The following is a 56,173-nucleotide window of genomic DNA, read 5'->3' as shown; positions in this document are numbered from 1 at the left end:
TGAAATGACAGGAGGTGTCAGACCAAAAATATTTTGTGTCTGAACTGTGTGTGTGTGTGTGTGTGTGTGTGTGTGTGTGTGTGTGTGTGTGTGTGTGTGTGTGTGTGTGTGTGTGTGTGTGTGTGTGTGTGACAATATTACAGTTTAGTTTCCAGCTTTTATGCATTTCAGCTCATAGCTTCTTCAGATAATGCTGCTCAATTTCCAGTTCAAAAAGTTCATTTTACATTTTGTTAGGATTTGCTTTTTGTCCAGTATAGTTTCTTTGCTATTTTGACTACATTTGAGTGCGTTTCTGGCAATTGTCTTTGTATTGGTCTGCTAATTTCAGTCTTGAAATTATAACTACTTAAGGCTAAGCCTTAACACATTTCTGCATTGCTTTGCTCAGCAATACTTTGCAGTACATTTGTGTGATATTAAGGTAAGATAAGATATGATAAGATAGGAATTTCAAAATTTCATTTCAAAAGGTAAATACATATTTATCATCTTCCACTGGAGAAGAGTGATGCAGCTCCACATAAGCTGGCCTGCATGCTAGAAGGTGGAGTCTATCCCTGAGCCGGTCGCCAATCGACTGCAGGGCACAAACAAACAACCATTCACGCTCACATTCACACCTAAGGAGAATTAACCCACGCATGCATGGGGAGAACATGCAAACTTCACCCGGGGATCGAACCGGCGACGTTCTTGCTGCGAGGCACGCGCACTACCTGAATTAAATTAAATTAATCAATTTAGACATTTATTTACATTTATTTATTTATTTATATTCCGATTAGTATTTCATATATTTATTTATAATGCCGTTTTTATGAATGCAATTCTGCATTTATTTCCGTTGTACTTATTTGTTTGTGTATTTGTGTATTTATGATTGATATCTGTCATTTATTTCGCCTATGTAATGGTTGCAACAATATTTATGACATATTTATTGACGATTAAATGAATTTAGGCCATCCATAGCAGGACAGAGAGCCAGAAAGAGCCAGAAAGTCAGACAGACCAAAGGGAGATGGAGGTGGATGGAGGGAGGTGTGTCAAGTGGAGCCCGTGCCCTCCATGTCGCATGATTCACGGTCTGTCTGTCAGACCACCTGGAAAGAGCAGTTTGTGGCGCACACTCATATTTTTATGGGATGCGCATTTAGATACACATCAAAATAAAAGCTGGCTGCAAGCTTGTTTGCTATGAAGTATCAAATGCTTTTTAAAATAATATTGTGCACATGACTGAAGCAATTATTCGATGATCGGATCAGACCTTGTTTCTTTTTCTGTTGATTAATAACGAATCTCAGCTGAAATCAGGATTCACGATCTTAAATCTCGGTTACAACTAAATATCTGTTATTATAATTGTCATCATTATTATGTTGTGATTAAAAAAAGGATTAATCTCTCGAAATGATCTTCCTGATTAGAGATCAATAATAAAACTTTGCTATCCATAAATTGTCCTTTGAGCTGCAGTCTTGTAGAGGCCGAACCAGGCTTTGACTATAATAATAATAATAATAATAATAATAATAATAATAATAATAATAATAATAATAATAATAAGATTATCATTAGAAGTGGTCATCAGTAACGGCTCACTGGTAGTCATGGTGATGAGGGCTGGTGTGTCAGGTGTTTCTATAAAAGGCCAAAATTCTAAGTTCGTTTTTCAGACGAGAATTGACGGAGCTCAACGCTAACAAGTGATCTCATCTTCAACACCTTCAACTGCGATAAAGTTTATTGTACTCAATTTCAGTTTCAAAACTTTCAATTAACATCCTCGAACATCAGGAAGTTAGAAAGTAGCTGTTCCAGAGAGGAAAACCGATGGCCTCCTCTGCTTTCCGGCGTGAGAAATACTTGCTGACCGCAGGTATTCTCCGCCTGCTGGATTACCGCATGGACGGTAAATAAAACAAAACACCACCGCTGCTGATTGAAACATGTTTGCTCGATATCATTATTAAAATAGAGCAAAATATAGTAAAATCAATGACATAATAATTAATAAATTATGTAGAATATGAATAACAATGACTTATTTAATTTTGTTGGTTGAAAATGTGGGCCAAGAACAGCATCAAAATGTTAGACCTGTATTAAACTTGTTATGTCGGTGTATAATCACTGTGTGCTTTACGGTGTATTTTACTGAGAGTGCACACTATGAGGTGAAAACATGTCGAATATTGATGTTTTATTGAGAAAAACGTGTTTTTTGAGGGGTTGAATTTTCGACGAATTTATCATTAAAAGTATAGGACAAAGATGGCGACCGGGCCATTTTTTTAAAAAAAAACAAACAAAAAACGCCAAACGTTTAAATGTTGCACGCGCCATGGAGACGATGCCAGATATTAGAACGAGTCAGAGAAAGGCGTCTGACGTCATTGTGGTCAAGCTGAACCTGTAGTTTGGTTGAGGTAGCATGTTTTCATCGTTGAGGCTGGACTGAAATAAGTCAGGAGGTGTTTGAGCATCAAGTTCAGACTTTGGTCATGCAGAGGGTTCTTATGGAAAACAGACAGTGTGATGCAAACATGGCTGAAACAGAGTATTGCTTCATGACAGTTTAGGCATATTCCTTTTGAATTTCAACATTATTAATGTTACCAAATGATCACTTCATCACTTAAGTCCTTCAGTTCCCTTATTGCTGTAAAAGGATTACTATATTATTACATATTAATATAAGTTCAGAACTTTCCAATTTTTTGAATGTTCACAAAATGTGATGTGTAAAACAAGTTGGATTGGATTCAAAGCTGTTTTAGTCATGTTGTGCTGTAAAGTCTCCACATTATTCATGCTGAGTTTGAACAACAAGAATCAAATCAATTCAGGTTTCTTACAGTAAGTCCTGTTATGAGTCCTTCTGTTCTTCTGTGTCAAATGATTTGAACTGTGCTTTAATATTGTAAATGCACTGCTAGTTAGACTCGTTAATTTGGCCTTTAATGAGTCCTGTCACGTTATCCTGAATCATGTGACTGATGTTTTCCTTTTCTTGACCTTCCATTCAGCTGCCCTGCCTCGTCCAGCACTGGTCATTCAGTTGATACTGACCAACCTGAGGAACCGTCCTCTGAGCAGCACAAGCATAGACTCCATGAGGGAGTCCATCCTGAGCCTGTATCACAACCTGATCACAGGCTCCAAGGATTTCCCTTTAATTCCATACAAGGGAAACTTCCGCTCATGTCAGACGGCGACACCCTTCGTCGACATAGAGCAAGGGCAGAGGGAGAACACCACACCATCTCCTCTCGTGGAAGGACCATCTGGTATGATGGTGCCCACTGCAGGGTCCGCCGCTCCTCCAACCATACTGACTCCTGTCCTTCCTGAGAGGACGGAGCTGGGAGCCGTGATGGCGGACCGCAGAAACTGTGTCCGACGCATGGAGGTGGATGGCCGGACTGTTCACCGAGTCATCTCCCCTGTGTACAACTCTGACAGCTCTGAACTGAGAAACCGCTGGAGAGTTACTGACTACAGTGCAGACGGACACGTGCTCATGTCAGCCCTCTGTCGGTTCACAAAAGACTCTACTCTGTGTGCAAAGAGGAAGAGAAAGGACAGTGAGGGACAAAGTAGAAGCAGTGTGTCTCCTCCAGAGAAACGCCTGAGGGTATGACTTCTTACCCTCATACCGGCAGTCTTTTACTCCTCAGCACTGGCCTTTGTGTGTAAATAGCTGATTCAACATGGATGCAGCACACAGCTCAGTGTTATGGGTGCGTCCTGCACTGGTGCATCTTGCACCTTTCTTTATTTCTTGGGACTGTCTGTGTGTCTGACACCGTGAAACTGCAGAAAGCCATGAAGAACTGGCTTCAAGACAGGAGAAAAGACTGCATACACTGTGAACCCCCTCAGAAAGTAAGTGAGCGATTATTTCATGTTATTATCAGAATTCCTATATTGCTCCAAAGTTGTTCTGTGTACCTCACTGATAAAGTTATTAACTATCATTCTCCATATCTGTCATTTGACTTTTAGAGACAGAAAAGAGAAGCTGAGCCTCAACTAAAACAAGAGGAGACGAGATGAGCAAAGAGACAGCATGCACGGTGAACCTTCTCAATTCAAAAGGTAAATAAATATTTGATCTCTTTCATTGTCAGAATCTGTACATTGATCAGATATCTTTCTCTGTGCCTCATTGATAACGTTATTAACTGTTCTTTTCTTGTCTGTCGTTTGTCTTGTAGAGAGAAGAGAGGACCCCAGACAGAGACAAGTCCTCAGTGAGCCAGACGAGACAAAAAATGAGCAGAGAGACAGCATGCATGGTGAACCCTCTCATTTCAAAAGGTAAATACATATTTATTCTGTTATTTTCAGAGTTCCTACATTTGTTAGGGCTGAGTGGAAAGTTCGATCCAAAAGCAGAGCACAGAAACACATGATGAGATGAATGAGGGATTTATTGTAAAAGTGTGCAGTGTGAGGCTGAAGAATCAATCCGTTCAGATCTAGATTGAGACTGAGTTTGTCCTTGTGCTCACAAAAAGATCAAAAATCATCTTTGGGGTCTTTGGGGTTTGTGTAGTCATGTCTGCTATTACAAAGTGCTATAAAGAGGAGAGTGATGAGTCATGAACTGTATGGAGATGGATCTTTGTGTGGTTGCTTCAAGCTTTGGGATTCTATTATTATATATGACAAGGTTTAATTTTTATGATGTATTCTGATTGGAATATAGCAACAGACATGTGGTTGTTCTTGCTGTAAATGAATTTGATTTTGGTGAGTTGAGATACAAGCAGACTGTTGTGAAAAGGCTTTCTGGATCATCATGTAATGGATTCTTATGGGAAACAGATAGTGTGATGTCTTAAACACAGTATTGCTTCATTGACAGTTTAAGGAGATTAGTTTTGATTTGAACATGATAAATGTGACCAAAAGAGACATTGATCACTTAAGTCCCTCAGTTCCCTTATTACTGTGTTTTAGTCATGTTGTGCTGTAAAGTCTCCACATTATTCATGCTGAGTTTGAACAACATGAATCAAATCAAATCAGGTTTGTCACAGTAAGTCCTGTTGTGAGTCTTTCTGTTCTTCTGCTTCAAATGATTTGAACTGTGCTTTAATATTGTAAATGCACTGCTAGTTAGACTCGTTAATTTGGCCTTTAATGAGTCCTGTCACGTCATCCTGAATCATGTGACTGATGTTTTCCTTTTCTTGACCTTCCATTCAGCTGCCCTGCCTCGTCCAGCACTGGTCATTCAGCTGATACTGACCAACCTGAGGAACCGTCCTCTGAGCAGCACAAGCATAGACTCCATGAGGGAGTCCATCCTGAGCCTGTATCACAACCTGATCACAGGCTCCAAGGATTTCCCTTTAATTCCATACAAGGGAAACTTCCGCTCATGTCAGACGGCGACACCCTTCGTCGACATAGAGCAAGGGCAGAGGGAGAACACCACACCATCTCCTCTCGTGGAAGGACCATCTGGTATGATGGTGCCCACTGCAGGGTCCGCCGCTCCTCCAACCATACTGACTCCTGTCCTTCCTGAGAGGACGGAGCTGGGAGCCGTGATGGTGGACCGCAGAAATTGTGTCCGACGCATGGAGGTGGATGGCAGGACTGTTCACCGAGTCATCTCCCCTGTGTACAACTCTGACAGCTCTGAACTGAGAAACCGCTGGAGAGTTACTGACTACAGTGCAGACGGACACGTGCTCATGTCAGCCCTCTGTCGGTTCACAAAAGACTCTACTCTGTGTGCAAAGAGGAAGAGAAAGGACAGTGAGGGACAGAGTAGAAGCAGTGTGTCTCCTCCAGAGAAACGCCTGAGGGTGTGACTTCTTACCCTCATACCGGCAGTCTTTTACTCCTCAGCACTGGCCTTTGCGTCTGGCGGGGCTGGTGGAACCCCTGGTAGCGTCTTGCACCAGGGCCCATGTAAATATGCTGCATTTCAATAATATGTTTGACTGAGGAGTAAATGTTGGACATTTGTAAATAGCTGATTCAACATGGATGCAGCACACAGCTCAGTGTTATGGGTGCGTCCTGCACTGGTGCATCTTGCACCTTTCTTTATTTCTTGGAACTGTCTGTGTGTCTGACACTGTGAAACTGCAGAAAGCCATGAAGAACTGGCTTCAAGACAAGAGGAGACAAGACTGCATACACTGTGAACCCCCTCAGGAAGTAAGTGAGCGATTATTTCATGTTATTATCAGAATTCCTATATTGCTCCAAAGTTGTTCTGTGTGCCTCATTGAGAAAGTTATTAACTATTGATCTCCATGCCTGTCATTTGATTTTTAGAGACAGTAAAGAGGAGCTGAGCCTCAACTAAAACAGGAGATGAGATGAGCAGAGAGACAGCATGCACGGTGAACCTTCTCAATTCAAAAGGTAAATAAATAATAAATAATAAATAAATCTCTTTTATTGTCAGAATCTGCACATTGATCAGAAATCTTTCTCTGCGCCTCATTGCTAAAGTTATTAACTGTTTTTTTCTTGTCTGTCATTTGTCTCGTAGAGAAAAAAGAGGACAAAAGACAGAGACAAGTCCTCAGTAAGCCAGGCGAGGCAAGAAATGAGCAGAGAGACAGCATGCTCTGGTGAACCCTCTCATTTCAAAAGGTAAATACATGTTTATTCTGTTATTATCAGAAATGCTGTATTGATCAATTATTCTTTTGTGTTTCTCTGATAACCTTGTTACCTGTTCTTCTAACCTGTCATTTGTAGAGAGAGGAGAGGACACCACAAAGTCTTCAGTAAAACCAGATGAGATGAGATGAGATGAGATGAGCAAAGAGACTGGTTGTATGGTGAACCCTCTCATTTCAAAAGGTAAGTAAATATTTGATCTCTTTTAGTGTCAGAATTCCTACATTGATCAATAATTTTTCTCTGTGCCTCATTGATGCTCAGTTCATGCAGTCTGATCCCGACATTAGAGAGAGGAGACGAAAGCAGGAGGAAACAAGTCCTCACCAAGACCAGACGAGACGAGCAACAAGACAGCATGCAGTGTGAACCCTCTCATTTCAAAAGGTAAATAAATATTTATTGGATCTTATTATCAGAATTCTTACATTGATCAATTATTATTCTTTGAGCATCATTGATCATGTTATTAACTGTTGTCTCCCTTGTGTGTCATTTGTCTTTTAGAGAGAGGACACCAGACAGACAGCAGTCCTCAGCAAAATCAGACAAGAATCGAGCAAAGAGACAGCATGCAGTATGAATCCTCTCATTTCAAATGGTAAATAAATATTTGTTCTCTTTTATTATCAGAAGTCATTCATTGACCAATAGTTCTTCTCTGTGCCTCATTGATAAAGTTGTTAACTGTTTTTTTTGTCTGTCATTTGTCTTTTAGAGAGAGGACAAAAGGAAGAAAGGAGTCCTCATCAAGCATGTCAAGCTATGGACGTATAGACGCCTGATTGTCCTTCAAAGTCAGCCATGATGCATCTAATTTGTCGGTCATGACGAAATCGTCTCAAAATCAGGCTCAGTTCATGCAGTCTGATCCCGACATTAGAGAGAGGAGACAAAAGCAGGACGAAACAAGTCCTCACCAAGAACAGACGAGCCGAGCAACAAGACAGCATGCAGTGTGAACCCTCTCATTTCAAAAGGTAAATAAATATTTATTGGATCTTATTATCAGAATTCTTACATTGATCAATTATTATTCTTTGAGCATCATTGATCATGTTATTAACTGTTGTCTCCTTTGTGTGTCATTTGTCTTTTAGAGAGAGGACACCAGACAGACAGCAGTCCTCAGCAAAATCAGACAAGAATCGAGCAAAGAGACAGCATGCAGTATGAATCCTCTCATTTCAAATGGTAAATAAATATTTGTTCTCTTTTATTATCAGAAGTCATTCATTGACCAATAGTTCTTCTCTGTGCCTCATTGATAAAGTTGTTAACTGTTTTTTTTGTCTGTCATTTGTCTTTTAGAGAGAGGACAAAAGGAAGAAAGGAGTCCTCATCAAGCATGTCAAGCTATGGACGTATAGACGCCTGATTGTCCTTCAAAGTCAGCCATGATGCATCTAATTTGTCGGTCATGACGAAATCGTCTCAAAATCAGGCTCAGTTCATGCAGTCTGATCCCGACATTAGAGAGAGGAGACAAAAGCAGGACGAAACAAGTCCTCACCAAGAACAGACGAGCCGAGCAACAAGACAGCATGCAGTGTGAACCCTCTCATTTCAAAAGGTAAATAAATATTTATTGGATCTTATTATCAGAATTCTTACATTGATCAATTATTATTCTTTGAGCATCATTGATCATGTTATTAACTGTTGTCTCCTTTGTGTGTCATTTGTCTTTTAGAGAGAGGACACCAGACGGACAGAAGTCCGCAGCAAAATCAGACAAGAATCGAGCAAAGAGACAGCATGCAGTATGAACCCTCTCATTTCAAAAGGTAAATACATGTTTATTCTGTTATTATCAGAAATGCTGTATTGATCAATTATTCTTTTGTGTTTCTCTGATAACCTTGTTACCTGTTCTTCTAACCTGTCATTTGTAGAGAGAGGAGAGGACACCACAAAGTCTTCAGTAAAACCAGATGAGATGAGATGAGATGAGCAAAGAGACTGGTTGTATGGTGAACCCTCTCATTTCAAAAGGTAAGTAAATATTTGATCTCTTTTAGTGTCAGAATTCCTACATTGATCAATAATTTTTCTCTGTGCCTCATTGATGAAGTTATTAACTGTTTTTCTTGTCTGTCATTTGTCTTTTAGAGAGAGGACGCCAGGAAGAAACGAGTCCTCATAAAGCATGTCAGACTGCAGACGTATAGACGCCCGATTGTCATTCAACATCATCTATGACTCAGCTAATTTCAGCTACAGATGCATAGATGCTTGATTGTCCATCATCGTAACATCATCTATGACTCAGCTAATTTGTCGGTCATGACAAAATCGTCTCAAAATCGGGCTCAGTTCATCCAGTCTGATCCCGACATTAGAGAGAGGAGACAAAAGCAGGCGGAAACAAGTCCTCACCAAGACCAGACCAGACGAGCAACGAGACAGCATACAGTGTGAATCCTCTCATTTCAACGTTCGGCATGTAAAAGTACATGCGTATTGACGGCCGATTGTGGTTCAAAATCGGCTATGTTGCCAGTCGTTCGTCTGTCAGGACAAATTCATCTTAAAATCGGGCTGGATTCATGTCGTGTGATGCCGACATTAGAGAGAAGAGAGGACACCAGACAGAGACAAGTCCTCGGTAAGCCAGGCGAGGCAAGAAATGAGCAGAGAGACAGCATGCTCTGGTGAACCCTCTCATTTCAAAAGGTAAATACATATTTATTCTGTTATTATCAGAAATGCTGTTTTGATCAATTATTCTTTTGTGTTTCTCTGATAACCTTGTTACCTGTTCTTCTAACCTGTCCTCTGTAGAGAGAGGAGGCGACACCACCAAGTCTTCAGTAAAACCAGATGAGATGAGATGAGCAAAGAGACTGGTTGTATGGTGAACCCTCTCATTTCAAAAGGTAAGTAAATATTTGATCTCTTTTAGTGTCAGAATTCCTACATTGATCAATAGTTTTTCTCTGTGCCTCATTGATAAAGTTATTAACTGTTTTTCTTGTCTGTCATTTGTCTTTTAGAGAGAGGACGCCAGGAAGAAACGAGTCCCCATAAAGCATGTCAGACTGCAGACGTATAGACGCCCGATTATCATTCAACATCATCTATGACTCAGCTAATTTGTCGGTCATGACAAAATCGTCTCAAAATCGGGCTCAGTTCATGCAGTCTGATCCCGACATTAGAGAGAGGAGACGAAAGCAGGAGGAAACAAGTCCTCACCAAGACCAGACGAGACGAGCAACAAGACAGCATGCAGTGTGAACCCTCTCATTTCAAAAGGTAAATAAATATTTATTGGATCTTATTATCAGAATTCTTACATTGATCAATTATTATTCTTTGAGCATCATTGATAATGTTTTTAACTGTTGTCTCCCTTGTGTGTCATTTGTCTTTTAGAGAGAGGACACCAGACAGACAGCAGTCCTCAGCAAAATCAGACAAGAATCGAGCAAAGAGACAGCATGCAGTATGAATCCTCTCATTTCAAATGGTAAATAAATATTTGTTCTCTTTTATTATCAGAAGTCATTCATTGACCAATAGTTCTTCTCTGTGCCTCATTGATAAAGTTGTTAACTGTTTTTTTTGTCTGTCATTTGTCTTTTAGAGAGAGGACAAAAGGAAGAAAGGAGTCCTCATCAAGCATGTCAAGCTATGGACGTATAGACGCCTGATTGTCCTTCAAAGTCAGCCATGATGCATCTAATTTGTCGGTCATGACGAAATCGTCTCAAAATCAGGCTCAGTTCATGCAGTCTGATCCCGACATTAGAGAGAGGAGACAAAAGCAGGACGAAACAAGTCCTCACCAAGAACAGACGAGCCGAGCAACAAGACAGCATGCAGTGTGAACCCTCTCATTTCAAAAGGTAAATAAATATTTATTGGATCTTATTATCAGAATTCTTACATTGATCAATTATTATTCTTTGAGCATCATTGATCATGTTATTAACTGTTGTCTCCTTTGTGTGTCATTTGTCTTTTAGAGAGAGGACACCAGACGGACAGAAGTCCGCAGCAAAATCAGACAAGAATCGAGCAAAGAGACAGCATGCAGTGTGAACCCTCTCATTTCAAAAGGTAAATAAATATTTGTTCTCTTTTATGATCAGAAGTCATTCATTGACCAATAGTTCTTCTCTGTGCCTCATTGATTAAGTTATTAACTGTTTCTCTTATCTGTCATTTGTCTTTTAGAGAGAGGAGAGGACACCAAGAAGAAACAAGTCCTCACAAAGCATGTCAAACTACAGACGTATCGTTGCCTGATTATCGTTCAAAATCATCTATGACTCAGCTAATTTGTCAGCCATGACAAAATGGTCTCAAAATCGGGCTCAGTTCATACAGTCTGATCCCGACATTAAAGAGAGGAGACAAAAGCAGGACGAAACAAGTCCTCACCAAGACCAGACCAGACAAGACGGGCAAAGAGACAGCATGCAGTGTGAACCCTCTCATTTCAAAAGGTAAATAAATATTTCTTGGATCTTATTTTCAGAATTCATACATTGATCAATAATTTTTCTCTGTGCCTCATTGATAAAGTTATTAACTGTTTTTCTTGTCTGTCATTTGTCTTTCAGTGAGAGGACAAAAGGAAGAAAGGAGTCCTCATCAAGCATGTCAAACTATGGACATATAGACGCCTGATTGTCCTTCAACGTCAACCATGATGCAGCTAATTTGTCGGCCATGACAAAATCGCCTCAAAATCGGGCTCAGTTCATGCAGTCTGATCCTGACATTGAAGAGAGGACAAAAACACAGAACGAAACAAGTCCTCACCAAGAGCAGACGAGCCGAGCAACAAGACAGCATGCAGTGTGAACCCTCTCATTTCAAAAGGTAAATAAATATTTATTGGATCTTATTATCAGAATTCGTACATTGATCAATTATTATTCTTCAAGCATCACTGATAATGTTTTTAACTGTTGTCTCCCTTGTGTGTCATTTGTCTTTTAGAGAGAGGAGAGGACACCAGGAGGAAAGTCCTCATCAAACACGTCAGACTACAGATGCATAGATGCTCGATTGTCCTTCAAAAATTAGCCATGGCGCAGCTAATTTGTCAAAATCAGGCTCAGTTCATTCAGTCTGATCCCGACACTAGAGAGAGGAGACAAAAGCAAGTCCTCATCAAGACCAGATGAGACGAGCAAAGAGACAGCATGCAGTGTGAACCCTCTCATTTCAAAAGGTTAATAAATATTTGTTCTCTTTTATTATCAGAAGTCTTTCATTGACCAACAGTTGTTCTCTTTGCCTCATTGATTAAGTTCTTAACTGTTTTTCTTGTCTGTCATTTGTCTTTTAGAGAGAGGAGAGGACACCAGGAGGAAAGGAGTCCTCATTAAGCATGTCAGACGACACACGTTTAGATGCCCGATTGTCCCTCAAAATCAGCCATGATGCAGCTAATTTGTCGGCCATGACAAAATTGTCTCAAAATCGGGCTCAGTTCGTACAGTCTGATGCTGACATTAAAGAGAGGACAAAAAACAGGAAGAAAAAGTCCTCACCAAGACCAGACGAGCCGAGGAACAAGACAGCATGCAGTGTGAACCCTCTCATTTCAAAAGGTAAATAAGTATTTATTGGATCTTATTCTCAGAATTCATACATTGATCAATCATTATTCTTTTGTAAGCATCATTGATAATGTTATTAAATGTTGTCTCCCTTGTCTGTCATTTGTCTTTTAGAGAGAGGAGAGGACACCAAGAGGAAAGGAGTCCTCATCAAGCATGTCAGACGACACGTGTATAAACGCCAAACGTCCTTCAAAATCAGCCATGATGCAGCTAATTTGTCAAAATTGGGCTCAGTTCACACAGTCTGATCCCAACATTACAGAGAAGATACAAAAGCAGGACGAAACAAGTCCTCACCAAGACCAGACTAGACGAGCAAAGAGACATTCATGCAGTGTGAACCCTCTCATTTCAAAAGGTAAATAGATATTTATTGGATCTTATCAGGATTCATACATTGACCAATAATTTTTTCTCTGTGCCTCATTGATAAAGTTGTTAACTGTTTTTCTTGTCTGTCATTTGTCTTTTAGAGAGAGGACGCCAGGAAGAAACGAGTCCTCATAAAGCATGTCAGACTGCAGATGTATAGACGCACGATTGTCCCTCAAAATCAGCCATGATGCAGCTAATTTGTAGGCCATGACAAAATTGTCTCAAAATCGGGCTCAGTTCATCCAGTCTGATCCCGACATTAGAGAGAGGAGACAAAAGCAGGAGGAAACAAGTCCTCACCAAGACCAGACCAGACGAGCAACGAGACAGCATACAGTGTGAATCCTCTCATTTCAACGTTCGGCATGTAAAAGTACATGCGTATTGACGGCCGATTGTGGTTCAAAATCGGCTATGTTGCCAGTCGTTCGTCTGTCAGGACAAATTCATCTTAAAATCGGGCTGGATTCATGTCGTGTGATGCCGACATTAGAGAGAAGAGAGGACACCAGACAGAGACAAGTCCTCGGTAAGCCAGGCGAGGCAAGAAATGAGCAGAGAGACAGCATGCTCTGGTGAACCCTCTCATTTCAAAAGGTAAATACATATTTATTCTGTTATTATCAGAAATGCTGTTTTGATCAATTATTCTTTTGTGTTTCTCTGATAACCTTGTTACCTGTTCTTCTAACCTGTCCTCTGTAGAGAGAGGAGGCGACACCACCAAGTCTTCAGTAAAACCAGATGAGATGAGATGAGCAAAGAGACTGGTTGTATGGTGAACCCTCTCATTTCAAAAGGTAAGTAAATATTTGATCTCTTTTAGCGTCAGAATTCCTACATTGATCAATAGTTTTTCTCTGTGCCTCATTGATGAAGTTATTAACTGTTTTTCTTGTCTGTCATTTGTCTTTTAGAGAGAGGACGCCAGGAAGAAACGAGTCCCCATAAAGCATGTCAGACTGCAGACGTATAGACGCCCGATTATCATTCAACATCATCTATGACTCAGCTAATTTGTCGGTCATGACAAAATCGTCTCAAAATCAGGCTCAGTTCATGCAGTCTGATCCCGACATTAGAGAGAGGAGACGAAAGCAGGAGGAAACAAGTCCTCACCAAGACCAGACGAGACGAGCAACAAGACAGCATGCAGTGTGAACCCTCTCATTTCAAAAGGTAAATAAATATTTATTGGATCTTATTATCAGAATTCTTACATTGATCAATTATTATTCTTTGAGCATCATTGATCATGTTATTAACTGTTGTCTCCTTTGTGTGTCATTTGTCTTTTAGAGAGAGGACACCAGACAGACAGAAGTCCTCAGCAAAATCAGACAAGAATCGAGCAAAGAGACAGCATGCAGTGTGAACCCTCTCATTTCAAAAGGTAAATAAATATTAGTTCTCTTTTATTATCAGAAGTCATTCATTGACCAATAGTTCTTCTCTGTGCCTCATCGATTAAGTTATTAACTGTTTCTCTTATCTGTCATTTGTCTTTTAGAGAGAGGACGCCAGGAAGAAACGAGTCCCCATAAAGCATGTCAGACTGCAGACGTATAGACGCCCGATTATCATTCAACATCATCTATGACTCAGCTAATTTGTCGGTCATGACAAAATCGTCTCAAAATCAGGCTCAGTTCATGCAGTCTGATCCCGACATTAGAGAGAGGAGACGAAAGCAGGAGGAAACAAGTCCTCACCAAGACCAGACGAGACGAGCAACAAGACAGCATGCAGTGTGAACCCTCTCATTTCAAAAGGTAAATAAATATTTCTTGGATCTTATTTTCAGAATTCATACATTGATCAATAATTTTTCTCTGTGCCTCATTGATAAAGTTATTAACTGTTTTTCTTGTCTGTCATTTGTCTTTCAGTGAGAGGACAAAAGGAAGAAAGGAGTCCTCATCAAGCATGTCAAACTATGGACATATAGACGCCTGATTGTCCTTCAACGTCAACCATGATGCAGCTAATTTGTCGGCCATGACAAAATCGCCTCAAAATCGGGCTCAGTTCATACAGTCTGATCCTGACATTGAAGAGAGGACAAAAACACAGGACGAAACAAGTCCTCACCAAGAGCAGACGAGCCGAGCAACAAGACAGCATGCAGTGTGAACCCTCTCATTTCAAAAGGTAAATAAATATTTATTGGATCTTATCAGGATTCATTCATTGATCAATAATTTTTCTCTTTGCCTCATTGATTAAGTTATTAACTGTTTCTCTTATCTGTCATTTGTCTTTTAGAGAGAGGAGAGGACACCAGGAAGAAACAAGTCCTCACAAAGCATGTCAAACTGCAGACGTATCGTTGCCTGATTATCCTTCAAAATAATCTATGACTCAGCTAATTTGTCGGCCATGGCAAAATGGTCTCAAAATCGGGCTCAGTTCATACAGTCTGATCCCGACATTAAAGACAGGACAAAAAACAGGACGAAAAAGTCCTCAGCAAGACCAGACGAGCCGAGGAACAAGACAGCATGTAGTGTGAACCCTCTCATTTCAAAAGGTAAATAAATATTTATTGGATCTTATTATCAGAATTCTTACATTGATGGATTATTATTCTTTGAGCATCATTGATAATGTTATTAACTGTTGTCTCCTTTGTGTGTCATTTGTCTTTTAGAGAGAGGAGAGGACACCAGGAGGAAAGTCCTCATCAAACACGTCAGACTACAGAGGCATAGATGCTCGATTGTCCTTCAAAAATTAGCCATGGCGCAGCTAATTTGTCAAAATCGGGCTCAGTTCATGCAGTCTGATCCCGACACTAGAGAGAGGAGACAAAAGCAAGTCAGACGACACGTGTATAAACGCCAAACGTCCTTCAATATCAGCCATGATGCAGCTAATTTGTCGGCCATGACAAAATCGTCTCAAAATCGGGCTCAGTTCATACAGTATGATCCTGACATAAGAGAGAAGAGACAAAAGCAGGATGAAACAAGTCCTCACCAAGACCAGACCAGACGAGCAACGAGACAGCATGCAGTGTAAACCCTCTCATTTCAACGTTTGGCATTTAAAAGTACATGCGTATCGACGGCCGATTGTGGTTCAAAATCGGCTATGTTGCCAGTCATTCGTAATAACTTGATTAAGTTATTAACTGTTCTTTTTATCTGTCATTTGTCTTTTAGAGAGAGGAGAGGACACCAGGAGGGAAGGAGTCCTCATCAAGCGTGTCAGATGACAGACGTATGGACTCCTGATTGTCCCTCAAAATCAACCATGACGCAGCTAATTTGTCAAAATAGGGCTCAGTTCACGGTCTGATCCCAACATTACAGAGAAGAGACAAAAGCAAGTCCTCATCAAGACCAGATGAGACGAGCAAAGAGACAGCATGCTCTGTGAACCCTCTCATTTCAAAAGGTTAATAAATATTTTTTCAATTGTTAAATATTTTTCTCTGTGCCTCATTGATAAAGTTATTAACTGTTTTTCTTGTCTGTCATTTGTCTTTTAGAGGGAGGACACCAGGAAGAAACGAGTCCTCACAAAGCATGTCAAACTACAGACGTATAGACGCCCGATTATCATTCAACATCATCTATGACTCAGCTAATTTGTTGGCCATGACAAAATCACCTCAAAATTGGGCTCAGTTCATACAGTCTGATCCCGACATTAGAGAGAGGAGACAAAAGCAGGATGAAACAAGTCCTCACCAAGACCAGACGAGAGGGGCAAAGAGTCAGCATGCTATGGTGAACCCTCTCATTTGAAAATGTAAATAAATATTTATTGGATCTCATTTTCAGAATTCATACATTGATCAATAATTTTTCTCTGTGCCTCATTGATAAAGTTATTAACTGTCTTGTCTGTCATTTGTCTTTCAGTGAGAGGACAAAAGGAAGAAAAGACTCCTCATCAAGCATGTCAAACTATGGACATATAGACGCCTGATTGTCCTCAAAGTCAGCCATGATGCAGCTAATTTGTCGGTCATGACAAAATCGTCTCAAAATCGGGCTCAGTTCATACAGTCTGATCCCGACATTAAAGACAGGACAAAAAACAGGACGAAAAAGTCCTCACCAAGACCAGACGAGCCGAGCAACAAGACAGCATGCAGTGTGAACCCTCTCATTTCAAAAGGTAAATAAATATTTTTGGATCTTATTATCAGAATTCGTACATTGATCAATTATTATTCTTCAAGCATCACTGATAGTGTTTTTAACTGTTGTCTCCCTTGTGTGTCATTTGTCTTTAAGAGAGAGGAGAGGACACCAGGAGGAAAGTCCTCATCAAACACGTCAGACTACAGATGCATAGATGCTCGATTGTCCTTCAAAAATGAGCCATGGCGCAGCGAATTTGTCAAAATCAGGCTCAGTTCATTCAGTCTGATCCCGACACTAGAGAGAGGAGACAAAAGCAAGTCCTCATCAAGACCAGATGAGACGAGCAAAGAGACAGCATGCAGTGTGAACCCTCTCATTTCAAAAGGTTAATAAATATTTGTTCTCTTTTATTATCAGAAGTCTTTCATTGACCAACAGTTGTTCTCTTTGCCTCATTGATTAAGTTCTTAACTGTTTTTCTTGTCCGTCATTTGTCTTTTAGAGAGAGGACAAAAGGAGGAAAGGAGTCCTAATCAAGCATGTCAGACAATACTGTACACGTTTAGACGCCCAATTGTCCCTCAAAATCAGCCATGATGCATCTAATTTGTCGGCCATGACAAAATCGTCTCAAAATCGGGCTCAGTTCATACAGTATGATCCCGACATGAGAGAGAAGAGACAAAAGCAGGATGAAACAAGTCCTCACCAAGACCAGACGAGACGAGCAACGAGACAGCATACAGTGTGAATCCTCTCATTTCAACGTTCGGCATGTAAAAGTACATGTGTATTGACGGCCAATTGTGGTTGAAAATCAGCTATGTTGCCAGTCATTCGTCCGTCAGGACAAATTTGTCTTAAAATCGGGCTGGATTCATGTCGTGTGATGCCGACATTAGAGAGAAGAGAGGACACCAGACAGAGACAAGTCCTCAGTAAGCCCAGCGAGGCAAGAAATGATGTCAGACAGACAGAAGTCCTCAGCAAAATCAGACAAGAATCGAGCAAAGAGACAGCATGCAGTGTGAACCCTCTAATTTCAAAAGGTAAATAAATATTTGTTGTCTTTTATGATCAGAAGTCTTTCATTGACCAATAATTTTTCTCTGTGCCTCATTGATTAAGTTATGAACTGTTTCTCTTATCTGTCATTTGTCTTTTAGAGAGAGGAGAGGACACCAGGAAGAAACAAGTCCTCACAAAGCATGTCAAACTGCAGATGTAGCGTTGCCTGATTATCATTCAAAATCATCTATGACTCAGCTAATTTGTCGGTCATGACAAAATCACCTCAAAATCGGGCTCAGTTCATACAGTCTGATGCCAACATTAGAGAGAGGAGACAAAAGCAGGACGAAACAAGTCCTCACCAAGACAAGACAAGACGGGCAAAGAGACAGCATGCAGTGTGAACCCTCTCATTTCAACAGGTAAATAAATATTTATTGGATCTTAATCTCAGAATTCATACATTGATCAATCATTATTCTTTTGTAAGGATCATTGATAATGTTATTAAATGTTGTCTCCCTTGTCTGTCATTTGTCTTTTAGAGAGGAGAGGACACCAGGAGGAGAGGAGTCCTCATCAAGCATGTCAGACGACACGTGATAAACGCCAAACGTCCTTCAAAATCAGCCATGATGCAGCTAATTTGTCAAAAATGGGCTCAGTTCACACAGTCTGATCCCAACATTACAGAGAAGATACAAAAGCAGGACGAAACAAGTCCTCACCAAGACCAGACGAGGCGAGCAAAGAGACAGCATGCAGAATGAACACTCTCATTTCTCAAGGTAAATAAATATTTATTGGATCTTATCAGGATTCATTCATTGATCAATAATTTTTCTCTTTACCTCATTGATAAAGTTATTAACTGTTTCTCTTATCTGTCATTTGTCTTTTAGAGAGAGGAGAGGACACCAGGAAGAAACAAGTCCTCACAAAGCATGTCAAACTGCAGATGTATCATTGCCTGATTATCGTTCAAAATCATCTATGACATGTCAAACTATGGACGTATAAACACCTGATTGTCCTTCAAAATCAGCCATGATGCATCTAATTTGTCGGTCATGACAAAATCACCTCAAAATCGGGCTCAGTTCATACAGTCTGATCCCGACATTAAAGACAGGACAACAAACAGGACGAAACAAGTCCTCACAAAGACCAGACGAGCCGAGGAACAAGACAGCATGCAGTGTGAACCCTCTCATTTCAAAAGGTAAATAAATATTTATTGGATCTTATTATCAGAATTCATACATTGATAAAGTTATTAACTGTTTCTCTTATCTGTCATTTGTCTTTTAGAGAGAGGAGAGGACACCAGGAAGAAACAAGTCCTCACAAAGCATGTCAAACTGCAGATGTATCGTTGCCTGATTATCGTTCAAAATCATTTATGACATGTCAAACTATGGACGTATAAACGCCTGATTGTCCTTCAAAATCAGCCATGATGCATCTAATTTGTCGGCCATGACAAAATCACCTCAAAAACAGGACAAAAAACAGGACGAAAAAAGTCCTCACCAGGACCAGATGAGACGAGCGAGACAGCACGCGGTGTGAACCCTCTCATTTCAAAAGGTAAATAAAGATTTATTGGATCTCATTATCAGAATTCTTACATCGATCGATTATTCTTTGAGCATCATTGATCATGTTATTAACTGTTGTCTCCATTATGTGTCATTTGTCTTTTAGAGATAGCACACCAGTCAGACAGAAGTCCTCAGCAAAATCAGACAAGAATCGAGGAAAGAGACAGCATGCATGGTGAACTCTCTCATTTCAAAAGGTAAATACATGTTGATTTAATGTTATTTTTTGATGTTTAATGTTGATCAATCATTCTTCTTCATTTAATTGTTGGAGTTACAAACTTTTACTCCCCTTGTCTGTCATTTGTCTTTTAGAGAGAGGAGAGGACACCAGGAGATAACTCATCAAGCAAGGCAAACTACAGACGTATAGATGCCCGATTGTCGTTCAGAATCAGTCATTATGAAGCTAATTTGTCGGCCATGACAAAATCTTCTCAAAATCGGGCTGAGACTACATGAACTGGGTGGAGTGAGTATAGTTGAGACATGTTGAAACACCCTTAATATCTTGCCCGCGCTGCAGGCTGAGCTGCCGTTTTTACTCAGCACATGCATATTAGCATCCTCTTTGGTGGTGGGAAATTTGAAGAGTGTTAGCATCTCCAGTCCGAAGATATCAGCAAAAGTCTTTTTACTAAGGTCAGAATTTCACTTTACCATGTCCCTTCCACAATGAATAGCTTATAATCCTTTTGTGACCATCAACCATAACTTACATCATTGCAATCATTATTGTGTGCCCTAAAAACTCACATATTTCATGCTATCCTAGCATGTTAGGTCACTGCACAATCTAGAGAAACACAAAAAAAGTGGTTAGTGGGGTACAGTTGAGACACAATGTCTCAACTGTACCTGTGATAGAGTTCTATAACATCACATGCTGTTAAGTTGTGCAGCGTGACGATAACATGTTATAAGTCATAATAAGAGCACAAACAAAGAAAATGAAAATAAAATTTAATATTTGTGATACTTGAAGAGTGTTATACTAATGGACATCTTTTTAACCATAAATGATATAAGGATAATTTAGCGTGTGGTGTAATAGGCAAGGTGGTAGAACCTAGCTATGTTGTGTAGCCTGTATGGACTTTTTGCTAATGTTTGTATTTTTGTGCTATATTGCAGGATGCCCCGCTTCAGAGTTGGGACCACAAATAGGGGAGTGCCAGCACAGCTCTTAGAGAGGGCCTCAGAAGTGGTGCAGGAAGGGAGGTCAATTAGGAGCGTAGCTAAGGAATTTTGCATTCCTGTCCCTTCACTTGCTCGATATGTCAAAAGGAAGATAGCGTTGGCTGAACAGGGCTCAAGCATGTTGCCCTCAGTAGGGTACAGGGAGCTGCAATGCAGGAGCTCAGCCTGGTAGCCTATGTCAGAAATGCAGCAGCCTTATACCACAGGCTACCCCCAAAAGAGGTAAGAATGCACTAAAAACACCAATCGGGAGAGACCAGGTCAAATACAATGACAGATAAGCCAGTATCATAATACATAACAGGTGTTGCAAATCAATTTTCTGTAAAATGAAAATTTTTTTATAGCCTTTAATTTGTATTAATAAATGGCATGGCAGGGGCGAGAGGCACCAACGTCTGTCCATCAGGAGGCCTCAGGCTACAAGTCTCTACCGAAACGCTCATTTCAATTAGTTGAATGTGGCAACCTTCTTTGATAAGCTAGCCTCAGTCAACAAGAAGCACAACTTTGAGGACAAAGATGTTTGGAATGTTGATGAGACGGGGCTCGTGACTGTCCAGAAACCTGGCTCACTCGTCGCCACGAAGGGAGTGAGAAGAGTGGGGGCAATGACATCAGCTGAGAGAGGGGTCCTGGTTACGATGGCATTGGCAGGAAATGCTCTTGGCAACATTCCCCCCCCACCCCCCAATAGGCACAGCAGATGGATGCAGGAGCAGGACTTTGTCGTCTTCCTACAGCATTTTGTTCATCACGCCAGGCCAACTGAAGAGAGGAAGGTCCTGCTTCTTTTGGACAACCGCTCCTCCACATTTCAATCGAAGCCACCAACTTCTGGTGGGAAAACGGTGTGGTGATGTTGTCCTCTCCACCGTTTACAACCTCTGGACAAGGCTGTCTATGGGCCACGTAAGAAGCACTTCAACAGCGAGATGGGCAAGTGGCACCGAGAGCATCCAGGGGAAACGGTCACCATCTACGACCTGCCACAGTTGCTGAACAACATCTTGCTCCTGGCAGCGTCACTCCTGAATGTAAAAAAGGGCTTCTCAAGCACTGGCATCTGGCCCTACAAAGCAGACATTTTCAAGAAAGATGATTTTCTCCCTGCATCAGTCACTGACAGGCCTATTCCAGAGGCATCCCTCCCTGAGCCATCCACTGCCGCCCCCACAACGTCTGGGCCATCTGCTGCTGCCCTCACTACAGCTGGACCATCCATGGTCAACCTCAGTCCACCTGAGCTCTTCTCTGCCTCCCTCACAACAGCCGGACCATCCATGGTCAACCTCAGTCCACCTGAGCTCTTCTCTGCCTCCCTCACAACAGCCGGACCATCCATGGTCAACCCCAGTCCACCTGAGCTCTTCTCTGCCTCCCTCACAACAGCCGGACCATCACCTGTCATCCTCTCATCGTCCACTGCTCTGCCTAGGCCTGTCATAACCGTAAACTCTGAGGGTCTTCAGGAAGTGACCCTCACATTAGTTGATGTTCCTCTGTCTATACAAGAGGAGGAAACTATCACCACTGAAGTAAGAAAAATGTATTTTAATTAGTATATTGCTTGTCCAATTCTGAAAGTTAAATATTCATATGTGTGTTTCTGTGTGGTCTGTGTGTTTTCTTGTTCACCAGGAGCCTGTTCCAGACTTTTCTCCTGAAATAGTCAGGCCTCATCCCAAAGCTGGCCCCAGAACAGTCAATCGTCAGCAGCGGAGGAAAAGGAACAGCACCATTCTCACAGATACCCCTGAAAAGAAGGCCCTTGAAGAGGAGAAGAAAGAGTCCTCCTTGAAGGTAAAAAGAAAGATCCTGGCAAGGAGGAAGGAGGGAAAAAGGAGAAGAAAAGCACAGAAGACACCCAATGCCTGGTGTGCGCGGAGTGGTTTTCAAGGTCAAAGCCAGGAGAGCAATGGGTGTTGTGCTCCAGATGTGGCATGTGGTCTCATGTAGAGTGCACAGCTGGCAACCAAAGTTACCAAAGTTTAATTTCAGAAAAGAGGAATGAATTTATATTAAATTATCTTGTCAAATTGTCATTTTTAAAAAAGTTTATTACATTTACAATTGATGTTCAGTCATCATCAACAGATGTACACATATGGGGTATGGTTGAGACGGTACCATGGTAAAAATGCACCTCATGATTATGACCTAATTGTGGAAAAAATAATAAATGATATTCATCAATAATAACTTAGTATACAAACAAATTAAACAGCATAGGGAAATTCTCTTATTTTCAGTGTACAATTTTTGTGCAATATCTGTTCAAGAAGAAGAAACCAGGAAGAAACAAGTCCTCACCAAGAACAGACCAGACCAGACCAGACCAGACGAACAAAAAGACAGCATGCACAGTGAACCCTCTCATTTCAAAAGGTAAATTCACATTTATTTGATGATGTTGTCCGAATTCTTGTATTGATCAATAATTCTTTTGTGTGTCTCACTGATAACTTTTTTGACTGTTATTCTAACCTGTCATTTGTCTCATAGAGAGAGGAGAGGACACCAGGAAGGAACAAGTCCTCACCAAGACCAGACGAGACAAGAGATGAGCAAAGAGACAGCATGAACAGTTCTTGTATTAATCAATATTTCTTCTGTGAGCTTCATCGATAAAGTTATTAACTGTTAATCTCTTTGTCTGTCATTTGTCTTTTAGAGAGAGGACAGGAAAGCAGGAAGAAACATGGCCGACAACATCCATCCATCCATCCATTTTCTATACTGCCTATCCCTTTCGGGGTCACGGGGGGTGCTGGAGCCTATCCCAGCCGTCAACGGGCGAGAAGCGGGGTACACCCTGGACCGGTCGCCAGTCGATTGCAGGGCTGGCCGACAACAATACAACAGAAAATTCAATGCATGTGTTGGCTCAGGCAACTCTTCATCATATTCATATGCCGACTTTCATCTGGTTTATTATTTATCTCAGTCTGACAAACTGCTGTTAATCCAGCAGTGTTTGCTCCATCAAATAAAAAGTTTGAAAAGCTTCCTGGTTGAGAACATATCCTTAAATACTCAATGCCATTAAAGGTTCTCAGCTGTTATTCAGTTTGTCAATTAGTTATTGGTTAGTTAGTTAGTTATTTGGCTACATTATATTTAGGAAAATGCACCGTGTGAACAAAAACACATTTCTAGCCCTGTGACTGTTTTATATTTAATGAAAACAAAAAAAAATTACGTTACAATTTGCTTTTACAGCACAGTGGTACACATTTAAGACCCTCTGATGATGATGATGATGATGATGATGATAACAACAACAACAACAATAATAATAATAATAATAATAATAATAAATATAGTTGAGTTAAAAATGTAACTATAAATTGTCTTACCTTTACATTTCTCATTTTTGAAGGTAATCAAAAAAAACAATTGTCACATAGTGAATCTACATTTTTTTGGATCCCTTTGGTGTCTTTGGGTTCTTCTGTGATTCTCAGTTGACAATCCAGTCTTGGATGTATATTAATTACCATATGATTTTACAGTCAAACACATTTTCTTTTCAAAGTGTCTTCAGTATATTTTGGTCTCATGTTTAGAAGCCACAGGTGAACTACCAGTAAGAAATCTGAGAGAGTTGGGTTTGTTTTGTCCAGCAGATGGCAGTATTGGCCTGTGAAATATTCACTGAAACGCTGAGTGTGTTGGTCTGTTGCTCTCCTGCTAAAAAAAAGTTTCATTTCCTTTCCAGTTATGCTTTTTTATACATTTAAAGAATATGAGAGTGAATATTTCTCACGCCCTCATCAAAGACATGAGAGATCATAAAAGTAACAAATGTCTTGTTTAAAGAGCATCAATTGCTCTCTCTCTCTCTCTCTCTCTCTCTCTCTCTCTCTCTCTCTCTCTCTCTCTCTCTCTCTCTCTCTCTCTCTCTCTGTGTGTGTGTGTGTGTGTGTGTGTGTGACAGAGTAGACTTATGCTTCCTTTTTATCCTAAGGTCACACTGGAGCAACAGGGGAGCAATTCAGTCCATCAGACACGGTTTTAGGCCGATCACATGGGTGCTTGGCTGCACTTGGGCAACTTTGACAATCATTTGGGACACTTAGGTCTCACTTGGTTCACTGTGAAGCCACTGTGGACACCTGGGCCACTCAAATAGGCCTCTGGTCTCACATATTGGGTCACGGCTGCAATTTACCTGCTTGATCACCCCCCTCAGTGTTTATCATTGTGTACTGCCCCCAACAAACAAAAGATTGTAAGCCACACCTGGCTAAAGCTAATGCAGTCTAATATGACAATCCTGCAATATATCCTACCTTAATGACATTTAATATTCAGTTTTGTTGAAACTGTTTCAGAGAATAACTTTGGAGGCTGCAGTTTGCGGTGTAATATACTGACAGGTATTTCCATTATTTTGTCCAGCCCATTTCTGACAATGAGGGTAAGCTAAATAGCAAAAACACCCATCACAAAGGTAGGATGTATTGCAGGACTGCTGTGTTAGACTGCATTCGTTTTAGCTGCGTGTACTTGGTGTATGTTGTCTGTATTGTATTAGGTATATTGAGGTGTTTCATCGGCACATGACCTGGATAAACACTTTAACAAAGAGCTCTTGTGCATTCAGATGTAAAAATGCAGTGGTGGTGACTGTATGTGAGTGTCGGACATGTCAGATACAGAGGCTGTCAAAGAGGATGTTGGATTCCCCGTCTGTCCTCACCTAATATTGTTAGGTCATGACTTTTATGGAAAGTCAATTGTATCAGAGTGGCCTGAGCTGACTTTCTCTCCTCTAAGTCCTCTCAGGCATCATCAGCACATCTGCAGGCCTAAACTTCGATCATTGATATTCTGAAGTATTGAACCATGGCTAGATGTATTAAGATAATCAATAGATTGCTGCAGAAAAACCTTGTTGTGTGCCCAAAATAGAACACACCCACATTCACAGTGTACACTGTGTACACACCCCTCACACCCCCACCCCTGTGGTCAATCTGTTAGTGGGATAAACCATTGTCAGGGGAGCCATTCTCTGTGCCGCTCCTCTCCTGTGGTTCATCTCAGGGCCCACCAGCTGGAGCTACCATTGCTGTGAGGGCTGTGTGAGGCAGATGTAACAGAGTATTTAGGAAGTTTGTTGAGAGGTGCAGGCAGTCCTTTCTCAGCAGGCATGTCTATTTTAAATGGATGGAAACATATGCAAACCGGACAAACAAACAACAGAAGCTGTTATGAATGCTAGGCATTAAGGCAGTCAGGTATTTTGATAAAGTGCACAGGTTGAGCAGACCATCAGCTCAACACTAATCAGGTATCATGTGAATCAGTTTGCAAAGCAACTTGCAGAGAGATTACAGCAGTCAGGTAGGACTAATCAAGGTTTGAAGGGTGTGCTCGTCTTATCTATGAGATGGACAAGTTCCTGGTGATGTGAACACTGCACATCACTCTCTCTTCTGCCCTCCACGGACCACCCACCCCCAGCCTTCCGCTCTACCTGTATTTCTAAGCGTGAAGCTCAGGTGAGCGCAGCACATACGGAGCATGGACTCACTGCGCCTGCCACAGGTGAGGACAAGCGATCTATAGATCTGCATGCTTTGTTACTGCTGTCACCTGAAAACTCTGGGATATGAATTCAGTATTTATCTCTTTGAATGAAATTAAGAGCCTGAAGGGGACATTAAAACACAACGTTATTATCAAGCTTATTATTAATAGCTAAATTATTACATGATGACGGAGGAAACTGAAACTCAGCTTGGAAACACCAACTGAAACTCAGCACATGAAACATAATCTAAACTATGTAGTGATACTGTTTTAAGTAATTATAGAAATCAGGGCTTTGGTAAATTGCACATCAAACAGAATAACATGATATAATATTTTTAGATTTATTCGTAAGAGACTTCTATCAATAGTTAATGAACACATTCAAACAGGAAACTGTTGAAGTGTAACACTTTTTCAGCATTGATTTTGCTGGTTGCTTTCTCTCTGTGCTACACTGTTGTGTGAATGGAATTTTACTGCAGCCAGACCATGTGACAATAAGATCAATACCATGGCATGTGAGAGACAGTGTGTGTGTGTGTGTGTGTGTGTGTGTGTGTGTGTGTGTGTGTGTGTGTGTGTGTGTGTGTGTGTGTGTGTGTGTGTGTGTGTGTGTGTGTGTGTGATGTTTCTGAACCTAATATCCTGAAAGTCAAACTGTAATGTTGTTTTTTTTTTGTTGTTGTTGTTCATACAAACTTAGATAGAGTTGGCCTGTGCTTAACAAAGCATCAAATACAACTGACTTCTGTAAAATGTAATGACATGATGTGATGCCAACCAGCATCATGCTTTATGTGGCAAACACTCAGGTTGGCATATTTGATTTAACTGGAGTCTCTTTATAAAGTAACAATTTGAACACACTGATCTCAGCTTCTGGAAATTATTGTCTATGACCTTTAAATAGTGACAAACCCAATTTAAGAAGTAAATATTTCCCACAGTTTGGAATAATATTTTTGTTTTTCTTTCTTTTCAGCCAATGGCTGCTGAGAGCAAATACAAGGAAGACCCCAATGAGAGACATGGAAATCACAGCAAAGGTAGTTTTCATACTGCAACAGAAGGCTATTGTAGAGTTAAGTAGAAGATACCATTAAAATGTCTTTTAAGTCTTTAGCTGTGGGAAAGGACAGAAAATGTATTCAGGGTTTTGTTTGTCTTAGAGGTCAAAGCAAGCCCTGCTCACTCCACGGTGGCTTTGATTGAGGAGGAGCCGGAGGACACAGACCCGTGGGACCTGCCAGAGCTGAAGGACACAGGGGTCCCATGGTCAGGTGAAGACTCACAATGTCCCCATGTAACATTGTTATAAGTACAAGTCCACGATTGTCTTATCCTTGTTTTTATAGAGGAACGTGTGTCCTGATTAGATACATGTGGTCAGTACATTACTAATGGATGACATATAGCCTGCTGTAGATATGATAAAGTGTTCCGCATAGCATTGTTACATAACCACACAGCAGCTGTTAAGTCTACTGTTTTTGTGCAGTCCAATAAAATAGCACATTACATATTAAGATACTCAGAGTCTATACAGTGTGACAAGTCTGGAGTAAGTCGTTTTTTACCGTGGCGTGAAGAGGAACTCACCACTTTGGACATGTTTTATTAGTGTGTTTCACTTCTTATCAAATCAAAGTTCATTTCATGTTGCTTTTTTGCAGAATTGCTCAGAGCGTTCCTTTGTCTTCATGTACCCTCCACACACATGTGTATTTATGCTACAATCAAATGAAACCCCTCAACTACACACGTGGTCACTATTTAACTAATTATGTGACTTCTAAAACAAATTGGCTGCACCATTTTTAAGTGTATTAAAGGGGGTGAATACTAATGTAAACGTGTTTTCTATTTGCAATTCATTCGGATAACTAAATGTTGTCACTTTCATGTTCAAGGTTCAAAAAGCCACATTGGAGCTACCCAGTTCAATGTTGTAAAACAGAAAAACTTTCCAAAGTTGGTTCATGCTTTTTATGAGCTCTGTACTGACTGAACTTCAAAGATTATTGCCTCATTGATAAAACAATAAATCACATCAGTGACACTGATGATTAGGTAGAGGTCATAAATAGTATGGATGTGATCCAGACAGTAGCTAGAGGGAAAGCTGAGTCTATGGCAACACACTGAACACAAGAGTTAAACAGTGACTCCACTTAAGAGTGAACATCAACAACCTTAAAATTGTTACTGTAACCTACTGCAAGAGTGACTAATCCAATACGAATGCAATATTATTTATTTCTGATTATGTAAATGGCAGCAATTACTATTGGAGTAATGTTTTTTTGACTACATTGATTTGTATGGAGGACAGTGGGCGAGTAAACCCCCTTTTTTTTTTTTTTGGAGCTAGTGTGAGCTGTGTGTTTTGGATAAGAAACATGTCAACTTACAGTTTATACTCTTGACCAAGTTTTGGATCATACGGCGATGATAAAATTACAGTGAAATGCTTTTAAAAAAGCCCCCTCTGTTCTCATATTTCCTATGAATCTGCCTCAAACCTTTCATGGCAGATATATGAAGAGATGTCACAGCAGGACAAACACAGGTTACTGATACTCTTAAATGGACTGAGCCTTCGTTTGTTTCACCTCTGTTTTCCTGCTACGACAGGTGAAAATGGATAAATCTCTAAAAACGGTATCAACAAATGAAAAATAATGTTATTTCCCTTTTTTAACCCCATTCATGTCTTGTCTCTGCCTCAGCTCTGGACACCAAAGGAAAGGTGTTGAGAGTGTTGCTGTCGGTGGGGAAGTTGATCGTGCTGCTGGGTCTCCTCTACATGTTCATCTGCTCTCTTGACATCCTCAGCTCAGCTTTCCAGCTCGTTGGAGGTGAACACACTGACGTCTGTCTGAAGCCATACGTGGGTGTTATGATGACCCATAAACTTTTCACAGCAGACATTTGAACTTGTCATAATAGGAAAAGCACGTGTTATTGGTAACAAGTGTCCCAGTAAGTCCTGACAGCGTGACAGTGAGCTAACATGTGATACCAGCACAATGAAACTGAAGCAGCTAAGTGAAATTCAGCCTTTATTCATTTTACTATTTGTCCTTTTCCTGCTGACATGTCAAAATCCTTTTAACATGGTGTTAATATGCAGCTGCTTTGTCTTTGTTACGCATATCAAAGCACAGTGCTGCTGTGATTTATATTCTAACGGTCCCTCTCTGCTGCGTACTTTGAAGGTGGAAGTGGGCATTATTTTGAAAATGTACATTCTCCATGTTCACCTTGTCCAGGTAAAGCAGCAGGTGACATCTTTCAGGATAATTCAGTTTTGTCCAACCCTCTGGCTGGTCTGGTCATTGGCGTTCTGGTCACCCTGCTGGTCCAGAGCTCATCCACTTCCTCCTCCATAGTTGTCAGCATGGTATCCTCTGGACGTGAGTATGAGCTTCTACACACATACACACACACAGATCTATGCACAGTACATACACATGAAGGATAATGATGTTGGAGGTGTAGAGGAGAGGGAGGAGTGATGATGAAGGAGAACTGTGTGCTTTGGCAGTGCTCTCGGTCCAGCTGGCTGTTCCCATCATCATGGGCACCAACATCGGCACCTCGGTCACCAACACACTAGTCGCCATGACGCAGGCTGGTGATCGCAGCACCTTCCGCAGGTAATCATTTTGTGTGTGATGCAGAGCTTCCTTTGTCTCTCTCTCTCTCTGCAGTTCAGAAAGCCCACATAAAACGTTTCTCAAGAACAATGTGCTTTGCTGTGAATACGCATATATAACCCATAACATAATTACAAGAGCATGCAGAGATAAGCTGCAACAGTATCTGCCGTATGACCCTGATGAATGATCTTTTATTGCTCTAATAGTCAAATAAATACATTGACCTGTAATGAAATAACATCTACACTGGCAACAGCCTCACAGATGCATCAGCACAACACATACAGTCAGTTCAACATTTAAGTTACAGCTTACCTGTAGCTTAAGTTACAATTACAGCATATCCAAAAGTGTCAATTTTTTTAGCTTTGTAAAGAGTTTTATTAGCCCCAAGACAATAAAATATAATCACTATTTAATCTACAAAATGTATTTTCCCCTTTATCTATAAAACACTAATATTTCTTATCTAATCTCTGACTGATGACCCTCAAGATAATCAGAAAAATAATTATACTACTACTACTACTACTACTACTACTACTACTACTACTACTAATAATAATAATAATTAACAAATTATTATTATTATTATTATTATTATTATTATTATGTAATTGTAATAATTGTATTTACCTACTTACTTTCGAGATAACTTTTCCCTCGACAGCTATAATATATAGCTCCCATTAGGTCGTCTTACTTTGCATTTTTGTACCTCCTTTCACAATGTACCCAGGGCTTTTGCAGGAGCCACAGTTCATGACTTCTTCAACTGGCTCTCTGTACTGGTGCTGCTGCCTCTGGAGGTTGCCACTGGTTATTTGTACGTGGTCACCAAGCTCATCACAGACTCCTTCAATATTGAGAGCGGAGAGGCCCCGGACCTGTTAAATGTGATCACTGATGTCCTCACAGAGTCAATTATACAGGTAAAATGTTCTTTCTGATGATGTAGTTGTTACTTGTGCAAACCTCTCATCTCAAATCTAAAATCATTAAGTCATTCGGGTCTACCCTGTGGAGTTTTTGACCACTAGTAGCACTGTGGAGCAATATACTGCTTTGACTGCACATTCACAAAGATGCCCATGTGCAAGCATGCAGGTGGTCTGGTTCACGTCTGGCCTGGTGTCATTCACCAATGTGCCGAGTAACAGGGAGTAAGAAGACCTCTCACACTCAAATGTGCATTCAAGATATTCAAAAATCAGCTTTGCAAATGTTTTTTGAGGAAGGAAATGCACTCAGCATTTTTGTTAGACCTCAAGGATTCACCCAGTGTCTTTGGATAACACAGAATGTAAACAAACCTTTCAGAATAGACCACAACATTAAAATAATGCAGAAGAACTGCTTCATGCAACACTGTGTTTAAATGCACAGAAGGGGTTCTCTTGGTACCAGGACATGGTCAGGTAGACAAGCACAGGTATTAAGTCACAAGTGCCAGGAAAATTGGCTGGGATGTAGAGGAAAACCCACAACCAACTTCAGCAGAAATACAAGCTTCTGCACCAACGCCACAAAACAGCCCGCCGACAACATAGCAGACAGCACCTAGACAAGCCTCAAAACTTCTGGAAAAAAGTCATTTGGAGTGAAAATTGAACTTCATGGTCACAACTATAAACATTATGTTTGAGAGGAATCAACAAGGCCTATGATGAAAAGCACACCATCCCTACTGTGAAGCATGGAGGTGGAGGACAATTTGCTTTCATCAGCCCAGAAGCTGCACATGGGACTCATGTTGACTTTCCAACATGACAATGATCCAAAACACAAGACAAAGAGAATCCTTCAGCAGAAAAAGGTGAAGGTTATGGAGTGGCCATCACTGTCTCCCCACTTTGATGAGATCTCAAGCATGCAGTTCAACTGAATGGGCGACTTTACCACCTAAGAAAATAAAGGGTTTCATCACAAAAGAATGCCATTGTGTTATTTTCACTCTTTTACAGAAATCACTCGTGTATCAGAGAGATAAAACATTAAGCCATTTTACAACATTATGATCTTCAACGTGGTTGTACATTTTCTGCACTTTCTTTCTCTTCCTCTCAGTTGGACCAGTCTGTCATTAGTGGGATTGCCACCGGAGACCCAGAGGCCAGGAATAAGAGTCTCATCAAGAAATGGTGCCAAACCTTCACCAACACAGTAAGAGCAAAAACATGTCAGCTCTGTACCAAATATTCCAAAATATTCCATCTTAAAATCTTCCTTGTCAAACTGCCGCTGTGTTTCAGAGCTTGATGAACGTTACACTTCCCAGTCCAGAGAACTGCACGTCTCACTGCTGGGTTGATGGCAACTACACCTACATAATGAAGAACATTTCCACAACATACGGTGTCGAGAAATGTAAGCCCACCCTTCACAAATAAGTATAGACCACATTTCCAGCAGCAAAAGAGAGCAGTTTTTAACACAACGTGTGGAGCATCTCGCAACACCAACCATACATCTAACTTCATCAAGTGATAAACACAGTATTTGAGTGTGTGTGCTCTCAGGTTCTTCTTCAGTTCTTCTGCCCTCAAGGGGCCAAAAAAAATCAATTCATGCAGCTTTAAAACAAAGAGGATACGAGTCATCACAAGTCACATTTGTGTCCACAGTGTCATTTCCAAAAAGCTGCCATGCGTGTGTATCTGTGTGCCTGCAGGTACGCATCTCTTTGTGGATGTGAATCTGTCTGACCTGGCAGTAGGTCTGATCCTGCTGGCTCTTTCTCTGCTGGTGCTCTGCTCCTGCCTGATCCTCATCGTCAAGCTGCTTAACTCCATGCTGAAGGGACAGGTGGCTTCAGTCATCAAGAGGATCCTGAACACCGGTGAGCATTGTGCCCACTGTATATACAGTAGTCAAGTGCTGTAAATGTGAATGTGACTGCATTGGTTAGTAATATGTGGATGCTGTGTGTCTGTTTGTGTTTGCAGATTTCCCATTTCCATTTGGTTGGGTCACAGGTTACATTGCCATTTTAGTCGGAGCTGGAATGACCTTCGTTGTGCAGAGCAGTTCGGTTTTCACTTCTGCTATTACTCCACTTGTTGGTGAGGGCATCCATTCATCCATCATCCATCTATTTATCCATCCATCCATTCATGTCGTTCATCATCAAAATCTATGTACTATTTTGCACTTTAAATGAACAGACAACCTGATTCTGCTTCTTAACAAAAATAGCTTGAAGGCAGCGCGAACACACCCGCTTTGCTTGCTTGCTTGTCATTTCCTTGTTTGTTTCTTTGTTTATAATTATCAAGACTTAAAGCTGATAGCTGTAGCTAATTTCCTGTTTAAACAGGAAGGATATATGAAACAATGGCACGTGGAGAGAAAGAGGGGGGTTGTTAACATATGTATTTGTTTGAATTTGTTTGCGTGCTATTTGTTTGAATAGGTATTGGTGTCATCAGTATAGAAAGAGCGTACCCTTTGTCTCTGGGTTCAAATATCGGCACAACCACCACAGCCATCCTGGCAGCTATGGCTAGTCCTGGAGACACACTGGCTGATGCTCTGCAGGTCACACACACACACACACACACACACACACACACACACACACACACACACACACACACAGACTGACTTTAATAGGTTTTCAAAACATTTTAACATACAGTCACAACAGCAGGTACAATCAATGCCAACATCAAACAAACTTTTACAAATTGAGCCAACTCACCTATGAATTCTCATAGTAATCCACTGATCAATAACAGTCTGACAAAAACTTGTTGCAGTGACTAAGGTCCAGCACATTATTCAATCAATAAATATCCACAGACTGCTGTTGCATAATTTCAAATTAGGTGGCAGACGTGCTAATCTTCCAAGCATTCTCCATTGTAATTCCAATTACAAGGCACATCCAGGTGATATGTTGATATCAAAATGGCGCCTGCACTCTCACCTTTCAATTGACAGCTCACTTGACCCAGTACGACCATCCATGTTCTGTCCTCAACCTACCTATCTTTTATTTTATGAGGAGGAAAAATGATGACTTAAGCACATCAGTAAAATGTGTTTATGATCGTTCCAGATTGCCCTTGTGCACTTCCTGTTCAACATCTCTGGCATCATTCTGTGGTATCCAATCCCCTTCACCCGCCTCCCTATCCGGCTGGCTAAAGGTCTGGGCAACATCACCGCCTCCTACCGCTGGTTTGCCGCTGTCTACATCATCTGCTGCTTCTTCGTTCTACCACTCTTTGTCTTCAGCCTGTCGCTGGCTGGCTGGCCGGTGCTAGTAGGTGTGGGTGCACCTCTGGTCGTCATGTTGATCCTCATCATAGTCATAAACATACTGCAGAAAAGGAAGCCCGGGTGTTTGCCTGCAGCACTGCGATCCTGGGACTTCCTGCCTCTCTGGGCCCACTCACTGGCTCCTTGGGACAAAGTGGTCAGTGTTTTTACGGCCAAATGCTGTTGCTGCTGCAAATGCTGCCAGCTGGCTACTGATGACCAGGAGCACAGAGAGACAGAATCTGTGGAGGATAACAAGAAACCTCACACAGAGGTGTACGATAACCCTGCAATGAGTGCGGAGACAGAGGTGGAAAATGAGATAAAGATAGAGCTGAAGATTCTGAAAATGACGCGCCTTTGAGATGCTGTGTACATATGTATGAGTGTGTGACTATGTGTGTGTGGTGTAAAGATGTGCATTGTGCACTGATGAAGGCACAAGGTCCAAACACGTTTAGGCAAATCTTCATGATATTTATTAGTTTATAGTAATTAGTTTTAGTAGATTCCTGTAGTGTAAGAAATGGTTATACAGAGAATTCCAACTCTAAGCGTATCAAGAGTCAAAGAATATAACACATGCAAGAAAGTGTTGGCCTTTCAGCTGTGTGGTGCTGACTGAAGTTGCCTTTAAAGGACTAGACTGGCTTTTTAAAAAAATTATTTATTTTCTATTGTCAACGGATCCCAAGGAAAAACCAAAAACAACAATTTGTTAGTCCATCTCTCACTATTGTGCGATTTTCCATTCCTTGTCCCCATTGTCCCCTGCTGAACGGCTTAAATATATACTTTCTTTTCTTTTCTTTTCTTTTCTTTTCTTTTCTTTTCTTTTCTTTTCTTTTCTTTTCTTTTCTTTTCTTTTTTGACAAGGCTAAATTATTTATAAGCAGCTGTAGTTTTTAGCAGTACTCAATCAACAAAATCGTGCATTCGTTCGGAACTATTTTCAGCTTTGGATTAATACTGTTCAAGTAATATTAGCATTAGTCTTAAAGCACCACTATGCCTTACAGAGCTGCTAGCATATGTTTGGTCTTTTAATGGGATTTGTTGATAATGAGAAAAAAACAGAATATCGCCGGACTTATCCAATAATTTTTAAATTTCTATCTTTAGCTCTGATAGCATGAAGAAACTTTGATAGCATAAAATGACTACTATTTGAAATTGTCTAAAATATGGTTATTAGATGTTATCTTATGGTGAGATCACTAAAATGATGAAATACAGATTAGGTTTATGTAATGTAATGTTGAACAAAGTAAATTTCAATTGTTATGAACGGCCATTTAAAGAATGGAGGAATGCAAACCTGGGTTGCTGCATTTGGTCAGAACGTGGTCGTATCTGTGTTAAACACTGAAAATGGATCCATGGCATTGGTGCACCAACATACGATAGATGCAATCAGTCATGATCAGACCTGCTTAAAACCTGCAGAGTGCAAAGGTGTTCAGAAAAAACTGCTCACCATGTTTCCCCATTTCTATCAGGTTTCATCTTTTGTTTTCTTCACAGAGGAAATTCATTTTTAAAATTGTGTATCAAAGACACATTGAAATCCTTATCACATCGTTTTAAGGTGTAAAAATGATTTTGTAATTCAGAAGGATAATTGTATTCAAGGAATATGTAGACAGAAATTAGATGAATGCACATCTGACTAAAAATTTAGAACTTTTAATGTTCATTGTATACAGTGTCTCAATGATACCTGTATGGATATTTCAAAATAAAAGATCGAAAATGATGAAAGATTGACTTCACTTGTCCTAAACTTTATTGCTGGTCCTTTGAAAATGAAGATTTCATTTTATCTTATTTTAAGTAAAGATGCATAACTTAAGAAATATGTATGTTTCAGAGATTGTTTAAAATGAGTGGAGAGTGCCTGATCATGCTGACCAAGCTGATATTATTCTAATATCATTATAATTGTTTAATAATGCAAATCCTGGCAGTGATATCATTTTAACATTTGTCCGGTCAGATAAGTGCTGTTTAACAGTGAAAATGAATGAATCCATGCCATTTGTACACTAATACACGATAGACCTGCAGAGTGCAGGTTTGAGTTGACAGACACAGAAGTGTTCAGGAAACTGTGCTCATCATGTTTCCACATTTCTGTTAGGTTTCATTGTTTTCGTTACAGACGAAGTCATTTTTTAAACTGTGTAAAAAGACACATTGAAAACCTCATCACATCGTTTTAAAGTGCAAAAATTTGTTTGTAATTCAGACGGATCATTGTATTCAAGGAATGTGTTGACTGAAATTAGATGAATTCACATCTAAGTAAATATTTTAATTCTCTAATGTTCACTGTTGTATACAGTGTCTCAACAATACCTTATCTGTATGGATATTTCAAAATAAAAGATTGAAAACGATGAAGGATTGACCTTTTTTCTGCTCACCTGGCAGAAAAAAAATAGACTTATCATTTTCCCTCCCTCGCAAACCTCAAAATGACCTTGTGTTGTGGGTATGATAGGAGAGTTTTTATTGCTCTCCAATCAGTGTTATCTGAGTGAACAATTATATTACAAGGCAGAAATAGACTGCATAGAGTTCAGAAGAGCAAACGTGCTCTATATCTCAAATTATCATAAACTTTGCTAACATCATTATTATTGTCAGTATAATCAATATTTCACAATATTTTTGTTATGGCTGTCTTTCAGAGGGTCAGGTTATTTGCTGGTTCTAGCTTGTGACTGTACTGTTGCATCTGTGAGTTTAGATTTTTTTTTTTTTTCATTATTTTTAAGCATTTGGGGCAACACAGCCAGTGTCCAGGAAACTGGTGTGATGACAGTTATCCTGTCACATGTCTGTAAACCATGTGCAAAGAACATGAGATGGATTATCAATATGCCAATAACGAGGGCGCACAACTATGCCAATGCTCACGAACACCCAAATAACTACGTACATTTAAGTGCTGTACTTACATAAGACTTATTATGCTTTACATAAGAACATAAGAAGTGTTCATATTAATATTTATAAATAAAATTTATTTGATTCAGCAATATTCTTCTGCCCCACTACATTTCACAGGGACTTACTGTATGTTTCACTACATTTGGTTTTTGCTACTATACTTTACCAGCTTATAAAATACAAAGCATCATAATGTATCAAAGCAGTAGTTCCAGAACTTTTTCTGAAGCTGGTGTTTCACTAAACCAGTCTGCACCACCAAACCAAATGAATAAGCCAGACTTTAAATGTTTAAAGTAGTTGCTAGAAAACATTTGTAGCGAGAGAGATTGTCTAAAATGAGTGGCTGATTATGCTGACTGAGCTGATATCATTCTAACTTGGCTTTGCTATGTGCAGGTACAACTGGCAGTTCCTCACTATCTGCAAATATGTAGTAGCAACTGATCTCCAAATAAGAACTACTTTGTGTGCTGCAGTCTGTTTTCATTTCGTCAACGCATCGATCTCCGCTTGGTAAACTCTTATATGTGGGCTGAAGTTGAACTCAAATAAGGCTCTCTGGACTCTGTGTGTGCAGAGGAAATAAAGCAAGGATGTTCGTCTCAGCTCTCTCTGTTAATGATAAAACAGCGGCCCGTTGCACCCATCCACAGGCTCTTCAGCATGTGACAGGGTGTGTTGCAGCTATATCGTCACCAGCCGCAGTGACTGAGCAGAGGGCACACCTGTTGATCACTGTTAATCTTATCTGTGCTCATACTGGAACTGCAACTGTCATACCTCTCATAATGCAACCTTTTCCTCCATCTTCCTCACTGTACTCACACAGCATATGTTCCCTTGCTCTGCTTTTGGTTGAAAGTAGAAGAAGTAGAAGTAGGTTGACATCATTCTTATACTGATTTCTGTAGGCAAGCAATGTGACTTTGTTGCTCATTGTGTGTGCTTAAATCAAGACTTGTATGCTGAGATGAATTAGAAATGTTTTTTCCCCTAAACCAGTTTTATAGTATACACCAATCAACTAGTATTCAGATCATCTCAATACAGCATATTTATTACCCCACAGAGTTACCCTGAAACATCGTCACACATCTGTCTTCTCAGCTCTGGAAATCAAAACTAAACCACTGCACCTCACACATCCACCAATAAAAAGAAGCTAACATTTTAGAAAGAAGTCACCTCCAACATACTTCCCTCTTAGTTTGCAACCTCAATCAGCTTTAATGTTGTTTAAAATATCAGTATATTGTTTATATTTTTCAATATCCCTTGTTTATATTGTTTACATCGCTTGTTTGATATTTAATGTCCTTTTTAATGTTGCCCTCTATTTTTTACTTTCCACTTTGCTGCTATAATACCGGAAATATTCCCACTGTGGGATTAATAAAGGAATATCTTATCTTATCTTATCTTATCTTATCTTATCTTATCTTATCTTATCTTATCTTATCTTATCTTATTATACACTGATATCATTTTGCATCAGCTTGTTCCAACTCTTGAGTGAAACTATTTTGTATTTCCATTAGTGAAATCAGTTCAAACCCAAGAGTCCATGTTCATTATGACAGCGCCGTGCTATCGAATCCTCATCATTATCAGTTTCAGTATTAGTCTGAAGTCTTGGCAGTGGATTTCCTCAGGTCCAGCTCAGTCTCAAACAAGTCTTTAACAAATACCAAGAAGGATCAGCATTTCCTCACACACTGTCCCAAGTTCAGAGTGCTGACGTGTTTTCATGTACTCCAATTAAATACAGGATTAAGCACTGACTTGTTCATTGAAAACATTAGAGCATGTGCTTAAATCAAATTAACAATCACCGCCATCTAGTGGCCAATATGAATGCTGCAGCAGCAAAGTCAGAGCTATGTGAGGACCACTGAAAGCTGAGCGGAGAGGTAGAGACTGCTGTTCATGAATCCACTTGCATTGTCAGTGTCTACATTGAAAAAGATCGAATGTTAATCCATCACAGAACATTAAAGCAGCTACAATCAATATTAGAGATTATCACCTAATCCTGCTGCTCACCTCAGATCTAATTATCTTCATATGATATTTCAGCTCATTGTTTTGGTTTTCTTCACCCTCTCACCGCTCTTATTGTGTCATTTGGGACAGCAGAGGGTGGCAGTTTTCTACCTGGCCAGCAGCAAACACCTTATTGGAGCATAGAAGCTAAAGAGCTAGCCCCAGTTTGTGCCTCTCATCTATTAGCATACATTCAGGTCATCTTCAGTTTCTCTATAGAATAATTAATGATGTCATTTTTGGAAAAACCCAGAGGGGAGAGTAAAAAGTAATGTTGTTCTGAAGGTATTTCCAGAATCCAAAAGACTCTTCTAAACCATCTGGATGAGAAGATATTGAATCATAAAAAACATATATATCTATACATATAACTGTTTCCCAAATTGCATCTCTCTTGCCTAATGAAAACGAAGATGGCAACCCCTCGGCTATTTGCATAAGAAACATAATCGCAACTTTTGAAAACCACTTGAAAATAGTTTTTGTTGGGCAGCCGACAGAGGTATAAAGAGAATGGATACTGGACTTGTAACTTTCTAAGATGACAGTATGCCAGTGTTGTTTAGAGCTTGTTTCTGCTGACCCCAGGCGGCCGCTGCAGTGGTTACTGCAGGTCCACGGATATAATGTCCTTCCTCACATCAGGAGCAACCATCAGAACATATTCAGTCATTGAGGACAAAGCAACAATTGGACAAAACAAAATAATTTATTATTTTCAAACCCAGAGGCAATTTGTGGTTACAGTCATTTCAGATAACTGATGTGCATTTGACACACACTGTACAGTACCACTACCACTATCAATAGACTACTACTAAGACTACAGTACTCTGAGAACTCATTATTCCATCCACTATTTACTAGATCTACTACCTCTAGTTAAAGTACGACTAAAGCACGACATAAAAACATCAATACATTAACATACAATACATTTGCACCTGTAGCACCATTAATTGTATTATACTATAGAAGTGAAGAATAATTTAATCTTGCATGGGCTACTACATATTTCACAGGCTTGTGTTTCCATGTGCCTCTCTCTGAAAGCCTGGAGGAGGCCTTTCCATACAGGACCACCAAGCTGGTCACTTGTGCAAGCATTTGTGCCGAACAAAATCTCCATCTAGCATCATAACATGTGCCAATTCTTTTTTCTTTTGTCTTTGATTGTCTGCTCCTTCAGATGGATTTAGGGGAGTTGTTGTGCCGTTCTATTACAAAATGACAGAGAAAACACTTCCCATGTGGATGAAAGAGGAGTTTTGAACCTAGAAGGGGATGGGTCCGTAGTGGGCGATGTATGCAGCGACGATGCCTGCTGTGTCAGCCATCTCGTCACAGGCGACGTCCACCTCGCACACCTCTCTCAGACTGGATGGAAGAGGAGAAAAACGGGGTTAGAAGGCTTGTGAAATCGCACTTTAGACTCAACTTAGACTCAACTTAGAGACATAATAATAGCTGTACCTCTCGAGCTGCAGAGGGGTGAGGTCTCCTGCTGGGGCAGCTCTACTTCTCCTCAGAAGAATAGAAGCCAGGTCTCTCTTCACAACCACCTTACCAGCTGTGAGGGCAAACATCACAATCTCAGACTTTCTTGAATGTTCTTTGTTTTACAGTCTTAGAAAAATGTGATTTGTGAATCTAAAACCGTGCAAAGATTCTTTCAGGAAGCAGAAATGTTGCATACCTTCATCACTGGCTGACTCTGATGAAGATGAGGAGGATGAAGAAGAAGAAGAAGAGGAGGAGGAGGAAGAGGAAGAATCAGAGGAAGAGTCAGAGGAGTCGGACTCAGAAGAAGAGGACTCAGAGGAGGAGGAGGATGAGGAAGATGAGGAGGAGGATGATGATGATGAGGAGGAGGATGAGGAGGAGGATGAGGAGGAAGAAGATTCAGAAGATTCAGAGGAGGAAGAGGAAGATGAAGAGGAAGATGAGGAGGATGAGGAGGAGGATGAGGAGGAAGAGGAGGACGACGAATCGGATGAATCAGATGAATCGGAGCTGGAGTTGGAATCAGATGCTGAAGAGTCAGAGGAAGAGTCGGACTCGGAGGAGGAGGATGAAGATGAAGAGGATGATCCGGGGGCAGCGGCCGCAGGGGCAGCAGGCGCAGGAGCAGCAGCTGCAGCAGGTGCAGCACGTGCAGCAGGTGCAGCACGTGCAGCAGGTGCAACGGCAGCGGATGAGTCGGCGGATGAGTCGGAAGAGTCAGCGACGAGCCCTGGTTCAATAGCTGAGGATCACACAATGTAACACTCTTATATACGTACTGTAGCTGCGTACACTGGTCCAAATAACACTGAGAATACTGTGAATCACAGCAATGATGAGTTTGTCCTCACCTCCCATGGACCAGCACACCGACAGAAGAGCACAGATGGAGAGGAGGGTCAGAGTCTTCATGATGCCTTGTAGTTGGTGTCTCCCTGCACACGAGTTGCTTTCTTGGTAGCTTCTTAGCTTTCCTTCGATGGCTTCTGTTTCTTTGGCCCAGTGCGAGGTCAATATATACTGTGGTCCACCTCCTTTGTGAGACCAGACCCACACAATGAGATAACCCTCTGATTGGTTGGGGAATCAAATGTCAATGCTTCCGCTTCCACTTGTCATGAAAGCTCCCATAAACACCCACGCAGCACTGGCACAGAGTGCAAAAACTCATTCACCCGCGCAGAAACTTAGACAGCCGCAAAACATTCCTGCCATTCAACTGTGCGTACAGTGCGAGTGCTGTATGTAAACCTCTATGCGTTCTGCTTTATTATGAGGAATGTGCAGCGGTACACTTCAGGGGATTCCCCTTCCACACGATGCATGTGCATACAAACAAACATACACACTGACTAAACATGAGATGTTTAGTTCATCTGTCAAATTGAATTAGCAAATTGACATCATAGAATAGTTTGTCTTCCTGGCTTTTGGGTAACCTGGACAGTATGTTTGTCGAACAACAATGCCATCATTTCCCTGTCAATCACTTTTTGAGGTCAAACTGAATTGTTTTTATACTCCTCTTGTTTTCCAGTCCTGTGCGTCCCTCCTCAATCCTCACCCCTCATCACTGCAGTTTAAAAAAGGCCACAAAGGTCCAAACAAGTGGTGTTGCTGATCTCTATAAAATCCCCCTAAGATGTGATTGGATTTTAATCAGGGAGACCCGTTGCGGGGTTGCCCCTTTAACATCAACGTTGCCAGTCCTGCCATTGCTGTTATGTTACTATACTCCTTGCCCTAGAAGTGATCTCCCACCCCCACAAACCTCAAACTATAGCCTGAGCCGACCACAAGCTACTAATCGAGTGGCACGGAACAGCAGTGAGCCTCATTATGCGACAGAGCTTAATTAGAGTGTTGCAGAGTCCTAGCAGAACCGCAGTCAGTCCCTATTTACAGATCCATCTCAGTCCAGCTCCTGAACAGATCCAGGCACGGCTTAGTGATGCCAACCGGCGGCCCAATGCACAGCCTTCGCTTATTGTGTTTCAGAGTATATACATACAGCTAAATATACATAACCCCGATGTGATGGATCCACAATCCAGGCGTTGTGCATGCGGGTTTGGTTGCAGCTCTCTGTTTGTGCGATATAGCTGAAGTGTGGCTTCAGCTGTGGTTTATGAAAAAAAACATTAAAAAAAAAAAGGCATTTGAGACCTAAACCATATTGCAACTTAATTACTGTCTAGATAAGCGAACATTTATGCACACATATCACTTCATGTATATATAAATATATGTCTCAGAGGGCCCCCACCTTTCACACAGTGAGAAATTCAGTGCTGCTGCACAGTGACCTTGGTGTCCTTCATGTTTCATAGTCTTGTGTTATTCCTGGTGTCAGGGATTTGTCTTGGAACGTCTGCCATGTAATTTCAATGTCTGCTCCAGCGTCCATTTTGGTGGATTCATTTCAGTGCATGGGGGATACAAGTAGAGAGAACAATTGCCACAAGGTCCCTGGATGGACAAGAAATATAATGTTTAGGGCGTTTGGATCAGGTTCTTTTTTTGTTGTTGCGTCTTGGTTTTTAAATCATTGCCTTTTTGCTGTTTTTTGGTTTTATACATTCTCTGTCTGTGCAGCAGGAACCGGAAAACTTACACAACAGGTGTAATTAGAGTCATTGCGCACATGCTGTTTGATACAGAATATACTGTGTATGCTCTTAGCAGTCAACTCATATCAGTAATAAGGATCCCGTCTTCTATGTTAGATGATCTGTGTCCCGCACAGGTCAAATGTAATACTGTTTACTGATGATGCCCTATGAAGACATTACGCCTGTGTTAAAGTCTCTACATTGGCTCTCTACCAGTTTGCATATTGATTTTGCGAGGCCTTCATCTGAAACAAGTCGTTTCGTTGTTCCAAAGTGGAAAAACATTTGGTGAGGCTGCTTTTAGTTTTTTCGCCCTCTCCTGTTGAGAGAGCCCATATTAATCTCTTGAAACATATATTTGCATGTGAATGCAGAACCTGCAGGCAAGGGACAAGATTTTGGTATCAGGAATCTGGTTGCTTTTTGTAGTCCAAGTTGTATTGACCAATCACGTTTGAGCAAGGTCTGGTTGCATGCAAGTAAACAGTCTGTGATACACTGGCTGAAATGAAACCTACAGGCTATTGTCTGAAAGCAATTTAGCTTTTTATTAGCTTTTCTACATTGATAAGCAGATATCTGTTTGTAGAGATTAGCTCAAATGTTGAGTTGTAGTCAAGTTTGAAAGTCAAGTTGCTCATCAGACTGTAAATAATGACCGGTGCATGGAAGAGGAAGTTTTGGCCGGGATATCCACTTACTGTGAAACAAATTTTTTTTGATGAAATGACCTTGAGATGACCCCGGGCCTCAGAGCTGATTGTTCAGGGCTCCAACAATTATGTACCTTTTAAATAAACAAGCAATTTTACTCCCACATCAACACATCATCAAGCTCTAAGAAGGATAGACAAGGGTTAACAGCAGGTTTAGAAGCTCTGCTAATGTGTACAGCACAGCACAGAGACGAAATGGAGCCATTTTAAACGCAACTTCAAATGATTGTAAGTTTCCTTCGTTTGTCCCTGCCAGCTTTGCTCCACTCGCATGATACACGTGCAGCATATCATTGCAACAAACAACCTTTAAATGACCAGTTACAGGCGCGCATTTAGACTTTTCTGTTTAAACCATTACCTCACTGTGCGTGTGGACGCTCGTAACTCAGAGAGAACATTTCGTGTTATAGGTAAGCATGTGTGTAACCTCAGCAAGGTGCCAGAGACTTCAGGGAAAGATGCTGTAAAACAACAACCGACTGACGAAAAGGTTACATGTGTGGTTTTGTGCTCAGGTATGCACGCACAAGCAAGCAGACGTTCAGCATGAATGGTTCCTCATGTCTGGACATACAGGACTGTGCAGATGTGTTGAGGGACATTGGACGTAAAAGTGTCTACATACATGTAATGTGAAAATAAATTTCTGCTGTACAACTAGTGTAAAGCTCCTGGAAGAGAGATCCATCGTACACTCCTGTGTGTGTTTCAGACTGATTACTTGCAGAGCAAAAAAACTCTTCAGCGTTCTTTTTTGGTTGTATGAGGTGGCTACAGGTTCAGATTTCCTGCGGCACAGGAAACCTTTCCTCATAATTCACTCATAAGATGGAGCCATAACACCACTATTTTACTATGTATTGATCTGCATACTGTACAATAGAGTATTTTCATTGTCTGTCAGATGCATCAGGATGAACCGATGGAAAGATAAACAGACAGCATTGCGGGAACTTTAAAAAACTTTGATGTGTTTGGAAAACCTGGGAATAACACTGACATGACTAGAGACTAGACACACAGTATACTTATTGCTTACTTATTAGAGACTAGTCTTCCTTAGAAACCAGTTTTGGATGAAGATCTATGAGGTTTCCTTGGGACTGCAAGAGCCAAGTTACTGCTCAGTTTAGACCAACAGGACCGTGAGATCTCCGGGATTTACTGTTTTTTTAGAGAACAGACTTTCGTGTTTAATTTGAGCGACAGAGTAGAGGAGCACATTTGCTTCACAACAAAGCACCAAGGCTTGTTTTCTCAACGAAGGTGGAAGAAGTATTCCGATCCTTTACTTCAGTAATACTATTACCACACTGTGAAAATACTCCAGTAGAGGTAGCAGTAATAGCAGTAGTAGTCGTAGAAGTCAAAACCCCAAAATGTTCCGTATATAAATATTATCAACAGAATTTACTTAAAAGTATGAAATGTAGAAGTATTTATTCTGCAGTAAAATGGTAATGTTACCGCTGCATTCATGTGTACGTTGTATTTAGCTGCAGATGTTTAAACTTGAGTTAATGTTAACTACTTTATATACTGTTACATTTAACACGTACAATAGCTGCTGCTGCAGGATACAAGTGACTGAGTACCCGACCTTTCTCATCAGTGCTTCCACTGTAGTAATATGTTAGCATCTCAGCTAAAATGGAGCCGAGAGGGGAGACGACTTAAACACCGCACTGTCAAATCAGTGTCGTGTTCTGTGGAAGCTTTGTACAATCACACATCTCCAGGCACACCACAATATATTCTGCAAAACTACTGCTGATCTGCTGCATTGTTGTCTTTACTATGTACCAGTTAACAAAAGATCAGAAGATAAACTTTTGACTAGTGTTTCCTTTGACAACCATCCCTGACCATGTGTGACAGCATGGCAAATCACCCGAATGTTTCAGAGAAATACACTGTTATGATGATGCATCTTGTGTTGCGGCTGAGCATCAACATCTCCTGTCATATGTTTTTAAGTAACAATTTTTAGACAATTTTCAGCTGGGAAATGGTCAGAAACTAAATCGCCAAGCCACATTCAATATAGGGTCTATCGGATTACTGGTTCATAATTTCTAGGCATGCATGCAGGTTACTGTGTGTATTACTGACGTTAACACAGAACGGTGCAGACATCGCTTTGTTTCTGTCGTCATTTGTCATAAGTATAGGCAGTATAGAAGTTGTAATCAAGCATGAATCTTACATATTGAAAAAACAGAAACAAAATGTTAAAACAACACAATGACACAATAAATCTTTTTTTTAATAATCATCAGTAATTAGCGTCCATATTGTTTCTGTTGCGTGCTTGTAATGTTGTTCAGCCTCAGCTGTTATCTAACGGTTTACTTTTGATTTGGTCGTGTTTCTACCACCCGCAGACCCCCAGCAGTGCTTTATGTAACACCGTCTCGACTGCGGCCGTAAACAAAGTCAGATGGCGGGCGACACACGCTGTATATTTCCATCTGGTCTCTGAGAAACGTCCACCTGCCAGGCTTTCCCAATTCCGCCGGATGCATCCGCTTGGCAATGCAACACCACTAATTATACTGATCCCAGTCTGGGCCTTGAAATTCCCTTCAAGCTTGAGAGAATATTTTTGGGACAAGCCCCAAACTTTTTCACTCTTGATGTCTACAGCCCATCTGTTGTCCCTTTATACAGATTTTATAGACTTTATTGCTAAATACTCTCACTTTTATCCATATTTAGAGCCCGATACGTCTTTGAGCCAAATCTCTTGAATCTCATTCTTTTTAATTTGATGCCCTGCTTTCGACCGTGTGTGATTGCTGCCCTTGGTGTTCTTTGCTGGAAGATTTCATGTTAGTTTATCCTGTGCAGGTGATGTCTCTCACTTTATTCACAAAGCATTTCTATCCAGGATGAACCGTTCGAGGAATGACTTTGTCTTGACTGCTGAATCTTCCCAGCCTCGTCTCTGTCACTCTCTCTGAGGTTGGTGTGTTGTGGTTCTGACAATAACTTTAGTAGACAGACTGACAAACTCTGCCAGATCTCTGTGCGCCTTGTGGCCAGAGACCTGCGGTCTGCTAACCGGACCGCAGACGGGCTCACACTCGCGTAAACAGACAAAACATAACACACACTGGTAAATAAGTGAGGACACGTGACGTACACATGCACACATGCAAATGTTCACTTTGCATACATTCCTTTGTTTTTGAATGAAGAAAGAGACAAGAAGGAAAGATAAAAGAAAGAATTCACATCAGACACTGTTTTTCCAACTTATTTAATACATAAGGTTCATTTACATTTGTTCTATGAGTCCTAGAGCTCTGTTTTGGTTTCCGCACCTGCCTGCTTCTCCTCCTGAAAGACATAAACATGGGATAAGTGAAACACAGCAGACAACACATCACTGAGGGAATATGTGACTTGTATCTATACCAAGGTTACCTCGGGATTATTTATGTTGCCTTTCACAGACACGGACCTAAAAAGTCTGGTATTTGACTGCTTCAGAGGAAAACTCGAAGTACTTTCTTCATTTAGGAACTAACTTTATCTATGTCAACAACACTGAGGCATCCGCTGCATATCTAGTTTTATCTGTCAAGAATTTAAAAATATATATTTTCAGAAGAATATATTACAGACAACAACTACCGACCTGTGGTTGTTTGCCTTTGCCAACCGGTCAAGTTGCAGTTAACATCCATGTTTGTCAGACTCATTTAACATGAGTGAAGACTTTGAAGGGATTTAAGGTATTCAGTGCATTTTTTGGTGAAATGGAAGTAATTTCTATATCGACATGTGTCATTCCAGTGAATAACGTCCAGTGAGAAATATGCTCTTCACTTAGAGACTACTCTTCCAGAGCAGCACAGAGGATGATGGAGAGCTTCATCACATGGAGCAACAACAATCACCTGAAGCTCAATATCAGCAGAACCAATGAGCTGGTGGTGACCACAGTGCTTCAAATATGGATGGTGCTGCAAAGAAGCTACAGATTGTAAAACGTGGAGGCTTCACACACATCTTCAACCCGACAGCACAGAAGACCTAAACAATCAGCTCAGTTTGAAGGCGGACACCAAAGATTAGAGTCATCAATCCAGTGTCTGACCAAATGTGAAATATGGTCACAATCTTTTGGATATAAAATGTCATCACTTCATCAATTTATCTTATGAGACATTTGTGTGTTTTTGCCGTAATTAGCGAAATAATTCTTGAGTCATGGTAAAAATATGTGTTTTGTGTTGTCTCAGTGACTTTTGACCTTACATCACCAAAGTCGAGTCAGTTAATCCCTGAATCTAAGTAAACGGTTTTGTCAAATGTTGAAGAAATTCCCTGAAAGCATTCCTGAGATATCGTGTTCATGAGAATGGCAATGTACAAAGCAAATGTACAAAACCGCAGCGTCAAGATAGATTTGTGTTATTGGTGATGAACACGAGGTGACTATTTCACCCACATCAGCTTTTTTAAAATGCATTTCAGATGGCGTCTATTGTCCACCTCGTTTGAGACAATAGGATTTCAGTCATTTCAGTGCCACACTGTTGACAACTCTGGTTCCTCTGTCTTGTTGTGGGTCTTCAGACGCTGCGTCACACACAGCTGGAGCTCTGTGTGGTGTAACAGAGCACATTGGTGCACAGAGTGAGGTTTCCTGTCTGGTGCATGGCACATATACTTTACAGTGACAGCAAGAGGTGCTTTTAATCTTCTCGCATGTTGGTGCTCCAAACACACTGCCACTTTCCTTTCTGCCACTGTTTTGAACACAAGTGAATAAGTTTTCTTGTGCTGCTTATTCCAAATCACTAAACTTTTTTTGTTTTAAATTGTTCAAAAGTCAGTCTACAGGTCGTCTGAGTACAGAGAGCAACATCTAAATGTCGACTCGCTGTTGAAGCTGCCAGGTTGAATGCATCTCCTCATCAGGCCGCTCACCTTCAGATCCCCCCGTAGGAAGGATTGGCAGAAGTCCCGTACTCGTTCGGTGGAAATCTCTCCCTCAGGTAGGAGCCACTTCCCGTCAGAGAAACTATCATAGATGCCAACTCGGGGGAGGTCCTCAGATTTGAGGCCAAAGAAACCCATCGCCCGAGAGTTGGACTTCACTGCTCCGTTAATCAGCACAAACAAGAACTACAAAACAGTTTTTAATACAAATTAATTTAATTCACTTTAGCACATTATGTATTAGATCAAGCTACCACAGAAGTGTAAAATCATTTGGTTGTATTTGATTTGTGGGCCTGCATTTGCTTTCATTTGTGGTTTCTATCTATTTCAATCAATTTGAAACTGTAGGTGGAGTAAGTTCGTACCTTTCCTGTGAACTCGGGGGCAAGAGCTCCCAGTCGCTTCTTGAGCTTACTGTATTCTTTGGTCCCTCTGTTGGCAAAGAGCAGGAGGTGTGACTTCACCTCGGACTGGAACAGACCCACTGCCGTCTAAAGAGAAACCAAAAGATTAAATGTTAAAAACTGTCTGTGATTTTTACTCACTTTCTATTTTGCATTTCAATAAAACTGTATTTTTAAATGAAAGGAAAACTTTTAAGGGATAAATAACAGGAAGGAAAGAGTGGGACCTACCACTTGGTTGTACTCTGTGATGTATCGGACCTCGTTGATGGTGATGAAGTTCACAAGACCGTCGACTTCTAACTTCTTGGCTTCGGAGAGAACAAGATTCTCCTGGAAGTCATCGGCCTGGATCACATAAAGCACGACATCATCGCTGTCATCATCGTCAACTCACAGCATCCATCACATTTATTCCTGAAAAGACGCCTCATGCAGACAAAGTCATGCACAGTCCTGATGGTGCACAGTACCTTTCTGAACAGGGTGATGGTGTCTGAGGAGATGTTGTAGTCAGCCCACACTTCTTTCACACTGCAAATGGCTACAGGGACTGAGTCAACTTTCTTCGCAGCTGCGACGAGCTCCTGATAGCCGTGACTTTCCTCTCCCTGAGTCACAAAAGGGAAAATGAGAGAGCTACAGAGGGAGGTTGTTTGAACTATCTCATCTCATCAAGTACGTTCTTTAATGCTTTTCACTGACTGTCTTTCTTTCATCATTGCATACTGTTGTCATTTTGATACCATTTCTTGTGTTTTTTCCTTAACGTGTAGGTTTTTTTTTTTTATTATTATTTTAATTCTTATACAACCTTCACATTCAAAAGAGGGAAGAATATACCTCCTCCATGAGTAGGCTGTGACATAACATACAAATGTAGGCAGGCACTGAAATGCACCCTGAGGAGGGCAAGTGTGCTGAATGCACTGGCAGAGATGGGAAATAACTAACTGTATTTACTAAAGATACTTTCCATTTTGTACTACTTTATACACCTACTCCACTAAATCTCTGAGGGAAATATTGTCCCTTTTTACTCCACTGCATTTGTCTGATAACTCTAGAATATTATCTAATTTAAGATTTTGTATATAATGTTTAAGAGCATCTTATAAATGTGATGTATTTACAGGCAGGTAAAACACTAATATTCTGCTTACTTATTAATGCATCAGTAATGATAATCTAATTATGTAATATATAGAAACATAACATTGACAGAGGCCTATTTCTTATACTTCTTTAAAAGTTTTCCTGCAGGAAATTTACCCTTCAGTATTGCAGCTTTTACTGAAAAATATATAAAAAGGCTACTTTACTTTAAGTAAAAAACAAACAAACATCTGACTACATCCTCTTGTTGTCCTCCAAATGTTTATAATGTATTAGAACTGTTTCATTTATTCGTTACTGTAAGGATTTTATTTTATTTATTGAAATATGGGCTGATGTCAAGTCACCTTGAGGTAAATTCTTTTAAAAAGGTGTGTGTGGTCAACATTAATAGAACAAAAGAGGCATAAAACACACGGAGCAGATTTTAAAGAAAGAAAGACAAGTTACATTATTAATCTAATATCCACTTTAAAATGACTGGACATTTACCATTACCCATGTCAGTTATACAGCATATATACTGCACATTTTTATGCTTAACCCTACACATTTTGCACCTTTCCGTTAACCTGTTTATATTTTTGGCATTGTGCATATATTGGATTTCACCTTATTGGCATTTTATATTTCATATTTGCACTCTATTCTATTTGATCTTATTTTATTTTTTCTTTATTATTATTATTGTTGTTGTTGTTGTTGTTGTTGTTGTTGTTGTTGTTGTTGTTGTTCTATGTATTTAGCATTTTGTTATTCTATTATCATTATATATTTCATACTGCACCTTATTGTGTTAGGCATAAAAAGGACACATTTCAGAGTCGAGGTATATTTTTTTTCTCTCTTTAAAATGACTTTTTCACAGACCACCAATAGGTGTAGGGGACATCAGAAACTCTCCTGTTACCATCCGTTTTCCTCAAAGAAAATCTAAATTTGAAAAAAAAAAAAAAAGCGAAAGGGGCAGAGAGAGAGTCAGAGAGGAGGAGAAACAAAGAAATGCAGCAGGAAGAGAGAGCTGAGGCTGGCTCAGAGGAAGGTGAATCATGTCTATTTCTGAGACAGTGTTGCATGAGCTCTGGCAATCCGTTTTATCATTTTGCAGCCTGTAATATGTGTCCATTCCCAGTGAGTCACAGCACCAATATTTTGGTCTCTCTTTGCCTTCAGCATCATGATCCAACTATGCGCTATCCTCATGTGCTCCCTGCCTCTCGCTTCCACTCTTCTGTCATGAACCTTCTCCCTGTGTGCACTTGTTTACAAGAGGGTCAATGGAGCCAATCCCACAAGTCTTCAGATACGTATGCATTTCCTGTCAAGTGGTCCGCCATTTTCCCCCGCGCGCAGTCTTGCCAAAGGGCTCGCCTCTGTGGGACAGCCAGCCACCCTCTGTCTTCACAGCACCAGCGCTGCCAAAGGTGTGGCCCCAGGAAATACATTCTTCTTCAAAATCTATTTGTGACAATAGCATCACCAAGACCAGGGTGCAAACAAACGCTGTATTTTTGGAGCCCTCACAGTCTCACTCTTAGCTAATTTGTCTGATCATGTCTGGTTTGCCGCATGCATGTTAGCAAAATAAACTAAGCCATAAAGCGGCCTCTGTGGGCTTGTTTAAAGATGTCTGAAAGCTTATTTGAGCCCATAATGGAGACTTTTTTTTCTCTACATGTAATTTTCTTCTCTGACCTCCAGGAATCCGATGACCACCACCTCAGCAGAGTCGACGAAGGCCTGAGCAGCTTTGGTGTCGGTCAGCCTGGGCAGGGCGCCGTCTGGGTAAGAAAGACACGAGATTCACTGGAAACACAATTCAAAGCGGTTTGCACTTTACAGTCTCAGTCGTCATCTCAACAACACTAAGAGTCAGCCACGCTCATGCTACTGGCTCTGTGGGCTTAAACACAGCTGTGGGCTGGATGCTAACATCAGCTTAGTAACAACCTCACAATGAAACTGCAAACTGATAAGTTTTACAGGTATTTGATCATAAACCAAATATACTGGACAAACGCATTGACATGATGATTGCGCTACAGGACAAGCTAAGAGATCACCAAAGTTAATACAATTCACGGATGTCTGTGCCAACTTTCATGACAGTCTGTCCAGTAATAGTGGGCTGTATGCTAACGTTGGTTTGCTAACATCCGCACAATGAAAACACACCGAAGTTTAGAAGTTACAATATTCAGCATCTGAGTTTGGCATGCTACCATGCTAACTTTTGCTAATTAACACAAAGTAGAGCAGACTGAAGTGTTGAGATCAACCACAAACATGAGCCTCATGGTGGCTCTGAGGAAAAAGTCAGGAGATCACCACTGTACAATTCATCCTCTGAGAAATGTGCATACGTAGACAACAATGCGGCCATCCATGAAGCAGATGATGAGATATTTTACTAGATAAATGTAGATGTTGAACTGCCGATGCCGGATAATCCAGAGGATCACCAAAGTCGGTTGGATTCATCCTCTGGTCACCATGAATGTATGTACCATATGTCATGGCAAACCATCCAAAGTGGCAATAAGACAAACTACTAGCAGAGCTGCAATGCTTTGATTATAATATAAGGCACAAATTATACTATGCTTGATTTTCCATGTCAAAAGCAAAGAGATGAACTCCAGAATACAACCAAGATGACACAGTGTGCTTAAATCAATTTACCTTCCTCTGTGGCAGCGACAGACAGCACCAGGAGGGAGACCAACAGAGTGAGCAGCATGTTTCAGCTGATTCGACTGACAGGGAGGCAGGTAGAGACAACAAATGGCCAGAAGTCTTGGTGGCTGTTTGACTCTGTACGAAGGGTCATATCACCTCTGCTGTGTCTCTGACGTTCGCCACATGGCTGCAGCTGCTGCAGCTTCACTGGGATGTGATTGGAGGCTTCTTGGGAACCAGCCAGGTGTTCTTGATAAGCGGGGATGCAGGAACGTTGGACTACGTGTCACTGTGCAACAGGGGACAGGTGCGAGTGTGTGTCTGCACTGTGGTATGTTGGCAATCTGAGGTTTAAAGGTGCAATAGTGATCCAATTAGTCCAGCTGACCTTTGCGTTTATGAAACATTGCCCTTTTCCTGTGTCTTGGTGTGTCTCAACGTTTTGTTGGTGGGAAGCTCTGCAGACATTGCAGCCCGGTCGATGCTCTGTAACCCCAGACAGGCTGTAAATAGCCAGTGAGGAGGCCCGTGTGACCAGTGACAGGCCAGAGATTAACTGGGCTGCATTTTGATAGATTCACCACAGGAGGGACACAACTTCCATCCATTCATCATCATGCAGACGCCCAACAAAGTCAAGTCAATACAAGAAAACAAGGTAAAAATTAAGGTTAATTTTCATAAAAAACAAATGCAGGTACGTATTCAGTGACTATAAATCAAGCTATCAGAAGATTTCCCACTAAACATTCCAGATTTGATGAAAAGTGATTTGAATAATTTATAAAAGTCACATGGCACCACTGAGTCATACTGGTCCCTGAAATGAAAGCAGAGAGACAGAAAACAGATTGTAGAAATGCTGTGAAACACACACAAAACTGCTGTCATGCAGCAGCCTTGAACTCTTTTTTCATCATCAAATAACCAGTCACCAGTTAACGCAGCCAGAAGACAGTCTGTTCCTCTGCATGCAAATATGTTGACAGCAAATTTATTTGGAAAAATCTCCAGAGGAACCTCTAAACTTCTAGGAAACCTAAAACTGTGTGCCAAGAAAAAACAAATGCATAAAACATTTTCTCAGATAACTTGTTAGGGAGACAGAAAAAGCCCACAAACTTACAGCAGCGGCCGCAACCACCACAGAAATGTTTGTGTTGATGTTTAAACAAAAACTAAAAGCCTCTGAAATGCACATTTATTTATAACAGCACCATGGCAAATACAACTAAACTCAAGAGGAGTGATTTATACAAAGTCTGATGTTTAGTGCAGCGATTCTGAACAGTTTACCCGCCGAAAAGGCATCTGCTAAAAAATGCAGGCACGTTACAGTTGGTTGACCACGGAGCAGAAAAAAAAAACAGCCGGATGCACAAAAGTATAATGAATGAACTTTTAAGGACAAAATGTTAACAGCGCTTTTGGTCTGAACCTGTAAACTTTGCCTTTTGCATCAATAAAATCCAAATACTTTTGTATCAAACTTTGATCAGTAGCTCTAAACATCAGGAACAGCTGAGGCTGATGGGAATGTCTCGACCACAGCGGTGGATCAAACAGTGATGCAGAAGAATTTACTGAGATGTAAAGACACGTGGTTCCAAGCTGTGAAGACTTTGACCTTATTTACACGGCAGCCATGTGCGATGTATGTTCACATGGCGCTTAAGAGCATCAGGCCAACACTAATACTGCGCACCGCGTCCGCCATCATAGACGCATGAGTTCGGTGAAAAGCACAAACAGACGTCACAGCAGAGACACCTGCGAGCGTGACAGTGCAACTCTTCCCAGGTGAGGAGCAGAGAAAATAAAGCTTCTTACAAACACTTAGTCTGTGTCTCCAGCTTCACAGCACAGTGACAGGTCAGGCTTTAGATTACAGCCTGCAAATTACTGTGTGATTATTTAGAATCACTAAATACTTGGTGTACTTATTGCATACCTATATGTACGTTAAATATAAAAAGACAAACATTCATGGAATGAGGGGGTAACAACATTGTTTTTAAGAGGGACTTGGAAATAATATTTTTTTAATTACTGACAGTCCATGGGATGTAAATTGAAGTGGCCCTTTGTTCACCTCCTTTTCACTGTAATATACAGTTTATAGTAGACTGAGTTTAAAGCATGGGCTACTGTTCATACCTTTTCATTACTCATTATGTACTCGCTAATTAAGTACTGACAGAATACTAGCTAAATGACACAAATTTTACCTTTAAATATTTAAAAAAACAAACAAAAAAAACATATGTACAAAAGATTTACAACAGCTTATTGACTGTAATGTACAACTCACCCAATGAGGTCATGCAAAGATATACTGGAACTTTAATAATGTCACAATCAAGATTAAATGTTGTACAGCACTGAAAATCAAATATTTAACTTAATTTCCCTCTAGTTTTCTGTGTCTTTTCTCTATTTAATTCTCATTCCAGTCCAACCAATCAAAATAGCATCTGTCTCCTTTAGGATTTTATTTGCTGCTTTGAGACTGAGTCTCTTTCTAGCTACAGTACATTGTCAAATGCAACAAACAGCATTTTAACACATATGCTTCCCAGTGAAGTCACATTCCTGACACAAATACATGCAAGAAAATGAGAGAAAAGGGAAAAGGAAGGAGAGACAAAAAGTAGAAAGGACAGAAATACATTTTAAAAAAGGAAATTTCAGACTCCTTGTGGAGTGTTAAGTGTTCGACAGGCTCAGAGAAAATGCAGTTTCAGTTAAAATTACAGGCCCAGTTGCTCATATAGTTGGTGCTGCAAATAAACAAAGTAAAAGTGATGATTACAATACACAGACATTAAAACATGAGAGCTGTCACACAGGCTTAGCGATGTGTTTTCTCTTAACGGACTGTGGGGACACTGGATCTTTCTCAGGATGACTTAGACAACTCTGTTGTTTGCACAAACTGTCCTGCACATCGTACCATGCTACAGGTTGTCTGAATTTCATCAAAGTATTACATAAAAAACTGAAGATAAATGTTAAATCAAATAAAAACTTTATTATAGTATAGTATAGCACATTTAATAGAAGAATTGCAGCCCAAAGTGCTTTTCAGCACAAACATCACAAGCACCGAGTACTTCACATGAAAAAAGACATGGAGTGAACATAAGAAGAAGGACAATTATTAATTAATTATTTCATTCAAC

The 56,173-nt window shown here is 40.6% G+C and overlaps 3 protein-coding genes across 4 annotated transcripts; 1 reads left to right on the top strand and 2 right to left on the bottom strand.

Moving 5' to 3' along the window:
- Nucleotides 1-26,064: 26,064 nt before the first annotated feature.
- On the top strand, nt 26,065-34,640 carry slc34a2a (solute carrier family 34 member 2a). The gene is made up of 13 exons (XM_070980719.1): nt 26,065-26,088; nt 27,059-27,122; nt 27,246-27,356; nt 28,806-28,934; nt 29,349-29,492; nt 29,624-29,735; nt 30,478-30,670; nt 31,806-31,901; nt 31,991-32,105; nt 32,410-32,577; nt 32,684-32,800; nt 33,151-33,275; nt 33,799-34,640. The coding sequence occupies exons 1-13, from the start codon at nt 26,065-26,067 to the stop codon at nt 34,363-34,365; spliced, it is 1,965 nt and encodes a 654-aa protein (XP_070836820.1). The 3' UTR covers nt 34,366-34,640.
- Nucleotides 34,641-39,814: 5,174 nt separating this feature from the next.
- Nucleotides 39,815-41,475, bottom strand: bglapl (bone gamma-carboxyglutamate (gla) protein, like). 2 transcript variants are annotated; one of them, XM_070985313.1, is made up of 4 exons: nt 41,357-41,475; nt 40,699-41,247; nt 40,476-40,572; nt 39,815-40,379 (listed from the first exon to the last, which is right to left on the bottom strand). In XM_070985313.1, the coding sequence occupies exons 1-4, from the start codon at nt 41,415-41,417 to the stop codon at nt 40,277-40,279; spliced, it is 810 nt and encodes a 269-aa protein (XP_070841414.1). In that variant the 5' UTR covers nt 41,418-41,475; the 3' UTR covers nt 39,815-40,276. The 2 variants fall into 2 exon arrangements, with proteins under 2 accessions (XP_070841414.1, XP_070841423.1); XM_070985322.1 differs by having other exon boundaries at nt 40,476-40,577; nt 40,878-41,163; nt 41,357-41,439.
- A 5,614-nt stretch (nt 41,476-47,089) lies between these two features.
- LOC139348059 (endoplasmic reticulum resident protein 27) lies at nt 47,090-53,052 on the bottom strand. The gene is made up of 7 exons (XM_070988013.1): nt 52,995-53,052; nt 52,008-52,093; nt 49,670-49,807; nt 49,428-49,544; nt 49,158-49,283; nt 48,778-48,975; nt 47,090-47,178 (listed from the first exon to the last, which is right to left on the bottom strand). The coding sequence occupies exons 1-7, from the start codon at nt 53,050-53,052 to the stop codon at nt 47,137-47,139; spliced, it is 765 nt and encodes a 254-aa protein (XP_070844114.1). The 3' UTR covers nt 47,090-47,136.
- Between the last annotated feature and the right edge of the window lie 3,121 nt (nt 53,053-56,173).

Source organism: Chaetodon trifascialis, chromosome 2 (assembly GCF_039877785.1).
Source record: "Chaetodon trifascialis isolate fChaTrf1 chromosome 2, fChaTrf1.hap1, whole genome shotgun sequence".
NCBI classification, from domain to species: domain Eukaryota; kingdom Metazoa; phylum Chordata; class Actinopteri; order Chaetodontiformes; family Chaetodontidae; genus Chaetodon; species Chaetodon trifascialis.
Note: the sequence above shows the minus strand (reverse complement) of the source record. Positions and strands in the feature narration are given on the sequence as shown.

Excerpts from the sequence above, each read along its gene's own strand:
- slc34a2a (XM_070980719.1), top strand. The coding sequence starts at position 26,065 with ATGGACTCACTGCGCCTGCCACAG. Across the intron at positions 28,935-29,348 it reads AGCTTTCCAGCTCGTTGGAG|GTAAAGCAGCAGGTGACATC; the intron begins GTGAACACACTG and ends CACCTTGTCCAG. Across the intron at positions 29,736-30,477 it reads GATCGCAGCACCTTCCGCAG|GGCTTTTGCAGGAGCCACAG; the intron begins GTAATCATTTTG and ends CAATGTACCCAG.
- LOC139348059 (XM_070988013.1), bottom strand. The coding sequence starts at position 53,052 with ATGCTGCTCACTCTGTTGGTCTCCCTCCTGGTGCTGTCTGTCGCTGCC. Across the intron at positions 49,545-49,669 it reads CCATCACCCTGTTCAGAAAG|GCCGATGACTTCCAGGAGAA; the intron begins GTACTGTGCACC and ends TATGTGATCCAG. Across the intron at positions 48,976-49,157 it reads CCCCCGAGTTCACAGGAAAG|TTCTTGTTTGTGCTGATTAA; the intron begins GTACGAACTTAC and ends ACTGTTTTGTAG.
- bglapl (XM_070985313.1), bottom strand. The coding sequence starts at position 41,417 with ATGAAGACTCTGACCCTCCTCTCCATCTGTGCTCTTCTGTCGGTGTGC. Across the intron at positions 40,573-40,698 it reads AGAGTCAGCCAGTGATGAAG|CTGGTAAGGTGGTTGTGAAG; the intron begins GTATGCAACATT and ends TTGCCCTCACAG. Across the intron at positions 40,380-40,475 it reads ACCCCTCTGCAGCTCGAGAG|TCTGAGAGAGGTGTGCGAGG; the intron begins GTACAGCTATTA and ends TCTTCCATCCAG.